The sequence below is a fragment of the Phacochoerus africanus genome, chromosome X, assembly GCF_016906955.1.
Source record: "Phacochoerus africanus isolate WHEZ1 chromosome X, ROS_Pafr_v1, whole genome shotgun sequence".
NCBI classification, from domain to species: domain Eukaryota; kingdom Metazoa; phylum Chordata; class Mammalia; order Artiodactyla; family Suidae; genus Phacochoerus; species Phacochoerus africanus.
The window spans coordinates 101,737,986-101,809,608 of record NC_062560.1 but is presented as its reverse complement, the minus strand read 5'-3'; the positions used below and the strand labels follow the sequence as shown (position 1 = coordinate 101,809,608).

General features: G+C 45.6%; 2 protein-coding genes across 2 annotated transcripts; one reads left to right on the top strand and one right to left on the bottom strand.

Moving 5' to 3' along the window:
- Positions 1-18,059: 18,059 nt before the first annotated feature.
- On the top strand, positions 18,060-57,319 carry KIAA1210 (KIAA1210 ortholog). The gene is made up of 11 exons (XM_047764246.1): positions 18,060-18,108; positions 18,203-18,371; positions 24,969-25,095; positions 25,391-25,516; positions 29,806-29,961; positions 39,652-39,855; positions 42,837-42,945; positions 47,119-50,835; positions 51,830-51,993; positions 53,721-53,826; positions 55,296-57,319. The coding sequence occupies exons 1-11, from the start codon at positions 18,060-18,062 to the stop codon at positions 55,466-55,468; spliced, it is 5,100 nt and encodes a 1,699-aa protein (XP_047620202.1). The 3' UTR covers positions 55,469-57,319.
- An 848-nt stretch (positions 57,320-58,167) lies between these two features.
- CT47C1 (cancer/testis antigen family 47 member C1) lies at positions 58,168-64,239 on the bottom strand. Its single transcript, XM_047764245.1, is given in 3 exon segments — positions 58,168-58,240; positions 62,499-62,724; positions 63,189-64,239. Coding segments are annotated over 3 exon segments (1,350 nt in total).
- Positions 64,240-71,623: the final 7,384 nt, after the last annotated feature.

The window sequence follows — 71,623 nt, the reverse complement described above, 5'->3', positions numbered from 1 at the left end:
CCGCGGAGGCGGCCCTAAAAAGCAAAAAAAAAAAAAAAAAAAAAAAAAAAAAGAGAAAAAGAAAAAAAGGTTTGTATGAGTTACATCTCCAAACTATCTGTGAGAGCAGCCCCCCCCTTTTAGAGAGGCCTCTCTTTTTTGAGCACTCTTCTTTTTTTGATGGGGGCTGCCCTGCAGCCTATGGAGTTCCTGGGCCAAGGATCAGATCCAAGTCGCAGTTGCCACCTATGCTGCAGCTGTGGCAACACCAGATCCTTGAACCCACTGTGCCAGGCTGGAGATGGAACATGCATCCTGGCGTTGCAGAGACGATCGATGGCACCACAGCGGAAACTCCTTGAGCACTGTTCTGATCTCTTCTTAGCACATAGTAGGTGCTCAACAAATAGTTACTAAGTTAACGAGTCCTCAGTTAACCTAGGCTGAAGGTACTCTTGGCCCCACTAAACAGATAGGGAAATTTCATTTTTGAACAGTTCAGTGACTTGCCTAAGATCACAGGCTCGTCATTGACAAGACAGGACTCGTACCTAGAATTGTCCAGCTCCACGGCCTATCCCCTTAGCAGCTACATCATGCTTCCTCCTCAGAAGGCCGTGATGCCAGATGTCACCTTCTGCTCAGAAACTGCTGGATCAGAGAGTCAAGAGTACTGCACAAAGACATGATATTGTGACAGCCATCCCTCTTTGATCCCTTCTGCTTCCTCCATCCCCCCAATTCTGTCCCCAGACAGGTTCGTTTTATGGATAAGTAAACCGGAGCATGAAGACATTATATGACTTGTCCAAGGTCACACAGCTTGTGGGGCTCTTTATTCAAGTGTGATGTTCAAGCCTTCAAAAAACTCAGAGCCTGATAGGGAGGGGAACGAGTTTCATCTATTGGGGCCAAGGCTAAATGAGGAAAAATTAACAAAGGGCCCCATATTGTTAAAGCAGCCTACTTGATTTTTTTAAAAGTAGAAACAAACCATTATAGTCATCTCCTTTGGACATTTGGAACTGTGTTCTTTGTTGCAAACACAACAAATGATAACAATATAATTCAGTTATCTACTCTAGCATATACACTAGATGTTCAAAATGAGGAACGGAAACAAGAGAAGAGTAAAAGAAGAGATACAGACATGAGAAAGTCTAGATATAGATAGGAAAAAAAGCAACAAATGGCAGGCACTGTATTTCAGAAATGATTTCTACTAAAGATGGATAAAGTCACGTTACATTTTTACATCAACAAGGTCATTATCCCGATCCCCGGAGCCTCATGTATCAGGGACCAGCGCACCCTATAAACTGTGGGTCATGTTACTTCCGCTTCCTTAGTGCATCCAGATCTCCCCTTTCCATAAGCCCAACTGTCCCAAAAAACAAATAGAGGAAAGTAAGTCAGAGGGAGAGTCTTCTGAGCCCCATGGGAGTTGGGGAAGAGATAAGGTCCTAGGAACCCAGTCATATCTGCCTGGTCATATTTTGAGCAGAGCCCAGGGGATGAGGCAGGAAAAGTCTACTCTCCTGAATTTGCAGAAAGCCTATGAACAGTGGTTTCTGCATCAGTTTACTATTCATTTTGTGATACTTGGAAGGGGGTCACCAGATGTCCTTTAAGGGAATGAGATGGGGAAAAAACCATCCCCACTAAACCTCCATCTCCTAGTGTTGAAGGACACGATTTTACTTTTACTTGTGAGGAAGGTTTGTTTCTTTAGTGCCTGTGGCTCCCGAAGCCAAATGTCAATGATCTGAAGACCTTATTTCTTATAGAAATGGCCTGTTTGCTTATTCAGAGATGCAAAAAACTCTCTGAGATGAGATAGTTAATTCTCTGATAGAGATGAACTTCTGATTTGAAAAAAAATTTTTTTTTAAATTTCTGTTGAAGGGGAAGAAAGAATGAATGGGGCATTTGAAGTTAAATCTCCTGCAAACACTGTGCATTTTTTAAATGAGAAAAAAAATAGCTTAGTTTTCTAAACAAGCGAAAAGTAGGAGAGGTTTCTGAAAATATCCACAGGCTTCTAAAGGTTGGACCCCTGTTGGCTAACTCAAACAAGGCTTACAGGGGGCCGCTGCAAAGTCTGACCTCTCTAGGGATGAACTAGGAACTTGGAAAGAGTGTCTCGGTGAATCATAGGATCCTGGAATGCCTGGGATAAAAGGACCCCTAGATCCAAGTCTAGCCCAATCCCTTACTTCTCAGGTGAGGAAACTGCAGCCCAGAGAGAGGACTCCGTGTGCCCAAGGCCGCAAAGCTGATTCATAGCAGGGCTGGGGTGTCAAGTCTCCGAAAGTTGCTCTTGGACTCACTGGAGGTTCCAGTCTTAGAGACATTCATTAGAAAAACAAAATACTTTCCTTTGAGGTCACAGTTCTCTCTAGACCTCGTTCAAGTTGATTCTTCTTTTTAGGGCCCCACCTGCGGCATATGGAAGTTCTCAGGCTAGGGGTCCAATCGGAGCTGCAGCTGCCCGTGTACACCACAGCCACAGCAACAAGGGATCCAAGCCATGACTGTGATGTACACTGCAACTCATGGCAACGCTGAATCTTAACCCACCAATCGAGGCCAGGGATCAAACCTGCATCCTCATGGATACTAGCTGGGCTCGGAACCCGCTGAGCCACAGCCGGAACTCCCAAGTTGATTTTTCTTCACCAGCACATCCAATTGCTATGGCATGTCAGCTTTTCTGTTCCAGCCATGCCCAGTAGTCAACGTGACATAGAGCGGGGTTTCCTTAAAGCCAGGTGTTTGAACCCTGTACCTCGGCATTACCTGGGGGCTTATGGAACATGCACATCTCTGGGCCCCGCCCCAGTGGAAGAATCAGAATCCCTGGGGGTGAGGGCCCAGGAACAGTGATTGTTATGCAGGCTGGTGACTTCCGGCCTTCCTCCTCCAACCCATTTCTTACACCATTGTCCATATTGGTACTAGTAGTTTTTAAAACCCTCCTATTTCTTTCTTTTTTAAAATTGAAGTGTAGTTGATTTCAAAGTTGTCAGTTTCAGGGGTGTTCCCGTTGTGGTGCAGCGGAAACGAATCCGACTAGGAGCCATGAGGTTGCGGGTTCCATCCCTGGCCTTGCTCAGTGGATTAGGGATCTGGTGTTGCCGTGGGCTGTGGTGTAGGTGGCAGACACGGCTCGGATCCCAGGTTGCTGTGGCTGTGGTGTAGGCCAGAGGCTACAGCTCCGATTCAGCCCCTAGCCTGGGAACCTCCATGTGCCGTGGGTTGGGCCCTGAAAAGACAAAAGACAAAACAACAAAAACAAAGTTATCAGTTTCAGGTGTACAGCAAAGGGACTCAGTTATACATCTATATTTATATATATCTGTTCTTTTTTTTTTTTGTCTTTTTTCTTTTTAGGGCCGCCCCCCTCGGCATATGGAGGTTCCCAAGCTAGGGGTTGAGCCAGAGCTATAGCTGCCGGCCTACACCACAGCCACAGCAATGCGGGATCTGAGCCACGTCTGCAACCTACACTACAGCTCACGGCAAGGCTGGATCCTTAACCCACTGAACAAGGCCAGGGATCGAACCCACAACCTCATGTCCTAGTCAGATTTGTTTCAGCTGTGCCATGATGGAAACTCCAGTATATAGCTGTTCTTTTTCAGATTATTTTCCATTATAGGTTATGAACAGATATTGACTATAGTTCCTGCACTATACTGTAGGGCCTTGTTGTTTATATGTTTTATATACAGTAGTGTATATACGTTAATCCCAAAGTGCCAATTTATCCCCCATACTATTTCTTGAGCACGCACTTTGTACCAGGCACTGTGCTATTTTTTCATGCATTATTTCATGTAGTCTTTAGATGCCGGCAGCGTGCTTCCTTCTCACTCTGAAGTGGACACTGGAGCAGTGTCCAGCCAGGAGAGGGGCCAGCCGCCTTGCACTGCCGTTTCAGCGCCCCTCCCGGGCACAGCTCCCAGGGTGGCTTGTTCCCCTCCCCGACCCAAGGCCATTCTGACTAGGGATTCTTGCACCTCAAAGCTGAAGGAAGCCGCTAGATTTCTGCTCTCCTGGGCCTCGCTGCCACTTTTCTTATCCTCTAGAGGGAAGAGCTTTGCACACCTCATTTACCTCTTTGAAGTGGCAATCCTTTCCCTTCCCTGCCTAGGAGCGACGGGGCCTGAAGGAGGCAATGAGCTTGAGAATGCCTTGAGCACTGTGCACTGGGATCCTCTCTGCCTCTGTGAACCCAGGAGCATCTCCTTTCTGCCCTTGGCCATCTGGGCCTTTCTCTCCTCTCCCATCTGAAGGTGGGCTTCCGCTCCCAGGCCTTTCATGATGACTCCAGCCTACACTGAGCGGTCGCTTCTAGTCCCTTTCGCTGCTTTAAATGGAGCCACCCACAGAAACACCGTCCAGGACCTCCTTTGGCTGCACTGCCTCCCACCCCCCAATCCTTCAGCCCACGGTTCCCCCTCACTGTCACCTTCCCGGTTCCTTGACCTCGTTTACAGCTAGAGCTCAGCTTTCTAACCTGCTTGGCTACCCTCTGCCCAACTCAACTTTGTAACGTGTTTTGGACACACTCCTCTGGCTTAACCTTGGCCTTCTGCCTCATTTCTGCTCCCTGGTCCCCCGTACCACCCATGTGTGCACCACACGCTCTGGCTTCCACTGCTGTGACTCTTGAGCCCTGAAGACACCTCCTCTATGGAGCCAGTACTCAAGAGGTTAGCCTGTGAGTTCTCATCTTTTTTTTTTTTTTTGGCTGCATCTGTGGCATGTGTAAATTCCCATGCCACAGCAGGAACCAGAGCCACATCAGGGGTAACACCGGATCCTTAACCCACTGAGCTGCCAGCGAACTCCGAGTCCTCATCTTAAAATGAATACTTACCTGGAGTTCCTGCCGTGGTGCAATGGGATTGCCGGTGCCTTGGAAGAGCTGGGATGCAGGTTCGATCCCTGGCCCTGCACAGCAAATAGGTGAAGGATCTGGTGTTGCTGCAGCTGCAGATGAGGTCACGACTGTAGCTCAGATCTGATCCCTGGCCCTAGAATGCCACATGCCATGGGGCGGCCAAAAAAGAAAAAAAGAAAAAAAGAGTACTTGTAAAATACCATAAGAGAACCCATGTCAAGTTTGTCTCACCCCCTCATTTTACAAATGCAGAAGGAGGTATGACTGGGTCAAGGCCAGAGGGACAAGCTGTAGGAAGGGCAGAAACAGAATCAGGACCCAGGCCTTCTGATTCCCAGTCAAGCGTGGCTCTCAATTTTTCACGTGTATTTTTGTCTTTGTCTTCAGGGCGTGGGTCGTTTTAGCGTAGCGCTCAATGGGCTCTGGAATACACCATCCCAGTTCAAATCCCGCCCTCACCATGGACTTGTGTGTAACCCTGGGCAATTACTTAGCCTTTCATTTTCCTCATCTACGAATTGGAAGAGGAGTGAGACTAAATAGGATTGGGCTAAGGATTAAATGAGATGGTGTATGCAAAACATTTCAAACAGTTTCTGCACATAGGAAATGTTAACTGTTTTGTTTTGTCATTGCTCCATAGCCCCTAAAACAGGACTGAGTACATAGTAGGTCTGCACGAAGACTCTGGGGTGCAAAGAGAGAGGCCTTGGGAAATAACATTCTGACTGTTGTCTGCTTGCAGTGGTGGGTTCTGATTCTGATGGTGGGTGTTTTAGACCATGGACAGAGGGAAAGGTCTGGGGATTGGACCTTTGGAAAACTCGTCCTGCGGCTCCAAGTAGGCAGCTGCCTCTTTGCACTGCTGCAGGGTTGTCTGTGGGGTTGAGGGCTAAGGAAATTGGAGGTTTTTAAAGAACCCCCAAGGAGTTCCCATTGTGGTTCAGTGGGTTAGGAACCCAACTAGTATCCATGTGGATGTGGGTTCGATCCCTGGCCTCGCTCAGTGGGTTAAGGATCCAGCATTGCTGTGAGCCTTGGTGTAGGTGGCAGATTTGTCTCAGATCCCGAGTTGCTGTGGCTGTGGCACAGGCCGGCAGCTGCAGCTCCAGTTTGACCCCTCGCCTGGGAATTTCCATATGCCGTGGGTGCGGCCTTAAAAAAATAAAAAATAAAAAAATAAAGACCCCCCAAATATAACCTTGACTGAGAATGGCCAGGTCTCTCAGGTTCTTGGAGGCTCTTTTGTTTCAGCGGGCCAGGGCACCTTAGAGATGTCAGGCATCACTCCTCCTTCTGCCCATGAGCTCCCTGTTGAGATGCAGTTCACTGTGAGACTCCCCGCTACTTCACCCCGGAACTGGGAGACCAAAGGCTATGTATCATGACCGTGAGCTGATTGCCTCCCCAGCCCGCACACCATGGGCTTGAAAGACCTTGAGACGAAACCCAGGGAGTTCCCGTCATGGCTCAGTGGTTAACGAATCCAACTAGGAGCTATGAGGTTGCAGGTTCGATCCCTGGCCTTGTTCAGTGGGTTAAGGATCCAGCCTTGCCGTGAGCTGTAGCGTAGGTTGCAGACGTGGCTCAGATCCTGCATTGCTGTGGCTGTGGTGTAGGCCAGTGGCTATAGCTCTGGCTCAACCCCTAGCCTGGGAACCTCCATATGCCACGGAAGCGGCCCTAGAAAAGGCAAAAAGACAAAAAAAAAAAAAAGATGAAACCCAGAAGTTACCAGTTGGCTTCACGGAAGTCACCGATGGTTCTGCTTGGGCTGAGGGCACATGTTTGTGGCTGAGTTCACTTCCTCCTTTATCTCCCCAGCCTCCCCTGCCAGGGAGCCACTGCCAACGGGGAATCCGACCAGCCACGTAGAAGCCCCAGCCTGCCCCGTACCAACCCCCTCTTTTCTTCTTTTTTTACCTTTTCTCCCTCCCTGGCTATTTCTCGTCCCTCCTCCCACCCCCAACTGATGGATTATTGACTGCGAGGGGCAGTAAAAATAGCAACTGCAACAAATACAGGATAAATCAAAAGCCTCGGACACTCTCTGCTGGGGTGGACTTGAGAGCGGGTGGACTTGAGAGCAGATGGAGTGCCTGGGTCTAGAACTCTCGGCACCCAACACACACTTGAAGCTGTGAACTCCATCTTCAGGGCCCCCGGACTCATTCCTGGCCCTTCCTGGAGTCTCCCAGGGTCCTCATGCTTCCTGCTCCCCTTGCTGGTACCCCACTTTGGCCTGGCCACGCATGCTACTGACCTACCCCCTTTCATGTTGTGTGATCTCTTGTCACAAAACATGTGCAGTGAGCCATTTGGGGCAGGACTCTTCATTGTTAAAATGAACCAGCACAACTTTGCAAAGATCTTAGGGACTGATAATGAATGACCCGGCAGGTTATCCTGTTTTCAAGTCTTATAACGGGCCGATCCATGAGATTCTTTGAGGTAGGAGCAAGTGGTGGCTCAATACCAGAGGTTGCCAAGTAAGGAGAGAGCAGAGTGTTAGTGGTCAAGCCATGGGCTCTGAAATCCGCCAAAACTGGATTTGAATCCCAGCTCTGTTAGCATCCCACTCGTATGGCCTCGCCCATATTACCTAAATTCAGCGAGACTCCGTTTCCTCATCTGGAAAATGGGACTAAAAAGAGTACAACCAACATACGGCCTACCTCACAGGGCTCTTGGGAGAGTCAATGAGACAATGCCTCTAAAGTCATTTACACAGTGCCAGCCCGGCACAGAGTAAGGACTCAGCAATTTCATTCAGCGTATTCGTTGTGATATGACTTGGCCCTGACTGTGCAAGAACAGAGCTTTTCATCGTTGTCTGGGTGGATCGTCAAGACAAAATAGGACTGCCCATCAGCTAGGCTGTGAGACCGCTAGAGAGAGGGCAGGGAGAACCTTCGAGGACAAGTTCTTTGCATTTTTAGAAGATCTAAGGGGTTCGTGGTGGCATGATGGGTCTCTCTGCGCTTCTTCTGGTTTAATCTCAGGGTTGAGGGGCAATGAGGAGGGAGGCAAGGCGGAACGGGGCGCAAACCAGAGACCTTTTAAATGGAGGTGCTGGAGGAGGAAAAGGCCCAGAGAAGGAAACAGAAGAAAGAAGAGGCGGAAGCGGGGGGGGGGGGGGGGGGGGGGGGGGAGGGGGGGAGAGGGGGAGACGAGGAGGAGGGGAAGAAGCAGCCGTCAGTGTGGCTGTGGCTGCTGCTTCTCTAAGATAAGGAGCGGATCTTTCCTATTCTTTTGAGGCTTCCAGGATAAAGGCCTGCTCCCTGGATTGGCGATCAGGGTGGTGGGAGGTATTCCTGTTGAGGGTGTTGAGAGGGCTTCCCTGTGGTAGGGCAGCAGAGGGTGGTGGGCTGTCATTTCCCTCTGGCCTCCTGGAGTGGAAGGAGGGCCCCGAGAACAGTTCTTCTAGAGCAGGTGTCCGAGTCAGGTGTCCCCTTACAGCGTGTCTGGGCATCTGCTCTATGGTTCTGGTGACCAGATGCCTGTGGGGGAGGGTGTGGAGGAGAGAGGAGCGCCCTTCTATCCCTCCCAGGTCTTCCTCCTGACACCCCCGGGGCATTTTCGGGCTGCCTTTGCAGAGGCTGCTGGAGATGTCTTTTCAAATAACATGCCACCAAAGCCTTGGAGTAGTTTCTGCTTCGGGCGGGTACCCACCCAGGGCTCTAAGCCAGGAGAGGATACCTGCAGTCCAGGATACTGTGACGGCATACACCTCTGCACCCAGGAGTGTGAGCAAGCAGACCTTCCAGACTGAACCAGATGGCCTCGAGGCAGCTAAGAGCTGCTGCCGCTCCTGACCCCTGCTGTGAAAATCCCAGTCATGCCCAGGACCTTGGAAAGCCCTGATTTGTACATGGAAGCAGTCAGAGCCTGGGTGGAACTGGCATCACCGCGCCAAGTGAACGAGGCCCGTCAGTGGGGTGACTGCCCATGTCGCAGGCATTCTCATTACTGGTGGGCTTGAGGGGTGGGACTTCTGAAGCTCGTGGTGTGATCTGAGGGGCCTCCCAAAGGCTGCATTTCAAGAACTGGCCAGTGAGTCCCCTGGCAGCTCAGTGCGTTAAGCATCCGGCATTGTCACGGCTGTGGCTCTGGTTACTGCCGTGGCGCAGGTGTGATCCCTGGCCTGGGAACTTTTTCATGCCGTGGGCACAGCCGGAAAAAAACAATCAGCCAACAAAACAACTGGCCCACCTCAGGCAAGGCAAAGCGATGAGCTTATTTTACAGCTAATAAGGGGAAGTGGGGTCCTTTCTTATACTTTCATTTCAGGGGGAGCCCACCCTGGTTCCTCCGGGAGTTGGCATCCGACACTTTCTCTAGAAGTAGCTGCGCCCTCCCCCACCCTCCACCCCGGCATCCTGCCTCGGAAAGATCAACTCCAAGACTTTTCATCCACTGGTTGGCGGAGGCATAACACACACAGCTGGCTGAGGGCACTGCCCAGCCGTATTTAAAAGGAGTTGGAAGGAGTGGGAGGGATCGGGAGCTTGGGGTTATCGGATACAACTTGGAATGGATTTACAAGGAGATCCTGCTGAGTAGCATTGAGAACTATGTCTAGATACTTATATTGCAACAGAACAAAGGGTGGGGGAAAAATGTATACATGTAAGTGTAACTTGACCCCCATGCTGTACAGTGGAAAAATAAATAAATAAATTAAAAAAAAAATAAAAGGAGTTGGAGACATCCTCTGGAGGGTCAGGAAAGTCCGCTGACAACCCGCTTGAGAGACCAGCAACTTGTGTTCTTCCTAAAGCAGTGTTCGTAGTGGAAGGGGGCTGGGCGATCCAGTGATGCTCAACACCGGCCAGGCACCTGTCCTAATGGAATTTACATTCTGGCAGAGGAGACAGATGAGAAACGAATTCAGTTGATAGAGAATATCATTTCAGATCGTGATGCGGCTGTGCAGAGCTCGGTGAAGGATAATGGGATGCTTTAACTAGGATGATTGTGGAGGTTCTCTCCGGACGGTAACCTCTGAGCTGACTTGAACGCTCTAAAGGAGGCAGCCATGCCACTAGCTGGGGGAAGAGTCCTCCAGGCAGAGGGAGCTGCCAATGCAAAGCTCCTGAGATTGAAAGGGGAATGAGTGCATTGGGGGTTGGCAAGAGGGCCAGTGAGGCTAGAGCAGAGGGAGAAAGGAGGAGGGTAGCAGAATCGGTGGTCGGGGGTGGGGGGGTGGGGCATGGGCGTGGCGCCAGATGACATAAACCCAGGAGTGAGTGTGAGGGGACCCAAGCATTTGATGAGCACTTTTGGGGGGAGATGTTGATGAGACAATTGGTTATAGGATTATGGAGTTCAGGGATGAGGTCCAGTCTAGAGAGAGAAATTTTGGAGTCCAGTGTATATACAGTTTTTATAAGGTCTGAATGCAAGCACCTAGAATGTGGTAGTCACTAGCCCCATGGGTCTACTGAGTGCTTGAAGTGTGGCTCCCCCGGAACTGAGATGCGCTACACATGTAAAAGGCAAAACCAGATTTCTAAGACTTAGTATAAAAAAAAAGAACCTGAAATATCTAGCTGATATTTTGTTAATAACAATTACATATTAAAAGGATCATATTTTGGTTCTACTGAGTTCAATAAAACACGTTCTCAAAAGTAACCTCACCCATGTCTTTTTGCTTTTTTAAAGTGTAGCTACTAAAAAATTTAAAATTACAGAGGTGGCTTGCCATTGTGGCTCCTGTTAACATTTCTGGTGATGGCCCTGGTCTGGGAAATGATTGCAGATGAAGAAAAGGGCCAAGGGTAGAGCCCTTAAATGCTACAACATTTCAAATATGCGGAAAGAAGACAGATACAGCAGAGGAAGTTGAGAAGGCACAGCCAATGGGGTAGGAGGAAAATTAAGGGAGTGCGATGTTCAGAAGGCAAGTGATTAAATTATTCAAAAAAGAGGGAGTGTCAGATGCTGCTGGGAGATCAAGTAATTGCCAGTGGGATTGAACAAGAGCAGTTTTGGTGGAGTGGTTTGGAAGCAGTTGGATTTGGCAGGCCGGCTGGAGAGAACTCCAAAGAGTAAGAAGTGAAGACATAAGGACGGTAAATATAGATAGATAACTCTTTAGACTTTGGTTTTAGAGAGATGTAGAGACATGAACGGTAACGGGAAGAGGAGTTTGACTCAAGGGGAAAAGTGCATGTTTTGTTGTGGTTTTTGCTTGGTTGGTTTGGACGGGGAGAAGCTCAGCTGGTGGTGGTACTGGCCTCGAGGCCCTCAGTTGGGGAAATAAGGCAAGTATTCCAGAAAGAATTTGAGACAGTCTAAACTCAAGTTAGTTAAATCAGGGAGTAACCCGTCATGGTGCAGTGGAAACGAATCCGACTAGGAAGCATGAGGTTGTGGGTTCAATCCCTGACCTCCCTCAGCGGGTTAAGGATCCGGCATTGCCATGAGCTGTGGTGTAGGTCGCAGACGTGGCTTGGATCTGGCGTTGCTGTGGCTGTGGTGTAGGCCGGTGGTTACAGCTCTGATTCAAGCCATAGCCTGGGAACCTCCATGTGCTGCAGGGGCAGCCCTAAAAAGCAAAAAAAAAAAAAAAAAAAAAAGTTAGTTAAATCGGAGTTTCCACTATGGCACAGTGGGTTAAGAATTCCACTGCAACAGCTGCAGTTGCTGTGGAGGTGTGCGTTCGACCCCCAGCCCAGCACCATGGGTTAAAGGATCCAGTGTTGCTGCAGTTGCAGCTCAGATTCAGTCTCTGGCCTGGGAACTTCCATATGCTGACGGTATGGCCATAACATAAAAAAGAAGTTAGTTGAATTGAATGATTCCATTAGCCTCCACAATGCCCCCTTTCTTTGTTCACCTTTGACTTTCATAGTTTTCTCTTTAGCTGTCATTCCCCTTTGTCCTTCTACCCCTGGCAGTGGTGTGTCAAGGACAAGGTTAGCCTGCGATGGCCTGGTATTTTGGAAAACGGGCTCCTTTCCCATGGGCTTCTCTAAAGCTCAGAGGTGGTTTATTTCCCCTGTGGATAAGAAGCCTTGCTTAGTGGCAGGGGCAGGGGTGCTGCTGTGTCTGTACCGATGGCCTGGGGACTCACTGGTGATGTCAGTTGTTCCTGTTCTCCTGCTGAATTTCTGAGGGGCTTCTGAATTTCCCTGCCCCTTTGCTCCTTCCAGATCTCCAGATGGAATTTGTGTGTGCGCGCGCGCGTGTGTGTGTGTGCACGCACACAGTAATTAGCGAGCATCGTGTGGGCCTGGGGTTGTCATCCTCAGGCAGAATCGTGGTATCAGCTCATAGAGTTTGAAGGACTTGAATCGAGGGTCAATACCTTTCAGCCTAAGCCCACCTGAAACACACCTGCTGTTGAACGGGCTGGGTTCATTACTCATTGCAGCGAGCAAGAACACACACTGCGCGGGAACTGCAGGGCTTCTCAGTGAGAGGGGCTGAAGCTATCTTGACACCAAGGACCCTGTCAGCTCTTCCTGTGGTTTGGAAGCTTATGCTCTACCAAGGCCTCAGTCATTCTCACCGGGTGATCTCTCAAGTCTGCCTTAACCTCAGAGCCTGTGGTCACCCCTCTCTAGCTCCAGAGAAGTGTCAGGGGCTGACACGGCTAGATGGTCTGCAGCCCATCCATGAAACAGCAACGGTACCTTGACTATTTCTGGGATCAGAACATATCTGGGGAAGGGAGGTTGGCTCCAGAACCTACTGAATCCCACATAAGGATACTTAAGTCAATCACAGCAAGATCCCAAGTGGAGATACAGTCAACGCAGTCTCTGCTCGCCTCTCCACAATGCTCTTGTGTATGAATATAACATCCTTACTTTGAGTTATGGCGCCAATCAGACCTCCCTCCCCTCCACACAAAACTCCCATCAAAAATGTCAGCATTGATTTATAAAAGTTCGATTATCAACTGACATGCTTCCCTCGACCCATCATCCCTGGCTTTCGATAGAAGGCTAGATTGATTGGAGAATGTACAGTTGACTCTCAATTGATTATCCACACTACTGGAAAGGAACACAGGAACGGATCATTCTCCTGTGACCCAGAATCAGAGTCATGGGAGAATTAGCTTTTCGATGGTCACTTCAGTTGTTTCCCATTTAGGGCATTTAAAACGATGCTGCGATAAACATTCTTGCGTGCATATTTTTGTGTTCAAGTGTGAGGGTATCTACAGGGTAAAGTTCTAGCAGTGATGCTACTGGATCAAAAGGTATGTGTATTTTTTCAATTTGGATATGGCGAAATTGCTCTTCAGAGAGCATTTACACTCCAAAATGTAGGAGAGGATCTGTTTTTTCCCATCCTTGTCAGCATGGAACATCATCAACTTTAGAACTTTTTGACAATCTGATAGATGAAAATGTTAACTTAATATTTTGGTTTATATTTGTTTTTACTTATGAGTGACACCGAGCCTTTATGTTTCTTTTTCTGTAAACTGCCTGTTGTGTCCTTTGTTTGGCTTTTATTGATTTATATGTGGTCTTGACAAATTAAGGAAATTTGCCCGTGTATCTATATTCATTGTAAGTATTACTTCCTGGTTTGTTAATTTTTTTGACTTTACGTTTTTTTTTTTTTGGCCAAAATCTTAACATTTTTTTATGTAATCAAATATCTCCATTTTTTTTTTCCTCGTGGCTTATCCATTACAATTTTGTCTCCCTGGGCACACGCATGAATAGTAACAGACCTCCAAATCTAATGGACCCCCAACACAAAGCAATAGATCATATTTTGTACACTTGTCTTTTCTGGGGGGGGGGGGTAACAGCTTTATTGAGCTATAAGTTGCATATTATACAATTCATCTACTTAAGGTATACTATTCAATCCTTTTTAGTTTATTCAAAGATTTGTGCAACCATCACCACAATTCATTTTAGAGCATTGTCATCACCTCAAAAATAAACCCTATACCCTTAATACTCAAAGAAAGGAATTCAGCCTTCCGGTCCTAAGTAAGACACTTTCTGTGTTGATGTGTTTGCCTAATCTAGACATTTCATATACATGGAGTCATTGTATTTTTTAAGGAAGGGTAATTCTCTCTAATGGCAATTCTCTTTGTCTGTCTTTTCTTGCATAGTTGAAGAATCTAACTGAAGCATAAAGTGTAGGGTAAAATGCCTATATGATGTCCTGGATATCAAATGATCGTTTGGTTTTTGCTCTCTATTTTATTTTAGTGATTTTACTATGGCTGAATCACTAAGTGAAGTTTCTAGCAGTATGGAAGTTCTGGAGCCCAGTGATGAGGGTGAGTAATCCAATAAAACCTTGATAACTAGAACTAGATTTGTTTACTATGTTTAACCCCTAGGAAAAAGAATCAAGTCACAAGAAAAAAAAGTTCATATCAAATTTCTAATGACCCTAGGCTCAGTCCATATTTACTTTTCCATCTTCTAATCCCTCCTCTTTCATCTCAAACTCCGATAGTCAAAAGCGTTTGGTCTAGACCCTGCAGTCTTCTTTGGGGGTGGTTGCCGTGGTCTACTTACTAAGGCAGATGAAATGTTTCTGCTTAATCAGAAAAAATTTCAGAGAAGGTCATAATCTGAGGGGTTCAAGGCGGGGGTTGTGCTGTAGATGGTAATCCAGATTTAACCAATAAATAAATTTGTAATTTGAAGAGTAAAGGGGGGGATAGTGACAAAAGACGCCACCATAGGCTTCTGTTAAATGGGAATCAACTGACAAAAATGTTCTTTTTGCAAAACCTACTCAGATGTGTATCCATTGCCTAAATGATGGTGCCACCTATGAGTGATAGGAGACCATGAGTGGGATAATAGAGAGGCAAAGGTCACTGAACAATGATGAACTTTACCGGCACTGAAAAAAAGTGTGGACGTTGGGCAGACGGAACCGTAAGACATAAGATGAGACAGTGAACTTAAACATGGACCTGAATTTAACTGTTCACTGTGTTCTTCAGTTTTTACTGAGTTTTCTTAGCAGCGTATGGTGCAGAAGACTTGGAAAGCTATTCTTCTTTCAGGAGGCCAGAAAGAGATCCACCTGTCAAGAGTCAATAAATCTCACTGCTGTTTGGAAAATGGCGATGGAGACCCTGCCCAGGGGGGTCCTCACTGGGCAGGAGTGATTTAGAGTGTGTTTGAGGGAATTCCTATTGTGGCTCAGCAGAAAGGAATCTGACTAGCATCCATGAGGACGCAGGTTCAATCCCTGGCCTCGCTCAGTGGCTTAAGGATCCGGCATTGCCATGAGCTGTGGTGTAGGTCGCAGACTCAGCTCAGATCCCACGTTCTGGTGGCTGTGGTGTAGGCCATCAGCTGTAGTTCCGATTGGACCCCTAGTTTGGGAACCTCCTCATACTAGCTCGGGAGTCTGTGCACATCTCTTTCCAAATGTCACATTGGTAGCTTGAAATTGACTGTGATGGGAGTATTTATATCACAGAAATAGGCAAACGCTACAAATAAGGGCATTTTCCCCAGAGATCTAGTTGGTAAATATTTTCCAGCAAAAAACTGATTATAGTAATTAGCATAGTACAGGAATCAGGATTTTACATAAAAATGTCTCACTATTTCATAGATTTTAGAAATCATTTGCCCAGCACGGGGGTGGGGATTAAGAAGAAGCCCAAAGAACAAAATATGATTATTTTAGCCAGCCTAGTCTGTCCTGTATATTTTTCAGCACTTTCTCAGTGAATCTGCACAATAGTTCTATGAGGGCAAACATCATTTGAAATAATTTATCATCATAGAAATTAGTTTAATTTTTTTCCTTAAAAAATTAAAGAAGGAGGAGTTCTCTTGTGGCACAGTGGGTTAAGGATCTGGCATTGTCCCTGCAGTGGCTTGGGTCGCTGCTGTGGTGCAGGTTCGATCCCTGGCCTAGGAACTTCCAAATGCTTCAGGCATGGCCAAAAAAAAAAAAAAAAAAAAAAAAAAATTAAATTAAATTCAAGAAGGAAACATGAGAAAATAGATATTTCCTGTTATATCTTCATGCTTTAATCTATCTCAAGGTAGACTTGCCAAGTTTATCCCAACCATGACCCTTTATAGGCACATCCTAGTAGATGAGCAATTCCTCAAATCATTCGAAACTGAAGTTACATGAATAACCACTATCAGACATACATCCTGCAGTCTTCTCTCATTTTCCTACCCCATGGTGGCTTCTGCTTCTAAGCATGTGTATTTTAGAGTTCACTATTGAGTTGTAGGTATGGGATGGGTCCCCTTATTGATAGATAGACTAGGATGGGTAGAATTCATGAATCAATTCTACAGATAGAATTGAATCTGGTCTTAATAGACCATTATCAATTCCCTAATTCTAGCTCCCATTCATTAGCATTTACTATATGCCAGATCCTATGCCCAGCTCTTTGCTACATTATTTACAATTTATATCAACCCCAATAAGGGCCTGTGTTTAAATTACAGGATGCTTAAGAATGGCTCTGCTCACTGACCTTAATTTAAGGGAAGTGACAAGCCGTGTTGGTATTCTGCACCCCTCGATGAATTCAGTTGTTACTGAATGCTTTGCACCATGCTGGTTACTGAAGAGGATGCTAAAAAAGGCTTGCCTGTAGCCTTGATGTGGGGGACAGTAGCTAAGAGGTAGAACTGAGTCTTATTCCTTTCAAATTGAAACCCAAACATAAGTAAGTGCTTGACCTTAATAAGCCTTCATTGAATAGGTAAACAAATGAATGAATATGCAGATCAGAGAACACTCAGATGCAAAACTCGTGGTGCAAACGGTCAAGTTTTAGGTGTACAGAGAGGAGCGGGAATTGTAGGGATGGGAGGAAACTGGACTTAAGGCAGGCCTTGCAGTTAGAAACCCTTCTAATAGGCAGGTCCAGAAGTCATCAGTACACAAACAGGCCATAGCATTTTTTTTTTTTGCCATTTCTAGGGCCGCTTCCGCGGCATATGGAGGTTCCCAGGCTTAGGGGTCCAATCGGAGCCATAGCCGCCGGCCTACGCCAGAGCCACAGCAACGCAGGATCCGAGCCGCGTCTGCAACCTACACCACAACTCACGACAACGCCGGATCGTTACCCCACTGAGCAAGGGCAGGGATCGAACCCGCAACCTCATGGTTCCTAGTCGGATTCGTTAACCACTGCGCCACGACGGGAACTCCCCATAGCATTTCTGAGCTAGAAGGAGCCCTACTTCTGTATTTCCCAGAGTGTGCTTCTGCATAGGTGCACTGGGGAGACAGCATAGATAGGGCATGGGAGTTCCTGTCATGGCTCAGCGGTTAATGAACTGGACTAGCATCCATGAGGATGCAGGTTCGATCCCTGGCCTCACTCAGTGGGTTAAGGATCCAGCGTTGCCATGAGCTGTGGTGTAGGTTGCAGACGTGGCTTGGATTCTGTGTTGCTGTGGCTCTGGCATAGGTTGGTGGCTGCAGTTCTGATTGGACCCCTAGCCTGGGAACCTCCATATGCCGCAGGTGTGGCCCTAAAAAGACAAAAAGACAAAAAAAATTTTTTTTAATTATAAATAGAACAAACTTTCCATTATCTGCATGTGCAGAGGGCAGCAGCCCTGCAGATAATCTGAACCAATCAGCAATAATGGAAAAACATGCACAATGCATACCACACACACACACACACACACACACACACACACACCTTCCATGCAAAAGCCTTTGGTATCTGATTTCATCAAGCCTTTTGCAGAAGCAGCTTCTTTTCCCAGTAGCCCTTTCTTTCCAATTCCAAGCTCTCTCCCTTGCTCATAAATGCCTTCCTTGAGGAAGGACTTCCCTGACTGCACCAACACGACTGCACTCACTCCTTGGGTCTGCATCCTTTCAGCACACGGGTTGGTCAGTACCAACTCCCACATGGATTTCCAAGGATCCTGAAATGTTTGTCACATGTGGAGCTTGGCTCCAGTCCCTGGGATGGAGTTGGAGGCCGGGGGTACCACGTGCGTACGGTGGCTCAATAATCGCTGCATATGAACAAACTTCTTAGGGCCAAGTAAGAGGTGTGTGTTAATAGTTGAAATTGAGAGGCAAGTGAATGCCTGCTGATCTGGGCCTGAATAGAGGATGCCCAAAGGCCACCAGCTGGGGCCTGAGCTTCTGCTTTCACCAGAAGCTCAGACATTTGGTTACTGAGTTATCAAGCAGAGAACAAACCAGCGGAATGGTGCTGTGGGCACTGGAGGCGGGAGCCAAGACCTGCCGGGCCTCTGGTATCAGAGTCCTCATTCCCATCACGAAGGCCTTTCCTCTCCTGTCTTCCCTTCCACTCTCACACTCTGCCTCACTTTCACTTCTAACTTCCAGGAAAGAAGAAATTCAAATTTAAAGCCTTCAAGAGCTTTTTTGGCAAGAAGAAGAAAAAAGAGCCTGAAGATGCCCAGGGAGAGAGGGAGCTCAAACTGAGCTTGTCCAGCGGTAATATTAACATCTCTTCTCTGAAGCCAGTTCTGGAAAGTCAACACATCAAGCCTAGGTAAGCTCGGGTGGGGGGGGGGTGCAGGGGGCAGAGCAAGAGGCAGGTAACTGGGTCCAGGTCCCCCTTGGGCCGCCAAAATCACCAGTGGGCCTTTGGTCCCAGGGACTCTTGGCCTCCCTCCCTGTGGCAGCTGGGTCTGCGGCCATCGCCAACGCAGCCATGTCCTGGGCCCTTTGCCTGTGCTCCTCTGTGTCTGCTTGCTGTCCGGGCTGCACGGCTCAGTGGGTTGGAGCGTGACACATGCACACCCCACTCCCCAAGAGCCCTGGGTGAGACGCTCACAGCTACAATGACCTGAGGTGTGGGGCCTTCACCAGTGAGGAGCTGGAGGCATCTTTTCCAAAGGTAAGGATGGCCCCCATCATTCAGGAGGCTCCATCTGGTTTGCTTGCCCAGCCCTCATGCTCTAGACCTTGGCATGTGTGATTAAAGTCTTAGGTAGTGAAGCCATCTAGCTGGGTTGGGGCATAAAGAGGAAATCTCTGTGTTACCATCCAAACAAATAAGCGAGCAAGCCAAAGAAGCCAACTTCAGTTCTCCCCCCACCCCAGGAGCTGGAGGTGTGGGGGGGATGCAATAACTGGTCACAGAAGGTATGGGGAAGACTGTTTCTCAGCCACCACCACTGCTCCTATTCAGATTTTCATCTTTGAAGCCCCAACTTCCACACCTTATTGTGGAAAATCTGAATGCCCGGTACCCCCAGCTGTTCCCGAGTCAATCAGAGCCCCCCTCTATGGAGTTCCACTTGGGTCTGTTCCCTTGGCCTTAAACGCCAAACTTTTCTGGACTCCGCAAAGAGCTCATGTGTCCTGCTAGCCATTCCCTCAAGGCTTTGCGTGGAGGCAATGGGACCATTAGCGAACATGTTATACTGCCCATTAATGCACAATCGAGCCCTTAGAAAGGACCTTCATGAATGAAGTGAATTCATTGAAAGTGTGGAATTTCAGGAGTTCCCATCGTGGCTCAGCAGAAACGAATCTGACTAGCTCCCATGAGGTTGCAGGTTCGATCCCTGGCCTCGCTCAGTGGGTTAAGGATCCGGCGTTGCCGTGAGCTGTGGTGTAGGTCGCAGACTTGGTTTGGATCCCGAGTTGCAGTGACTGTGGTGTAGGCTGGCGGCTACGGCTCCAATTGGACCCCTAGCCTGGGAACCTCCATATACCGCGGGTGAGGCCCTACAAAGACAGAAAAATAGTAAGTGAGGAATTTCAGATGACTTTGCTTGTGAGAGAGATGGTTTTGCACAGAGGCGTTCGTCTCTTATCTCTCAAATCTCACCCTTACAGACCATTGCCTCACAGGTCTAAGGGAGACTGAGACCAGCCCTACAAAAAAACCAGAGGATGGGATGAGAGAGGGGAGTTGGGGTTTGCTCTGCTTTGTCTCTACAAATTGGCAAGGGCTGTCTCTGCCAAAGTTCTCCATTTCCCCTCTTTACTTGTCCCTCTTGCTCCGAAATGGTGCGTGTAATTGACGCAGACTAGGAGGATGTGTAGACGTGACCTCGAGGGGGTGGGGGGAAAGGGAGGGAGACAGAGAGAGAGGGTAAGAGGGCCCGAGTTCATGAACTCGTTCGTATATGAGGAAGGGTGTTTTTCTAAGGACCTGAGATGGGTTTTTTTGTTTTGGGGGGTTCTTTTTGCAAGGAGCACAGATTCGCTGAGTATAACTTAGGGTGCACAGCAGGTGCATGTGTGGATACAGCGTGTCTGGAAACATTGCTGTCCCAATGCTGCGTCAGTGCTATACGCCCATGAACTGTGTCTCTAGAGTCACATTCGTTTTCTGTTTCAATCGAGCCGAGCATCTTGCCTTCACCGCCAGGGCCACCTGGAGAGCAGAGTTTTAGGGAAAAGGTGGGTAGGAGTTTAATACAAAGTGGCAGACATCTGCCTCGTCTCCTCTCTGGCTGGCCCACATGCCACCTCAGCAGGGGTGCCCCATAACACCAGATTGTCCTCAGAGTGTGTCATGATCAAATATCCCATGTGCATGTCTCGAGGTCAGACAGGCTCACAGGGACAGTGTGGGTGCCAGCCTGCAGTGCCTGGACTGCTACTCTAGTGACCATTGAAAGATGGTTTTTTTCAAGTGCCAACCTGCATGTATTGTTTGGTAATAAGGATAATAAATGCAAAAAATATATGAAATGTTAAAATTAATTTTAAAACATTTTCATCTCTCCCTAAAGGCACCCCTGCGCCCATTCCTCCTTAACCCCACTCTAATCCTAGGTGACCATGTATCTACTTTTTGCCTCTATAAATTCGCTGACTCTGGCTATGTGGTCTTTTGTAACTGGCTTGATTCCCTTAGCATGTTTTCAGGAGTCATCCATGTCGTAGCCTGTATCAGTACTTTATTCCTTTATATACTGAATTGTATTCCATTGCATGGGAATATTTCACTCATCAGTTGACAGATATTTGGGTTATTTCCACCTTTTGGCTACTATGAAGAACGCTGCTGTGAAGATTTGTGTACAAGTTTGGCGATGGATATAGTTTTAGATGTATTTTAATTTCTCTTGGGTATATACCTAGAAGTTGAGTTGTTGGGTCACATGGTGATTTGATGTCTAATTTTTCAAAGGACCACCAGACTGTTTGCCAAACTATCTACATGATTTTCCACCCCTACCAGCAGTGTATGGGGGTACCAACTTCTCCGCAACCTTGCCAGTGCTTGTCATCTGAGTTTTTGCTTCTAGCCGTTTTAGTGGGTATGAAGTGGGGTTTCATTATAATTTGAATTTTTATTTCCCTGGCTCTTCTGCCCATTTTAAATCAGGTTATCTATATTTTTATTTATTCATTCTTATTGATTAAAAGACTTTGTATAGTGCCTTACAACTTTCAAAAGTTTCACACACATGATTTCATATAATCCCATAATAACCCTTTTTCTCACCTCCTCCTATACTGCCCCTCCCCCTCCCCTCTCCCCACTGGTAACCAGTTTGTTCTATCTGTGTCTGCTTCTTTTTTGTTTTATTCACATTCGTTGTGTTTTTTAGGCTTCACATATAAGTGCTATCATAAAGTATTTGTCTTCCTCTGTCTGAGCTATCTCACTTAGCATAGTGCCCTGCAAGTCCATCCATGGTGCTGCAAATGACAAAATTGCATTCTTTTCTATTTTTATTATGGAATTCTAAGATTTCCTTATGTATTCTAGATACAAGTCCCTTATCAGATATACAATATTTCTTTCTTTTATGTGGGTTGTCTTTTCATTTTCTTGCTAGTATTCTTTGAGGTATGAAAGCTTTTAATTTTGATGAAATCCATTTATCTATTTTTCCTTCGTTGTGTAAGCTTTTGGCATCATATCTAAGAAACCATTGCCACTAAGAAGTCAAGAAGTCTGAAGTCAAGAAGCCTGATTCCTCCAGCTCCGTTTTTCTTTCTCAGGAGTGCTTTGCCTATTTGGGTCTTTTGTGTTTCCATACCAATTTTGAAATTTTTTGCTCTAGTTCTATAAAAAATGCCATTGGTAATTTTGTAGGGATTGCATTGAATCTGTAGATTGCCTGTGTAGTATAGCCATTTTGAGAATGTTGATTCTTCCAATCCAAGAGCATGGTATGTTTGTGTTACCTTGGATTTCTTTCATCATTGTCATAGTTTTCAGAGTATGGTTTGTTTTTTTTGTTTTTTTTCTTTTTGCCTTTTCGAGGGCCACTTCCCGTGGCATATTGGAGGTTCCCAGGCTAGGGGTCGAATCGGAGCTGCAGCCACTGGCCCACGCCAGAGCCACAGCAACGCGGGATCCAAGCCGCGTCTGCGACCTGCACCACAGCTCACGGCAACGCCGGATCCTTAACCCACTGAGCAAGGCCAGGGATCGAACCGGCAACCTCATGCTTCCTAGTCGGATTCGTTAACCACTGCGCCACGATGGGAACTCCCCAGAGTATGGGTCTTTTGTCTCCCTTGGTAGGTTTATTCCTAGGTGTTTTATTCTTTTTGATGTGATGGTAAATGGGATTGTTTCCTTGGTTTCTCTTTCTGATCTTTCATTGTGTATTATTAAATTTTTTAATTTTTTATAACAAAATAAAAAAATTTAATTGAAGTATAGTTGATATACAATATCATGTTACTTTCAGGTATACGACATAGTGATTTGACAAATACATTATGATCGCCATGATAAGTCTAGTAACCACCCGTCACCACACAAAATTATTGCACTATTATTGACTATATTTCTTATGCAGTATATTACATCCTCATGACATTTATTTTAAACCTGAGAGTTTTTATCTCTTAATCCTCTTCACCTATTTCACCCAACCTCCATGCCTCCCATCTGACAACCACCAGTTTGCCGTCTGTATCTATAATTCTGTTTCTGTTTTGTTCGTTTTGTTTTTTAGATTCCACATGTAAGTGAGATCATATGGTGTTTGTCTTTTTCGGTCTGACTTATTGCACTTAGCATAATACCCTCTGGGTCAGCTCGTATTTTATTATTTTTTAATGGTATTGTAAATGGAAGTGTTTTCTTAATTTCACTTTCAGGTTGTTCATTGCAAATATAGAGAAATACAATCAATTTTTTATATTGGTCTTGTATCCTACAATCTTGCTGAACCTGTTTATTAGTTCTAGTAGTTTTTAATAGGTTCCTTAGGAGTTTTATAAATACCATCTGTGATTAGAGATAATTTCACTTCTTGCTGTCCAGTATGGATGGCTTTTATTTCATTTTCTTAGCTGATTTCCCTGCTGACACCTCCAGCACAATGTTGAATAGAAGAGGTGAGAGCAGACGTGCTTGGCTTGTTCCTGATCTGAGGGAGGAAGCCTTCAGTCGTTCATCATGATGATATCAGCTGTGGGTTTCCACAGATGTTCTCCATCAGGGTTGAGTCCATTTTTCATGGAAAGGTGTTGAATTTTTCCAAATGCTTTTTCTGCATCTATTTAAGTGATGATGTGGTTTTTGTTTCTATTCTATTGATATGATATATTACATTAATTGATTTTCATCTCTTAATCTTGCATTCCTTACGAGTCTCCCTTGGTCGCAGTGTATAATTCGTTTTATTTGTTGCTGGATTCAGATTGCTAGTATTTTATTGAAGATTTTTGCATCTATATTCCTAAGATATATTGGTTAGTAGTGTTCTTTTTGTGTGCTGTCTTTGGTTAACATTTTTTTTTTTTTGGTCTTTTTGCTATTTCTTTGGGCCGCTCCGGCGGCATATGGAGGTTCCCAGGCTAGGGGTCGAATCGGAGCTGTAGCCACCGGCCTACGCCAGAGCCACAGCAACGCAGGATCCGAGCTTCGTCTGCAACCTACACCACAGCTCACGGCAACGTCGGATCGTTAACCCACTGAGCAAGGGCAGGCATCAAACCCGCAACCTTATGGTTCCTAGTCGGATTCGTTAACCACTGCGCCACGACGGGAACTCCTGGTTAACATTTTTAAAAAGGGAAATATAGCCCCACATCCCCGAAGGTGTCTTTTGTGCCTTTTAGCCTTTCGTTTGCATCTAACTTTCCCGTAATTTGTCTTAATGTAAGTGTCATCGGCCTGGCTCCATTCCACATCAGAAGGTATTTCCATATGGGTTTTGCAAGCTGGAGGTGGGAGTGGGATAGGGTTGGTGCATAAGATGACTTTGAAAGGACAGATATAGCACAGAACCCTTGCGTGAAAGAAGAAAAGACCTGGTGAATAAAAGTATCCAGCATGTGGGCTGATATTCGATATTTTAAATCGAAACAAAAACACTAAAGAGAAATTAGGTATGAAAGATCTTTTATAACTCTCACCTTAATAACTGTAAGACTCAGGGTCTCCCCTTCTATTCCACAGTGTTGCCATTACTGAATTTTGTACTTCCTTCAGCAGTGATGAATTTTATGGTATGTAAACGGTAGCTCAGTAAAGCCACTATATAAAAAAGATATGTGTTGATCATTTAAAAAAATCAAATGTATGCAGAAGTACACAAAGTAGAAAATAATAGTACCTCTCCTGTTCCTAGTGCCATCCTTCGGAGAGAACCATCTCTAACAATTTGGTGGATATTCTTCCAGACTTTTCTCTATGAACATAAACTATATGTGTATGTAATATATGCATATGTATTACATGGGATCATAATACTGTTCTTTCTTTTGTCACTCGATAGCTCACAGACAACTTCCTGTGTCAGCAGACATGCTGCTGAGGTGTCTACAGGAGGCCATGTTGCAGACACACGTGTTTTTGGTTCCTACGGCCCCTGGCTACTTTCTTTCTTTCTTTTTTTTTTTTGTCTTTTGTCTTTCTCTCGTTGTTGTTGTTGCTATTTCTTGGGCCGCTTCCACGGCATATGGAGGTTCCCAGGCTAGGGGTCCAATCGGAGCTGTAGCCACAGGCCTACGCCAGAGCCACAGCAACGCAGGATCCGAGCTGCGTCTGCAACCTACACCACAGCTCACGGCAACGTCGGATCGTTAACCCACTGAGCAAGGGCAGGCATCAAACCCGCAACCTTATGGTTCCTAGTCGGATTCGTTAACCACTGCGCCACGACGGGAACTCCGTCCCTGGCTACTTTCATAGGACCTTTTCCTTCTTGTTCAGGGCCAAGAGCAGCATGGGGAACAAATCCCTGTCCCATGACAGCATCTTCATGGTGGAGCCTGAGCTGCAAAGATCAGCAAGCAAAATATGCCCCTTTCTAGAGATCCAGAGAGGCAGATCTCTGCAGGTAACAGTGAACGTGATCAGCAGTGCCTAATTGGATTACTCCTCTTCCATTCTCTACCCCTGTATGGCCAAAAAAATGAGAAGGGAGGAATTTGGACCTGCCTCTTAGCTGATTCTACCCCACTGTTGTAAACACTGAATGACAGAATGTATAAATATATGATGTGCTTCCCTAGCGCCTGGCACACAGTGTTGGCTGGTATCTCCATATTCACTTCTCTTGACATACCCCAGCAATGCTTTCCACTGTTAATGTGCAGGCACTCCAATCCCCATGTTTTTTCTTTCTTCCACAGAGATCTCATGTTTTTAGGACTCTGCCAAGAGCTGGAACTGGCAGTATGCATGGAGCTGTGTTTGGAGCTGGGCCCCAATATGCATCCAGAAGTGGCGTCTGGGTTGCAGGCTCCAAGATCACTGAGGTAATAGAGCAGACGTGTTCAAAGCCAGACGGATGCACCTAGGCTTGAATTCTTGCTCTGTACGTATTAGCTCTGTGACTTTAGAGGGATTGCTTAACCTCTCTGAGCCTTCCTTTCCTCGTCTGCAATGGGTATAATATTACTGTCGACCTCAAAGGGTTGCTTGTGAGCATTGACTGAAGACTCAGAGAGATTCAAGAGATTGCTCAAGCTCACCCAGACAGTTAGGGGTAGACCTGGAAATCTGACCCAGATGCGTTGACCTCGAAACCCATTGTCTTTCCATCACCCCAATCTCTAAGATGTTCAACCTTTCTGTCTCGGCCGCACCAGGAAGGAGGGCACATCTTTAGTCTCTGTAAAATGCAACATGCACATAGGGCAGTCTTTTACCTCCAGCCGATCCTAGCCATTGTTCAGTCAGACTCTTCCGGAGCTCTGATCTAGAAATGCTCCAGGGGGAGTCAGAGGTATTGCCAGGAAGATGACCCTGGCAGCTACATTCCTCCTTTTGGCTTGCGGGTTGGATTATCCCCAAAGATCCCTGTGTAACCCGGGGGGCCACACAGAGGAGGAGACCCTTCTCCACTAGGGGGTTGATTATTTTGCATTTGGTGAAAGATAACTGGGGCTTATTTCTGGCATGCCTGCTTAAGACCCATGTCTCGCTCTGATTTTCATACTGTGTGTGGAAGTTCTTCTGGGTACATTAGCCATGAAGGATGGAGACGCAGACAGTGGCGCTGATCTTAGTTTGTAAAGCAGCCCCTAGGTCAGCAGATGGTTGCCCTCTTGCACTCCAGCAGGAACAGTCACTTCCCTGAACTTTCCAGTCTTCAGTTTAAAACATCAACACCAGGAATTCCCATCGTGGCTCAGCAGTAAAGAACCCAACTAGGATCCACAAGGACACAGGTTTGATCCCCGGCCTCCCTCAGTGGGTGAAGGATCCGGCGTTGCTGTGAGCTGTGGTGTAGGTCGCAGATGCAGCTTGGGTCCTGCATGGCTGTGGCTGTGGTGTAACCCGGCAGCTGCAGCTCCAATTCGACCCCTAGCTTGGGAACTTCCATATGCTGTGGATGTGCCCCCCTCCAAAGGCCAACCCCCACCTAAAAAAAAAAAATCAACACCACCTTTTGCTTGTCTGTACTCCTTTGGCACCCAGTGGAAAAAAATCTAGGTACAGATGACCAAATGCCGTGGGGTTATTTCTCATATTCAGGAAGGGGAGACCTGTTTCCTGGACTCCTCTTTCTCTCTTTCCTCTCAGTCCCAGCAAAGGAGAGACTTGTACAGCAGAGATAGTCCATTTTACAAAGATAAGGAAAAGATGCCAGGGGAATTTCCTGTCACAATGAAGGGGAGGAGGAAAGCCCCAGTAGCCCAAAGACAAGCGTTCTTAACTTTCTGATTTGGGCCTCATGCTTTTGGCTGGCTCCCTTAGTCCCTCCCCTGGGAAACAGGGCTGGAGATAGAATAGGGTGTTAGCAGAAGCATAGTCATCAACAACCAGATTGACTTTTGCGTGAGAAACTTCCCTTAAGTGCCAAGGTGACATTCCTAAATGACAGGGTAGTTGATGGCATGAAATCGAGTGTGCTGACACTCAGTGTGGCATAGAAGCTGGAGTACTATGGAATTGGCCAATGGCTGGGTCCCTGAAGGGGCAGGATTCTTAATGGATTAAGTGATATTCAGAGCACCTGGGAGATTGTGGGCGAGGAAATCCAGGTATACACTTCTGTCAGAAATACCAAGACTGAACCACTTTTTTTTTGTCTTTTTGTCTTTTCTAGGGCCTCACCTTCAGCATATGGAGGTTCCCAGGCTAGGGGTTGAATTGGAGCTGTAGCCACCGGCCTATGCCAGAGCCACAGCAACGTGGGATCCAAGCCACATCTGCGACCTACACCACAGCTCATGGCAACGCCAGATCCGTAACCCACTGAGCGAGGCCAGGGATCGATCCCACAACCTCATGGTTCCTAGTTGCATTCCTTAACTGCTGAGCCATGACGGGAACTCCTGAACCATGATGGGAACTCCACGAACCACTTGTTTGTTTTGATTGGATAAATGCCTGTATCCCTCATTCCCCCGAGAGGGGGGTGTCAGCGCCCATTGGCAGGTATTAACTCTAGAAGTACCACAGTTCTCAAAGTAGGAGAGGAGCTGGCAACCAAAGAAACCATAACTGATTTAATGAGCCATTGGCAGTTTCACTGCACTGGCCGTGCGTACTTAGACATGCATGGCTTCACCTTTGAGGAGCCTACGCTACTGCCAGACTTTCACCTGATGTCCTGTCTGAAGTGTTGGGAATATGAGGGCCTAGATGACTCTTCAAGATGCTTCATGTTCTTTCTACTTGAGGACAAATCGACAGGAAGAGGTAATAACAGATGATTAGCATCTTGTTGACTCAAGCTGATTTCAGCAATTGAAGAAACTGTAACTACAAAGCAGTTTTTCCTTTTGTGCCGGGACCCGACTCTCCCTATGTAGCCCTTCTCAAGGAAGCAGCCACACCATCTCTCTGGCTGTTGCCTTTAAACTTCCTAAACTTGAGCATGGGACAGCCCCTTCCTGGCCCTTGTAGTTAGGAGACGGGAGTGCAGACTGGTTAAGAACATGGGCCTTAAAGACAAGCAGACCTTTGCAAATGCTTGCTCCGCTACTGTGAGCCGCAGAGCCAGTCATGTGATTTCTCGGACCTGGTTTTCCCTGTAGGTAAAATGGCGACCACAAGAGCAAATGCTTCGAAGAATTGTAAGGTTTAAGTGAAATACTTCTATGGAGAGCACTCCCTGCTTGGCAGGGAGAAGGATCTCAAATCAATAACCTAATTCTCCAGCTTAAGACACTAGAAAGAGCTGGGAATTCCTGTCGTGGCTCAGCAGTAACGAACCTGACTAGTATCCGTGAGGATGTGGGTTCGATCCCTGATGTCGCTCAGTGGGTCAGGGATCTGGCATTGCTACAGGCTGTGGCGTAGGTTGCAGATGCAGCTCGGATCCTTCGTTGCTGTGGCTGTGGTGTAGGCCGGCAGCTGCAGCTCCGATCGGACCCCTAGCCTGGGAACTTCCATATGCCATGGGTGCAGCCCTAAAAAGCAAAATAACAACAACAACAATAATAATGATTAAAAGAAACTAGAAAGAGCAAAGCAAACTCAACCCAAAGCTAGCAAAAGGAAGAAAGTAATAAAGATTAACACAGAGTAAAGCCTTCAGTCAAAGTTAGCTGCCATTAGTATAGTGATTATTACAACTGGATTTGGGGATGTTTAATCCCCAAGATCTCTTCTCAAGATCCCCCCAATGGGGTCTGGTAGTAATAAGAGGGCACCTTAGACATTGGCCAGGAGACGCCCACAAGCAGAACTTCATGGGGCCCTTTTTCTTTGGCTTTGAAAGTTTGACGGTCATCTGTCCTGAGCAAGAGCAGAGCCTGTGACAGAATCAAGCATGTCAGCTCCATGACAACAAGGATTTTGTTTTGTTCATCGCTGTAGGCCTGGTGCCTAAAATGGGTGAGGAACATTGTGCCTGCTTAGCCAGTATTTGTTAAAAATAAAATCAGGGATTCTGATCTACATCAAGAGGACCACGGCAGGGACCAGTGCCTCGAATTCAAATGTACCATAAACTTCACACTGGAAGCAACCAAATAAGTCTGCTGAAGCCCAAGAAGAACCCACATGATCAATTTTAGCCCCTTAGTAAAACTAGTAAAGCAGTTCTAACCAGGACTCGTTCTGTAGATTTTCTAAAAATCCTAGAAAATCAATCCTGACAGGCTTAAGATAAGCAACCAACACAGCCGAGATTCAGTTTAGACAATTCCTGAAATGATGGAATGATAAGACTAAGGATTATAGTTTGGATGTCAAGCCCAGATCATAACCCAAAGACTCACCTCCACAAGATCTGGACTCCCAAAGAGAAGCCCAAGATCAAAACAATGATCAGACTCAAAAAAGATTTATAGATAGAATCAGCAGGAAATAACACTGGGATTGTGGTTTTGATCAAACAAGTGATTTGAAGTTTCTGTCTTTGGGGATTGGCCAAAGTGTGCAGCAACCCAGAAAGTGAACCAAGGCTATTTGTCTCTGATTTGAGTAGGTACCAGAAGTGAAGTCAGGGAGGTAGGAGGTTCTTTCCTTGCCCCCTTTTTTTCACTTTGGATTTTCAGCCCTCTAACCATTAAACAACAGGAAAACACTAGTAATTTGGAGGAAGGCACACAAATTTTAACTTTTTTCCTTCTATACTCTTCCTGGACAGATCCCGCCCCTGCGCCCACGCCAGCCCAGCATCAGCCCACCTCTTATCCGATCTGACACAATCTCTAAGGACTTGGAAGAAATCTCTGTTGATGATGAGTCACCTAAAAGCCCACAAAAGAAGGTTTCATCACACAAGATCTTGACATTGAAGAAGGTGAGCGTTAGCTCCATCCCAAGCTGCATCCTAAGTTGCAGGTTGCAGGAAGTGCACAGGTCAGAGGCATAATCTTCTTGCACTTTCTTTTTTTCCTGCAGTAGCTCAATACTAGGGAGATGTTTGGGGAAGGAGCTGCCATTCTTAGCTTTTGATTTGCATGGCATCTTACAGAAAAATTTTCTGTCCAATTCTACAAACCAAATAATCATCACTTTAATTTATAAGCAATGAGTATTTCTGGGGGGAAAAAAAAAAACCTTTGTGGATGTTTTCAGCTATTTTATGAGGAGAACACTAGAGCCTTTTATGGAAGTAAAGCCCCTACAATTTCAAATGCCCAAATCTCAAAGGTTAGGGCATGTAGCATTGTTTTATAGACACATATCCATATGAAAGAATCATTGGACATGAGAGGGAATGTATGTGTATTTCATGCGTCTAGCTTTGCCAACCAAAGAATGCCCATCAACAACCAGAAAATCAGTAGATTGTGTTCATGTCAACATCTTCTCAAACTAATGTGTGGTTAATTTGATTGGTTGTTATTGAACTTGAGAGGGCTTTTAGAGTGAGATAGAGTTCTAGTCCTTGGGGACTAGAAAGTAAACAGAAAGGAAATTTATAATGAAGATAATTGGCCAGTCAGCACAAAACTCTGTTTTGATGTTAAAAAATTCTGTGGAAGGAAGCAGCCTTCAGTTAGGAATGTCAGCAAGATACATTTAGGTTAGGATCAAAGTTAAAGCGCATGGTGATAGGTACGAATCAGGATGCTCACTGATTTATGAATTTAGGCTGTGACCATAAGCACTTTATGCACAATACCACTAAGTCAGACGAACTGGAACAGTCTGAATTAGATAACATTTTTTATCATGGTAAAATACACATAACATAAAATGTATCATGTTTAAGTGTACAATTCAGTGACATTAAGCACATTCACACTGTTGTGCAGCCATCACCACTGTCCAGTTCCAGAACAGCTGGATAGAGTTTGCAACCTTGTGAAAGCAGGAGAAGATGCCATGTAAATTTGTATAGAGATGTCAATAAAAATGACATACTATAAAGAAAAGAAATGAAAACATTAAATACATTCCCAGTTGCTCATGATGTATACTTGCCCTTAATATGCTGTAGACCTATATCCTTCTGTAACATGCTGTTGGATTTGGTTTGCTAGTATTTTGCACATGTATTCATGAAGGATATAGGTCTGCAGCATTCTTTTCCTGTGATACTTTTATCTGGCTTTGGAATCATGGCAACATGAGCTTCATAGAATCAGGGAGTAAGTACTCCCTCTTCTATTTTTTTTTTTGAAAAATTTGTGAAAGATTGCTATTATTCTTTTAAAGTTTGGTAGAATTCACCAGTGATGCCATCTGGTCCTGGGTTTTTTTGTTGTTTTGGGGAGGTTTTGATTACTGATTCAATGTCTCTACTTGTTATAGATATATTCAGATTTTCTATTTATTTTTGATTCAGTTTCGGTAATTTGGATGTGCCTAGGAATGTATCCACTTCATCTAGGCTATCTATACAATTATTCATAGTACCATATTATAATCCTTTTTATTTCTGTGAGGTCAGTAGTAGTTGTTCCCTCTCAATTCTAATTTTAGTAATTTGTGTCTTCTCTCTTTTTTTTCTTAATCAGTCTAGCTAAAGATTTGTCAATTTTGTTTTACTTTTCAAAGAACTGACTTTTGGCTTCATTGACTTTCTGTATTGTTTTTCTATTCCCTATTTCATTGTCTCTGATTTAGTCTTTATTATTTCCTTCCTTTTGCTAGCTTTAGGTATGTTTTTATCTCTCTAGTTCCTTAAGGTGGAGAGTTAGGTTACTGATTTGAGATCTTTCTTCTTATTTATTTATTTATTTATTTATTTATTTTTGTCTTTTTGTCTTTTCTAGGGCCGCACTGGTGGCATATGGAGGTTCCCAGGCTTGGGGCCTAATCGGAACTGTAGCCTCCAGCCTACGTCAGAGCCACAGCAACGTGGGATCCGAGCCACATCTGCGACCTACGCCACAGCTCAAGGCAACACCGGATTCTTAACCCACTGAACAAGGCCAGGGATTGAACCCACAGCCTCGTGGTTCCTAGTCGGGTTTGTTAACCACTGAACCACGACGGGAACTCCACCACTGAGCCACGATGGGAACTCCTCTTCTTTTTTTAATATAGGCATATATAGCCATAAATTTCTGAGGACTGCTTTTGCTGTATCACATAAATTTTGTTATGTTTTGTTTTAGTCTTCATTCACGTCAAAGTATTTTCTAACTTTCCTTTTGATTTCTTCTTTGACCCATTCATTGCTTAAGGTTGTGTTGTTTAATTTCCACCTACTTACGAATTTTCCAGTCTTTCTTCCTTTATTAATTTCTAGTTTCATTCTGTTGTGGTCAGAGATGATACGTTGCATGATTTTAATCTTTTTCGATTTGTTAAGACTTATTTTGTGGCCTAGCACAACATCTATCCAGAATGTTCCATGTGTATTTCAGAAGGATGTGTATTATGCTCTTGTTGAATGGCATGTTCTGTATATATCTGTTAGGTTTACTTGGTTTATAGCATTGTTTCAAACCCTCCATTTCTCTATTGATCTTCTGTCTAGCTCCTTATTCATTATTGCAAGTTGGATACTGAAGTCTCTAATAGACAGTAGATCTGTCTATTTCTCCCTTCAATTCTGTCAATTTTTGCTCCATGTACTTAAGAGTGGTTCTGCTATTTAGTATGTATATGTTTATGATTGCTCTGTCTTCCCGATGGATTGACCCTTTTATCAATGTATAATGTCCATCTTTGTCTCCTATAATAATTTTGATTTAAAGTCTGTTCTGTTTGATATTAGTATAGTCACCCTGGCTCTCTTTTGGTTACCATTTGCTTGGAATCCCTTTAATCATCCTTTCACATTAAACTTATTTGTGTCTTCAGATCTAAAGTGAATCTCTTGTAGACAGCATATAAACTGATCATGTTTTTAAAATCCATCTTGCCAATCTCTGCCTTTTCATTAGAGTTTAATTAATTTACATTCATAGCAATTACTAATAAGGAAGAACTTCTGCCATCTTGCTCTTTTCCCTCCTATACATCCTTATACATCTGTTTTGTACCTCAGTTCTTCTATTACTACCATACTTTGGATTTCGTTAATTTTTTTTGTGTGTATTGTTCATTCCCTTCTCTATATATTTTAAAATTATTTTCTTAGTGGTTACCTTGGGGATTACAATTAAGAAAATTAGATAGCATTTTAAGACATAAAGTTTTCTCTTTTTATTCATTTGAGTAGGCTAACTATTTTACAGGTTAGTAAGCAGAGTTAAATTGTTTATAGTCAGCATTTCCTAAAATCAGTCTAAACATTTGTCCTGCTTAATGTTAACAAACTCTCTACTAGTAAATTCAAGAATTGAGTCATACTGCTATAGGTTAAATGTTGGGCTTGCAGGCAGAAAGTCTAATCTTTGGTGGTGCAGTTAAACCCTTGCCGCCTCCAGGCATGAGAGTTTCTTAGCTATTTTATATAAATTATGACCCCCAACTCTTACATCCTCCAAGGCTTCCCCACAAACCCAACTCCTACTGCCTTCTCACTAAACATCGACTAGGGAGCTAGGCAGAAATCAAATAGAGAAGTCAAACTAAAAGATGACTAAATCTCTACCCTCTTAGAGGAGTCTTTACAACTTTGCTGTTTTATTCTTTCTTCTCTGAGCTGCTGCCCCCTACTGGTGGAAGGGGAAAATACATGTTCTCTCTCAAGGATCCTGTAGACCTTTAACCCTAGGCTTACTTTCTTCTCCAAATCCCCTGTAAGGTTACCTCCTTATCAAGTTTCTTGATTTGCGCATGATAGCTTACTTCATAATTCACCATTATTATTTACAAATAGGTCTCTGAAGTCCAAAGCAATATTTTTTAAAAATCCTCCTATACATCAAGGAGAGCATAATGTCCCCCTCCCCATTGTCCCATTGTTGCATTATAGGTGCATTTGATTCTCTCAAGAATTCTGTAAGGTAGATAGGGAAGATACTATGATCTCCATTTTTTTTGTCTTTTGTCTTTTTAGGGCCACACCTGTGGCATATGGAGGTTCCCAGGCTAGGGGTCCAATCAGAGCTACAGTTGCCAGCCTACGCACAGCCACAGCGACGCAGGATCCAAGCCATGTCTGCGAGCTACACCACAGCTCACGGCAACACTGGATCCTTAACCCACTGAGCGAGGCCAGGGATCAAACCTGCATCCTCGTGGATGCTAGTCAGATTCATTTCCACTGAGCCACGATGGGAACTCCTCTCCCCATGTTTGATGGAAAAAAAACTGAGGTTCAGAGAGGGGAAATGATTTGGCCAAGACCACAGAGCCAATCAGGGGCAGAGCTGGGATTCCAGCCCAGGATTCCTTCCCAAATCCATACCACTTTTCACCAAACCATCTGGACTCTAGCAGCTCTCTAAATTTGGACCAGTGCCCACCAATAGCAACGGCAAACACTTATTGAGACTTTCTTATGTGAACTGCACCTCCCATGTTTCATTTCACTTACTTTTTTTATCTTTTTTTTTCATTTTTTTATTACTCAAATGAATTTATCACATCTGTAGTTGTATAATGATCATAACAATCTGATTTCACAGGCTTTCCATCCCACAACCCAGGCACATCCCCCCACCCCCCAAACTGTCTCCTCCGGAGACCATAAGTTTTTCAATGTCTGTGAGTCAGCATCTGTTCTGCAAAGAAGTTCCGTCTGTCCTTTTTTCAGATTCCACATGTCAGTGAAAGCATTTGATGTTGGTGTCTCATTGTATGGCTGACTTCACTTAGCATGATAGTTTCTAGGTCCATCCATGTTGCTAAAAATGCTGGTATTTTGTTCTTTTTAATGGCTGAGTAATAGTCCATTGTGCATATGTACCACATCTTCTGGATCCACTCCTCTGTTGATGGACATTTAGGTTGTTTCCATGTCTTGCCTATTCATTTCACTTACTTTTTACTTATTTATTTATTTTTGGCTGTCCCCATGGCCTGTGGAAGTTCCTGCATCAGGGATCAAATTTGCACCACAGCAGTGGCCCCTGCTGCTACAGTGACAACAACTAATCCTTAACCTGCTGCACCACAAGAGAACTCCTCATTTACTTTTTAAAACAGCACACTAAGTGTGTATTATTATTATTATTATTATTATTATTATTATCCTTCTGTTAAAGACATAGAAACTGAGGCTCTCAGAGGTTAGGTAACTCGTCCCCAGTCAAACAGCTGGAAAATGGAATGGCTAGGACCTCAGATCGAGGTCTCTTTGATTCCAAAGTTCAGGTTCTTATTCTCTATACCCCTTACGAAATTAAGGAGATCGTGATGGGGCAGGGGCTGCAGGGAATATGTGAAATTCCACCTTCTACAACTTTCAGGATGGCAAAATGGCACAACGGATTTTATGAAACAAAGATTCTGAGTGAAGCAGCAGCTGCACAGGAATTCTCGGGAATGGGCACATAGGCCCCTTTGGGAGAGAAACCTCAGTGGAGAACACTTTTCCCACCAAGAGCTGCAGCTTCTTCTGGAAATGTTCCAAAGACTACTTGCCTCGGGAGCTTTGGGCTGAATGGCTCACACAGAACCTAGCTTCCCAGCATCCCAGTGTCAAAACCTCCCAGTTCCTGAGTGAGCTTTTTCCCAGGATGACAGCTTTTCAGGCCAAAGGCTTGATTACATCTGGCCTAAATAGCCACCGGCTAATGCCATTTTAAAAGACATAACAATTGGGGTTCTTTTTTGTTCCAAGAAGCAGCCAAACTGTTCCCTACCCCCACTCAAGTATTTCTTATCAACAGTCAAAAGAAAAGGGGAAAACCCTGGCACCATAGAACAGACAAAGAACGATCAGAAGAATGACCAAGAGGGTACCTTGTTGACTGAACTCTTTTGTACTGGGTCTAGAAACTTGACAGAAGGAAGAAAGGGAGCTAAAATGGGTTTTAATTATCCAAAGAACAGCTTGACCCCCGTTAACAGTGAAGGACTGTCCAACACCCCTCCCACCCAGGGCTGAAGGATTCCTTCCCCAGGCCCAAGGCCTGATCCAGGTTCCGTCCCCCCGAAGATTCTGGGTTAGTAGGCGCCAGGCCTGACACATCTTCCAGATGTTGAGGGGAAAGGAGCTCATTTCACTCCAGCTGTTAATCAGAAGCTATCTATGCTATTCCCCCACCTCCCCCTCACCGCGCGCCCCAAACACGAGAGAAGGATGGAAACATCTTGGCCTTCCTGCATAATACGCGCCTTGAGTGCCAAGAAGGGTGTGTTGACTTTCAGAGTGAAGGGAGGGAGGAGGGGGTTGAAGGAGGGGTAGGAAAAATAGAGAAAGGAGTCTTTCCTGCACTTGCTTTCCTTTTAGAAACCTGGTGAGAATGGATTCGGTTTGCCTTTCTTGGGTAGCTCATAAGATCCTGTGGTTGGCGCCTATGGTGACTTTTCCAGGTTTCTCCTGACCAATGTGGCTGGAGGAAAAAGTAGGGCTGAAGAAAGAACCCCACTTCTCAGAGGGAGCCCAGATATTGCTGGCTCCTGTTCTGAGGCAACTGATGTGGTTATTTAGGAACGTTGATGTGCTTCTGTTTGAAAATAGAAGCCTTTCTCTTCATGCCAGAGGACTAGGCAGTAGTTCGCAACACCCACCCCCAGAAGACTCCCTTGGAGGGCCTGTTAAACCCACTCTAAGGCCCCTCTTCTGAGAGTCTCATTCATTAATGTGGCCTTAAAAGTGCTTTTTCAACACTCGCCCCAGGTGATTCTGATGCCGGAGGGATTCTCAGACCATATTTTGAGAAACAGTGCCCAGCATTCCAGAGAGTTTATTGAATTCACTGTGCATCCGAGGGAAGGTGTAAAATATATACATATTCTATACCCAGACAACATACTCTCAACTCACTACAGAGATCCTCTTAGGGCTGTTTTGAATCACATGCCTGAACTTGAGTGTCATAGTCAGATGGGGATAATGCTTGATGGCTTTGAACTCTCATTTTTATTTTATTTATTTATTTATTTATTGCTTTTTTGGGGCTGCACCCGTGGTATATGGAGGTTCCCAGGCTAGGAGTCCAATTGGAACTACAGCTGCTGCCTGCACCACAGCCACAGCAATGTGGGATCTGAGCAGCATCTGTAATCTGCACCACAGCCCATGGCAATGCTGGATCCTTAACCCACTGAGCGAGGCCAGGGATCGAATGTACGTTCTCATGGATGCTAGTCAGATTCATTAACCGCTGAGCCACGATCAGAACTCCTGCCTTACCTTACGTTATCAGATAACTCCACAGCTCACGGCAATGCTGGATCCTTAACCCACTGAGCGAGGCCAGGGATCGAACCCACAACCTCATGGTTCCTAGTTGGATTCACTTCTACTGCACCATGGTGGGAACTCCTGCACTCTCATTTTTAGTCCAGGTTTGAGAATAGCTGTGGCCCTGTGTTTACATCTAATGCCCAGAGATTCCTTAATGAAAGTTAATCAAACTTAGGGAGACTAATGGCCATGGTTAAGTTTGATGGGCTTTTGGTTTAGGCTCTGATTAGGAACAGATTAGCTCTCTCCTGCACACAATCTGGAAATTGCCAGAATTTTGCTGAGCCTGATTTGTTTGTTATGCTATAGAATGAGTTTCACTAAACAGTGCTTTTGTCTATAGTGTTCATGCCACAAGGTTTGGAATGACAACTGCCAAGGAGAAAATATAACACAGGGAATGGGATTATGAAATGTCAGGGTGGAAGGCTAAAATTTCAAATAGGTTGGCTGGGGATGGTGTCACTGAAAAGGCACCTTTTACATCAAGACCAGAAGGAAGTGAAGGAGCTGGCCACATGGCCATGGGGGAAAAGCATGCCCAACCAATGGAAAACTGCAAATGCCTTGCTGGAAGAACACGCATGGAATGTTTGAGAAACAGCAAACCAGCAGTGAGTCTGGAACGGAGAGTGGTAAGAGACATGGTCAGAGAGGCAGTGGGGAGACAGATCATGTGAAGTTAGTGGGAGCATAGATGTTGTCATCTGGTCCCCAAAGACCAGAACTGTAAGACTACTCTGAAGCATGAAAAACTCTTAGAACCATAAAACAGGAGACGTTACTCTGACGCTGAGTATCAATCCATCCTGACACTTCATAATCACATTCCCTGTGTTATATTACTCTGTGTACTGAGTATTAAATTCATAATTCCAAGAGATAACACAAGCTAAATATATAGTATCAGAAACAGGTGTTATATAAATTTATGGATGACAGTTGCATAAAGAAGTTATGAAAGGCTTGGGACTCCTCCAAATTTTGTGCAATTGACCCCCCAAAAGCTAACTGTAGCATTTCGCTCCCTTTCTTAGAATCAACAACAGAACGGTGAGCTAGATGTATCATCATCCTGACCCTCTAGCTGTGTTAAATCCCTAGGCATTGGAATCACAGGCCATAAAAGACCCATGTTTGGAACCAAGATAGTAGCTAAGGTTATCACTGGGTCAACATACAATGATGGTGGGAAATGTGAAGAGATGCGAAAGCTGCAAATACCAAAGGGGTCCCTGGAGATGTGTGAAGCTAGTTTGGAAAGAAGTAGTGAGTACACACACAGGGAAATTCTATCTACCTGCTAAACTGCATCATTTGCCAGTGAAGTCCAGGAGGGAGTTGGCTCATCACCTGGCCTTCAAAGGGGCTTTGGCTAACACAGATCTCTGGAACTTCTTAGGAATGAGAGGTGATCTGTGGTGTCTCTTTGAGGTGTGGAAAACGCTGTGTTAAGAAGCCCAGAGGAGACTGTTTTGAAGTTCCTTCAGAGCAAGCCAACAGGAGCCCCAGGACCAGATAGTAAAGGTAGAGGCCAGTCATAATGAGGACAAGGTGACAGGCTCCATCCTCACCCAGTGGTGGTGGGAACATTCCATTCCTCTAAGTGCATCCATCAACCTTGCACCTACGGAGAGTAAACATAAGTAAAGGCAGTTTGCTGCCTGCTGTCTATGCAAATACAGCTTTCATACAGGCCCTCTTCCAACCACCAAGCACGCCTATGGAGAAATCCCAGAGCCCTGCTGGGATTTACTGATATAGATTGTGCCTCTCACCCCAATCAGCCCCCCCCCCCGCCGTGTTAATAAAAGGGAATACAGGGCAAGAATACCTACAGACCCTCTGACCTTGTAAACTCGAAATGGTAGGGCCCTTATCCTGATGGCAAAGGGGGAGCTCCTGAATGCTTTCTAAACAGGGGAGCAACCAGAACGTTTGGTTTCTTTTTGTGGCTGTGCCCGTGGCATCCGGAAGTTCTTGGGCCCCAGATCGGAACCGCGCCACAGCAGTGACCTGAGCCACAGCAGCAATGACACTGGATCCTTAACTGCTAGGCCGTCCATCTTGTTTCTTGTCTTCGTCTGCAAGGGAACCAGCAGAAAGTGTGCACCTTCCTTCCAATGAGCCTCTTGACCGGAAGCATGAACATAGCCGTGGGAAAAAGGGACGCTAGTTCATGAAGGCGTGCTCTAGGAATTCTTCTTCAGCCAGAGGAGTTTCTGCCTTTTGAGACCAATGCCAGCATACAGAGTTGACTCATTTCTTTCCTCCTACTTTCTCCAGAGCTCCTTTGAGCCCTCATCTGGACCCGTTCGCTCCCAGTCCTTGACCACATTTGCCGTGCTCCCCTCTCCCAGCAGCACCCAGGTGCCTACTGTTTTCAGCGCCCCCGCCACCACCCAGGGCTGTTTGGATTCTTCAGCTGCTCGACACAAGATGGCTTTAAACCCCCGGAAACAAAAGCAAAAGAAGAACTTTCAGGCGACTGTAAGTTTTTCAAGAGGCCTGGAAATCAACTCCTCTATAAGAAAAGATGAGGTCCAACCTTTGCAAACTGCTCCCATGGAAGTGGTATGGTTTTGGGGATCCATACCCTAAGTAGGGGTGGTGAAGTCAGGGGCGCTGTCCCAGACTTGGCACCAACGGAGAGGTAAGCAAACTTGCACCTAGGGAGTAGGATATCCTATCCAGATGGAACTTAGCTAAAAGGCATTGAAGGAAGCAGAAACAGTGACCTGACCCCTGAGAAACTGCTTATTGGCTTAGCATCTGGAAATTCACTCAGCCATCTTTGTAGAAGCTATTCAACCATAGCCCAAATCAAGATTCTTTTTTTTGTTGTTGTTGTTGTACAATGATCATCACCACCAGATTTTATAGCATTTCCATCCCAAACCCTTTAATTATGAAGCAGATAAGACCCATGAGTTACAAATTGCAGCACGGTTCCACTTATTTGGAAGTCAGGCTTCCAGAAACTCACAGCATTCAGAATTTGGCTATAAACCTCTTCCTAGATCTCTCTGTGTCACATAGATGTCACAAAGCTCTGTCACATGACTTTCTAGCACACATAGCCAAACCAATTATGTTTAAAACATGGCCACAGATAAGACTCAGATCTGATAGCAAAGAAAAGTGACAGTTGATAGCAGAGAGAAATGACAGAAACAATCTAGGGCCACTTAGTATAGGGATCAAGAACCTTGCCCACCTCAGTAAGTCCCTCCGGGCCACATGGTATCATTATCCATGTTCGTGTTCATAGGTCATATTCATTATTCATCCAAATTATCAAGAAAAGTTGGATTACATTCCCTGGTCTCTGTTTAGGAAGATAGAGCAGTCATGCTTTTGGAAAAGATTTTTACTAAAAGCTGAGAATTAAAAGATGTTAGTATTTGAAAGGATGTATTCATTGGCTGGAAGATTCACTTTGGTCAAACCAATTCCTCAGTGACTCTGGGCTGTGAATAAAGGGCTGTAAATCGGAGCTGGAAGAGATGAAAAGATCTCATACTCACAAGCATTTTACAGGGAAGGACATGTAAGTACAAACAGATGCCCCAAGGACAAACACGCTGGTAGTGGCAGAGCTAGGACCCGAACCCAGTTCTCTAATGTCAAGCCCAGTACCCTTTTCACCCCACCGTGTTGCCCCTAGCTTAGACATTGCATATTAGCTTTAGAAGGAAAACAAAGCACAAGCTAAAAGAAGAGTTGACAGGGTGCCGGGCATAGGAGGGCCTGAGAAAATCTTCTTGGTTCAGCGACTGTGATCAATTACTAAAACCCAAACCCTGTATGTGCTTTTTTTTTTCTTCTTTTTTGGCCACCCTGTGGCATATGGAGTTCCCAGGCTGGGGATCATGTCTGAGCCACAGCCACAACCTATGTCACTGCTGTGACAATGCAGGATTCTGAACCCACTGTACTGGGCAGGGGATTGAACCTTCGTCCTGGGATTCCGGAGATGCTGCCAGTCCCTTTGCACCGCAGTGGGAACTCTGTGGTGTGGGAACTCAGTGGGAACCCTGTATATGCCTTATCACCTGGATACCTCACCATAAACCTGGGAGACAGGGAATGTTGGCCAAGAAAAACTCACTGTAACCCTTCTGACTTTCTTCCTTTTGCATAGCCTATTTGAGGAAAGGCCTGGGTAGCACTCTCTAACAAGGTTGGGACAGCTACTTCTTCCTTGTGACTCTCCCTGACTCGCAAGCGAATATGAGTCCAGGATCATTTATGACACAGAGGCCACTTGCTCCCTGCTGTGGAATTTCTTAGGTCTGCAAGTCCCACAGGGGTTTCCCCTTATCCCTCATTTAGAGATGTGGACACAGAGATTTAGAAAATAACTTGCCCAAGATAATAAAGACAGTAACTGATGGACCAGAGATCTGAACCCAGGTCTATCTGACCTCATTCACTCAAAAATAAATAATTTTGAACTGAGTCTGTTTACATAGGCACTTCGAATGGGAACGTAAAGAGTTGTATGTTTGTCTTTAGATGTATATCATAAAGGCTTGCTTTCTTTTTGTTTGTTTGTTTGTTTCTTTCTTTTTTGTCTTTTGTCTTTTTAGGGCCACACCCTCGGTGGATGGAGGTTCCCAGGCTAGGGGTTGAATCAGAGCTGTAACCACTGGCCTACACCACAGCCACAGCTACGCCAGAGCCAAGCCGTGTCTTTGACCTACACTGCAGCTCACGGCAACACCGGATCCTTAACCCACTGAGCAAGATCAAGGATTGAACCTGCGTCTTCATGGATCCTAGTCAGATTCATTTCCACTGAGCCACGACGGGAACTCCTCATAAAGGCTTACATGAAGTAAATTCTAGGCACTGTGCAGGGCAGTGCCACTCTGATGTTTCCAAAGCTATACTGTCTTTATCTGAAAACCTTGATTATACTAAACCAATTTCAACCCCTTCATTGTAAGGGCTGAACCCTTCATTTTTTTTCTCTCTTCCTTCCCAACCAAACCCCAACTCTTTTTCTTCTTTTGAGCTAGAAAGACATAGTTCATGCTTTCACTAAATTCCCTGAAAAAGAAGCCAATCAGGATCTGAATGTGACTCCCAAGCCTGGTGAAGCAGATTTGAGAATTCCAGTGTTGCCAAGAGTATGATTGTCATGTCCAACCACCTTATTTTCAAATTTACGCCTTGCAGTATGGACCAGTGGTTTCTGGGGTGTTTTAGAGAGTTCCCTGCAGCATATCACTCAGAGATCAGAAACTTCAAATCTAAGCGAACCACTTCCAATAGGTAAAATGATCACCAGGTTATGGATGCCATTGGAAATAGTTGTCATCATTAATGGTATTATCATTCTTCCAACAGAGCCATTTAGATAGCAAGGACTTTTTTTGCCTGATTTCTTTTTTCCTTTGGCCGCCATGCAGAGCTGAGTGGAGACCACTTCAGTCTGATTCAAGCTCTTTCTTTCCCTCTTTTAGGCAAAACCAGAGCAGGAGGAGCCAAGCCTTCTACTGGTTTCTGAAAAAGAGAAGAGCCCAACCAAATCGAAAGAAGCTGATCAAAAGAAACCAAAAAAGGACAATGCAGGTTGGCACATCTCCACCCTCACCCGGAAACACATACTACAAGCTTAATAGCACAGTGCGAATGACAGGAGCTATATAATAAGAATGGCCCAGGCCTGCCGTCCGGGGCCTCAGAGAGCTCTCCATTTGAGATGCATACTAATGTGGTCCAAGTTTCTTCATCTACACTACCCAATTAATACAATTGCCACTTGTGTGACATTTACGTAAAGGGTCATAGCTGGATTCCTCTTTTATCTAAATGAATTTCCAGCCAAAGTGGTATTTTATGTTTACTTGTTTGTAGGTTTGTTTAATCCTTTCTAACAGACTTGCTGAGTTTCTCAGTGAGGCCTGATATCTCACTGGGCAGCCAGTGATTTCCCCTTCAGTATTGCCCTTCAGCAACAGAACCAGACAATAATAACAGAATTGGGGGAAAAAAAGGCTTTTTATTTTTTTATTTTTATTTATTTGTTTGTTTATTTTTGTCTTTCGTCTTTTTAGGGCCCCACCTGCAGCATATGGAGATTCCCAGGCTAGGGGTCTAATTGGAGCCGTAGCTGCCGGCCTACACCACAGCCACAACAACCCCAGATCCGAGCCGCGTCTGCGACCTACACCACAGCTCATGGCAACGCCGGATCCTTAACCCACTGAGCAAGGGATCAAACCCACAACCTCATGGTTCCTAGTCAGATTTGTTTCTGCTGCGCAACGACAGGAACTTCCTGGCTTTTTATTTTTTTATTTTTAGTTTTTGCTTTTTAGGGCCTCACTCATGGCGTATGGAAGTTCCCAGGCTAGGGGTCGAATAGGAGCTGTAGCCACCAGCCTACATCACAGCCATAGATAGCAGCGCCAACTCTGAGCCACATCTGCGACCTACACCGCAGATCATGGCGACGCTGGATCCTTAACCCACTGAGCAAGGCCAGGGATCGAACCTGCATCCTCATAGAAGTTAGTCAGATTCGTTTCCACTGAGCCGCGACAGGAATTCCACACCCTGCCTTTTTAAAGTTGCTTTTCTCTTCCAGTAGAGAGAAAAGGTCTTGTATTAACAGTGAGAAAAATGTCCACATCCACAGGCGAAGAGGGCTTGGACAGCCTGCAGACAGATGTCCTTGGCAGCCAACACTCATCAAATCCCCAAGCAACAAGTGCCATTGGCATGAAAATCTCTCTGTGTGTTCATGTATGGATGTTGGCTCCAACTGATGGCAACTTAATTTCAAGTAGTACTTGATAAACCAAAATTCCTGTTGTATAATTTAAGTCAGTTATTTTTTATTTTTGCCACAAGGGATTTCATGTGTGGGTTCAAAGGCAGGATATCCCTAAATACATTTTCCCATGAAAAGTAACAAACCCACAGAACTCTTCTATGCAACAACAACAAGAAATTACGTGAATCATTTCTTTGATTTTCCTTTTATCTTCTTTTCATATTTTTTCTTTTGAAAAAATTTTTATTGAAGTATAGTTGATTTACAATGTTGTGTTAGTTTCAGGTATACAGCAGAATGATTCAGTTACATATATAATATATATAAAACCTTTTTTATATTATATATAATAATATATATTCTTTTTAACATTCTCTTTCATTATAGGTTATTGCAAGATATTGAGTATAGTTCCCTGTACTATAGAGTAGGTCCTTGTTGGTTATAAATTTTATTTACAGTAGTATGTATATTTTAATACCAAACTCCTAATTTATCCCTCCCTCCATTTCCTCTTTGGTAACCATAAGTTTGTTTTCTATGTCTGCGAGTCTATTTATGATTTGTAAATAAGTCCACTTGTATCATATTTTAGATTCCACATATAAGTGATATCATATAGTATTTGTCTTTCTTTTTCTGACTTACCTCACTTAGTATGACAATCTCTAGTTGCATCCATATTGCTGGGAATTGCATTATTTCATTCTTTTTATGGCTGAGTATTTTCCATTGTGTATATATTACCACATCTTCTTTATCCATTTATCTGTCAACAGGCATTTAAGTTGCTTTCATGTCTTGGCTATTGTAAATAGTGCTGCAGTAAACATTGTGGTGCATCTGTCTTTTCAAATTACAATTTTCATATTTTCTGGATATATGCCCAGGAGTGAGATTGTTGGGTCATACGGTAACTCTATTTTTAGTTTTTTTTTTAAGGAACATCCATACTGTTCTCCATAGTGGGGGTACGAATTTACATTCACACCAACAGTGGAGGAGGGTTCCCTTTTCTCCACACCCTCTCCAGCATTTATTATTTGTAGACTTTTTGATGATGGCCATTCTGACTGGTGTGAGGTGGTACCTCATTGTAGTTTTGATTTGCATTTCTCTAATAATTAGTAATGTTGAGCATATTTTCACATGCCTTTTGGCTATCTGTATGTATTCTCTAGAGAAATGATTTAGATCTTCTGCCCATTTTTTTTGATTGGGTTGTTCGTTTTTTTTTTGATATTGAGCTGTATGAGCTATTTGTATATTTTGGAGATTAATCCCTTGTCAGTCGCTTCATTTATTTCAATGCAATCTCTATCAAAATACCAATGTCATTTTTCAAGGAACTAAAACAAAAAAATTATAAATTTGTATGGAAACATACATTTATTTGTTTCAATGCAATCTCTATCAAAATACCAATGGCTCTGTTGGGTGGGGCCAGGTCTTGGTACTAATGACCCAAACAAGAGGTCAGCCTTCAGATGAGTACACCTGGATATGTTCACCACCAGCTTTTAGGTCCCCAAAGAGAGCCAGAGCACCCCCCCCACACACACACCTCCCTAGGAGGCCTTCCAAGACCAGCAGGTAGGTCTGGCCTGGGCTCCTATGAAGTCACTGCTCTTGCCCTGAGTCCTGGTGCACATGAGACCTTGTGTTGCCCTCCAAGAATGGAGTCTCTGTTTCCCCCAGTCCTATGGAGCTCCTATAATCAAGTCCTACTGGCCCTCAAAGCCAAATGCTCTGGGGGCTCCTCCTCTTGGTGCCAGACCCTCAGGCTATGGAGCCTGATGTGGGGCTTAGAACTCTCATTCCCTTGGAAGAACTTCTGCGATATAATTATTTTCCAGCTTGTGGGTTGCCCACCTGGGGAGTATGGAGTTTGATTATATCATGAGGGCACCCCCTCCTACTGTCTCGTTGTGGTTTCCTCTTTGTATTTGTATGTAGAATATCTTTTTTGGTAGGTTATAGTCTTTTTTGTCAATGGTTGTTCAGCCATCAGTTGTGATTTTGGTGTCCTTGTGGGAGGCGGTAAGCTCAAGGTCCTTGCACTTTGCCATCTTGTCTTCTCTCTATCCTCATATTTATTTTTAATAGCTGTCCCTTTCACACACAGAGGGTAAAACTCATTCAGTGACCATGAGGACAGCTACATTGGTTTTTCATATAATGGGACTGTTTTGGAGTACAGCCCCCTATGCTCAGTGCTGTATGCTGTACATGAACCCACTCGATGGAGCTAGGGATTAGTGGATGGTGAGGAAGGGGAGGCAGTGAGTAGCCTCCCACCTGGGGATCAAACTGAGTTCCTTAGTAAAAGTTGTAGAGAGGGGAGGAGCAATCTGTAGAACTGCTGCCTTGTGCTTGACCTGAAACCCGTGGACCAATGCCACTGTTAAGACTTTCTAAGAATTGCTTTGCATATAATTATACCAGATTATTTTAATACAAGAGAATTGAAAGCAGAAGAAATGGGAAACCATAATCCTACTTTCCAGATAACCCTTGCTGACACCTTTCTAAAACAAATAAAGCAATACCCGCATATTATATAAAAATTAGGTGGAACTTATTAGAAAATATAAATACTAAGTAGAAAGTAAAATTTCCCTTTGCCCTGCCCCAGTCAGTTTCCTAAAAGGTAGTCATTGTTACGAATTCAAAAATTGCCTTTTGATGTGTCTCAGCTAATGGTAGAATGGACTCGATGTAATGGTGATGTGCCAACCTTGAAATCAGTTCATAAAACTAGATTTCCCTTTAAAAATTTTAAACTTAAAAATTTTCAACTGCAGAAGGCTCTTAGTGACCAAGTTGTCCTCTGTCTTCTGGATGGCTACTTCTTCATACTGGGGAATTCAATGGCCAATAGGTACCCAGTGGGCCAGGACAGAGTATTCTTCTTTTAGGAAATCAAAAGTGCACATTTTTACTTTCCTTCTTTCTGTTTGCTACAGGTCCTTCAAGCCAGGAACAGAGCAACAAAACTGAGGTTTATGAACAGAAGACAACAGATCAGACTGCACACACAGATGCTGCTGGGAGTCAGGGCTCCCCATTGCCAGCAGCACACAGGAGACGGCATGGAGGAAAAGGATCAAGTACCTCGGCAACGAGTGAGTGTGGATCCAAAGGAAGAAGCTTTAAACAATCCAGCCGCGCACTTGGCCTAGGTGATGGAACTGGGTCCCCACCTGCTGATAAGACTTCCCAGGATTGCCCTTTCTGGAACCTGCCCTTGGAGAAGCAAGACATGGAGCAGCCCACACCTCCACAAACAGAAAGCACTACTCCGCAGGAGCCGCTTGCAGGTAAAGATGACTTGGGAAGGAGAAATGCTGGTACAGATTTCGAAGCCAGAAAAGCATCAGCATCAGAGCCCACACATGAAGACATGGAAGAATTCCCAGCTAGTGGCCCCTCCCCATGCCATGAAGACAGGGCTTCTGGAGCCAAGAAGGCAGAAGCCATAGCTGCTCTTTTGCCAGTGGTAGAAAGCCCTTCGACAACCCAAGATGTCATTTACTCAGTGGCAGTGGAGGATCAGATGTTTATGGATTCTTCTCATAGCCAGTCAGAAGAAGAAGAAGACGCTTCCAGCTTTGATTTGAAAAGTGTCCAATTTAAAATGAAGTCAGCTCAAGATACCTACAAAGAAAAGCCTCCCAGAAATGTTCTCCAGGCCTTTCCAGCAAGCACTGCGGCTACAGCAGGTGCTTTGGCAGAGGGAGGCGTTTCTGCAGAGAGGCTGCCTCCCAGAAGCCTTTCCCAGTCCTTGGGGAAACCGAAAGCTGAAGCAGTCCCCTCAGATTCGGAGAGTACTTCAGAGGCAGGGAGTGGTTCTGAGCAGCACCTGACTCCTGGCTACTCTTTCCAGCCCCCGAAGAAGGTCAAAAATGAACAAGATGTCTTCCCAGAGTCAAAAAGTTCAGCTGGGGAACTGAGCGGTCCTAAGCAGCAGCGGGTGCCTAGGTATGCTTCCCGGTCCTTGGGGAAGCCCAGAGCCAAAGCCGTCTGGTCAGATTCAGAGAGTGCTCTGGAGGTAGGCGGTGGCGCCGAGCAGCAGCAGCCTCCCACGCACCCTTTCCAGCCCTTGCGGAAGTCCAAAGGTGGCCAAGGAGTCGTGGCAGGATCTAGTCTGGTTGTGCAAAGGAGCAGTTCTGATGAGCAGCTGTCTCCCAGATGCGCTTCCCAGGCTTTGAGGGAGCCCGAAGATGAAGCCTCCACAGGATCAAATAGTTATGTTGAAAGATACAGTAGTGCTAGGGATTGGAACAGCTCTGAGGAAGATCTGCCTCCCACACACCCTTCCCAGGCCTTGGGGAGACCCAAAGACCAAAAAGACGTCTCCTCTGTTTCAAAGACGGGACCTGACGTATGGGGTGTTTCTGTGGAGCAGATGCCTCCCAGGAACCCTTTCCAGACCTGGGTGAGACCTCAGTTTGAGCAACAAGCCCGTGCAGGACCTGAGAGCACTGCTGAGGAGTGGGGCATTTCCATAGCGCCACTGCCTCCCAGAGTGACCTCTAAGCGCCTGACGAAGCCGAAAGTTGAGTCACCAATCTCCTCCGGTCCAGAAATTACTACTTCTATGGAGCTGCCACCTCCAAGACATCCTTCTCAGCCCCGAAAGAAACCACTAGGTGAGCAAGAGATCTCGGCAGGGCCAGAGGGCACAGCTGCTGAGGGGGGCATTTCTGCAGAGCCGCTGCTGCCCAGATATCATTCTCAGCCCCTGATGAGACCTCTAGCCCAGCAACAAGTCTCTTCAGGGCCAGAGAGCGCTGTGGCCGAGGGGAGCCTTTCCAGGGAGCCCCTGCCTTCGCAAGTTCTTGTCCAGCCCTTGACTTGCCCTATAGCCGAACAAAATGTATGTTCACGTTTGGAGGGTGTTGCTGCTGAGAAGGCCATTCTCCTGGAGACATTGCTCCCTAAATATTCTCCCCAGTCCTTGACAGATCCTCAAGTCCAGGAGCTCTTCCCAGAGGACACTGCTATGGAGGAGAGCATGTTTGCCCAGCTGCTGCCTCCCAGATGCCCATCCCAGCTCTCGGTGAGACCTAAATTCTGGCCACAGACCGTCCCTCTGGACTCGGTGAGCACCGCTGCAGAGTGGAGCAGTCCTGGGGAGCCGATGTCTCCCAGATATACCTTCCAGCAGCCCTGGGTGAGCCCCACATTCGAGCAACAAGCCTCTGCACGTCCAGAGAGTGCTGCCAATGAGTGGGGCAATTCCATGGAGCCAGTGTCTCCCTGGGTGACTTCTCAACCCCTGGCGAGACCAATAGTCAAACAACCAATCTCTGCAGGTCCAGAGGGTGTCGCCATTGAAGGGGGTGCTTCTCCTGAACTATTGCCACCCAAACCTTCCCGATCCACTGTGAAACATCGAGTCCACCAAATGTCAAGTTTTGAGAGTGCTGCTGTTGAGGTGGGCATTTCTGGGAAGCCACCGCCTCCCAAATATCCTGCCCAGGTCGTTAAAAAGGCTAATGTCCAGGAAATGTCCTCACATCTAGAGAGCACTGCTGCTGAAGAAGGCATAGCTCAGAAATTGGTGCTGCCCGGGCAGTCGTTCGTGAAGTTTATGGCCCAGCAGGTCTTTTCAGAGAGTCCTGCTACTGAGGAGGGGATTTGTGTAGATCTGCTATCTACAAATCAACCTTCCAAATCTGTGCTGAGGCCTAAAGCCGAGCACCAAGTTTTCTCAGGCTGGGAGAGTAGCAGTATTGAGGGGGACCTTTCTCTGAAGCAGGTGCCTACACCCAGCCCTGTAGAGAGCTTGGAGAGGCCCGAAGGCCTGCAAGAAGTATTCTCACATTCCGGGAGTGCTCCTGTGACATGGAGCAGTTCTAAAGAGCCGCTGCCTCCCAGACACCTTGCCCAGGCATTGGGGAAGCCTCAGTACCAGCAAGACATCGCCTCCGTTTCTGAAGAATGGAAGAGTTCCAAAGAGCAGCTGCCTGGCAGATGCCCTGTGCCAGCCAAGGATGAGTCTCAGCCACAGACTTTCTCGGCAGGCCCCAGGAGTGCCCCCATGGAGCTGGGCGGTTCGGAGGAGCACCTGCCTCCCAGACACCCCTTTCAGGCTCTTGCAGACCTGGAGCATAAGCAACAGGTTTATTCAAGTTCCACAAGTGCTGCCACTGAGGGAACTGTTTTTGAGAGGAGCTATAGCTGCTGGTCCCTACCAAGAGCCCCAGCTTCTCCAAACAAAAGCAAGAAACACAGCCAGAGCTCCGAAGACCTCATTAAGACTGTCCCGACTCCTGCTACCAAACCCGTGAAGTTTGCCGTGGCTCCTGCTTGGCAAACACCCACTACTGGAGCCACTTACTCTAACGAGGAAGTTCTTGAGAGTGGTGAGCAGAGTACCAGCCACTCAAATTCATCCACCAATGGGGCTGAGGTTGAAAACCTTTTTGGAGTCCGGCTAAGAAAAACCTGTTCTTCCCAGGAGAGTGAGAAACAGGATTTTGCCAAGCTTCCTTCCCCTTCCTCGGGCCCAGTCTCCTCTTCCACAGGGAGAGAACAGCACATCAAAAAAAGGGCTTCCCAGGGGCTCCTGGGCACTGCACAGAACCTCCCTGCAGTATCTAGCTCTGCAGAGAGGCCACAGAGGAGGCCCAAATCTGAAAGCATGGCCAAGAAGCAACCTGCGTACAGGACCCCAGGTGAGACTTTATCTTTCCAGATAGCAAGCAGGCCCAAGTGGAGGGGAGACCTGGAACACCAAGTCTTGAATGGGGGGAGGTCTGTTCTAGCCTTGCCTGCTGAGTTGTTGCTTTGATAGGGCTGGCTTGTGGATTTAGGGGCTGAGTAGTGCCCCATTCTAGATGAATGGATTTGGAATGGCCAACTTTGAGTCTCCTGTTTCCCAAGGTGGTCCCCTCTGGACATATGTCCACATTCCATAATGGACACACGACCATCCTCTGTATACTTTACATGTAGATGGGATGTTATGCTTTTCTCAGAATACCTTTGCATGTATTATGCTCCCGTCAACACCATGTAGATTTTAAAACCCAACTTATTAATAGGGTACTATGTTCAGATGCTCAGCTTAAAATCTTAATGTATTGTAAATGTTTGTACTTCCACAGCTTCTTAACTCACCTGAAATATCTAAGAAACATCCAGAGCTAGTTGATCTTTTGAGCATTTATCTCTCTCAAAGCCTTTGCACCTTCGGATTCACCATCACATAGTCTTGTCTATGCCTACAACCATATCCATGCAATCACACACTTGCCCTAGGGAACACGAAGTAACAAATGCAATGAGCTTTTCCCTTGGAGTCAGAGAAATGACATCAGCGACCAGAGCTTCTGGCCTCCTAGGAACTTAACCAGCCCTCCTGGCAACCCCATTGTCCTGCCCTGACTTGGGGATAGGAAGAGGGCTAGACAAGTGAGGTAAGGGGACCAGTAAAAGGACAGTTTGCAAACTTTGAAGTATAGCTTCTTATCTACTCGAGGAACTCCTGCCTTGTCAAGTGGTGAGGAGAGCACAAAAGAAGGGGGCCTTTCTCTATATGTTCTCTGTTTATTTTCATTGGCAGTTAACAAGGATCCCATTTGGGCCATTAATTGTGGGTAAGCCCCAGTCAGTCTCAAGACCCTGCCTGTGTCGCTTTAGTTCTAACTTGTTTCATTCCATTTGCAGGAAAAGCTCCTGGTCGACAGTCAGATTTTGCCACCTCAGAGCCATCTTGGATGACCACAGTAAAGCAGAGGCAGGGGAGTTCCCAGGCCAACCTTCCTGCCAAAGAGCCAAAAACCAAGAGTAGAGATGGAGCCAAGGCTGAGACTAAGGAGCCTAGACATGGGGTAGGACCTGGGGCAGCCCACACACCATGCCAAAAGGTTGCTGGAGCCAACCGATTAAGCTTGCATTGGTAACTTGGCCACAAATGCAGCTCCCCACCTCTTTGGGTGCATTAATCAAAGCACCCAGAGTCTTCAGGGGGAAAAGACTTGCTCTGTACTCAGAAATGTGCCCCCACTTTATGTTCTTAAAGGATTTATGGAAAGTAATGAATATGAGAAGATTCTGTAAATCAAATCCTGTCCTAAATATTCTAGAGAGGGATTCCATGAAATTGGTTGAGAAATAAATAGTCATTAAAAAAAAAAACCCAAAGGTCACCACTGGGATGAGAGTTGAGTGACTATCCTTACAGATATTTTATGCCTGTAAATATGTATATGTATTTAAGAAAATATAAATGGAATTAAACCATACATACTATTTCTCCCTTAACATTTCATTTCTGGGCACCTTTCCATGTCAGTATGTAATGATTTACCTTTATGTAAATAAAGGTAATGTTTGGTGTTTGAATTTCCACATATTGATTTGGCTTGGTATGGCACCTCCCTCTAGGTTAAAAGAGAAGTTATGTAATGAACCAGGGTAATGGTACCACATGAGGATTGGACATGATTAGATGATGTCTTGCTTGCAATGTCCCTTTTGTAATGTCTTTGGAAGTATTAGAATGAAAACCCCTGTTGTCGAAACTACAGAAAACTGACTCAAAAAAATATATCAAATTTACATATAAGGAGATGTTTAAGTTCCTATACTTTTAAGTGCTTACTGAATTTGTGGAATCACGTGAAAAATACGTTTAACCCTTTGCTTTAAAGATCTTTTTGTTTTCATTATTAGTATGCTTTTTTTTTTTTTTGTCTTTTTACCTTTTCTAGGGCTGCACCCGTGGCCTATGGAGGTTCCCAGGCTAGGGGTCTAATTGGAGCTGTAGCTGCCAAGCCTACGCCAGAGCCACAGCAACATGGGATCCAAGCCGAGTCTGCAACCTACACCACAGCTCACCGCAATGCCAGATCCTTAACACACTGAGCAAGGCCAGGGATCGAACCCGCAACCTCATGGTTCTTAGTCGGATTCGTTAACCACTGAGCCACGACGGGAACTCCCATTATTAGTATTTTTATAGGAGCTGGATTATACAGGGTCAAAGTTCACTTTGATTAAAGCTTTCAACAGAGGGAAATAGACGAGGGTATATAAACTCATTAATTTAGACCAGTTGTGGAGAGGTTGATTTGAAAAGCTTAAACTGTACAATTTTGAAAAGACCTATAGTTATCCCTTTCTAACGCAAGGAGTGCAAGTCAGATGTAGACAAGTTTTGTAGCATAGACATATATGGAACTCAAGTCAATTAACTGATAAAATTTGTTTGTAGCCACCGCTTTCTGTTAGCTTGCTGTTAATTGCTGGTACAGTGATAGAGAAAAGGTGGTTGTCAAGTTAAATAATTCTCATGTTATCCTGTTTACACTATTTTAAACAACCTTTTCTCTCAGCTCAGAAAGGTGATAAACTTGAACCAACTTAGACTTCATGAATCCAAATTCTGAATCGAGGTGCTTTCTCTGCTATTTCTTTCCTTATCTCTCTCTTTCCACTTGATTAATGTCGAACTTATAATACCCAGGACAAGACTTGCACCTTGTGATCTGAATAAGTAATCTGTTGTTTTCATGTTGGGACATAACAAGCTTTGTGCTTCATTTCTGTATGATAGAGAGCTGGCCTTGCAAATGAAAACAAACCAAGAAGGACTTTGACTTCAGATGTCAATAGACAGGAGAAGATGGCACGGATGAAGCCACTGAAGACTATCAAAACAGGTAAAAAAAAAAAAAAAATCCACACCCGTAACACCCCAACCCCTTACTTCCAAAATAGCCCTAGCAGAATATTGTAAAACTTTTATGTTTTTAAGTTCAGACAATACATTTCTCTTCCCCCAAATCAGCTTCATGATTCTCTCATGGCTCTTCCATTAGATACAAATATTAGCTTGTCTTAGGGAAATCCAATTATTATGACTATTCTAAGTCCAATGTGTAACTTTCAGAGGATCTTCCTGTCTTTACCCTATTTGAGTAAGCTGTATAGGAACAAGATTATGATCACTCACTAGAATGTTCCTGTGGCTGGTATTCGAGAACAAAGAACCAAAGTACTTTACAGTTCACAGCAAAGCAGTATTTTATCACTTCCACATTCCCAATGAGACTGTGGAAAATAACTCACTATAATGGCCCAATGGTGTTGAATTGTTTTTTAACTATTTAAAGGGCTCATTTCAGCCCCTCAATATTCCGAGCAGGAGTATGAGAGGTGGGGAAATGTTGAAAGCTGAAAAAGCAGTGTGCTTTGACAGAATAGAGGGGCAGCTCATCAGTAGAATTTTTTTTTTCATCAGGAGAAGAGGGAGGAGAGGATAGATTTGTACTGAGTCATCTTTGTCCTCTTCCTCAGTCCATCTTATGAAGAAATTAGACTAGGGATTTAGGAACTCACAGTCTGGCTATGACGTAGCAGTACTTGACCTGCTTATAGCTGTGAACAGTCTCATGGGCATCGTACTCCTGTCAAGTGGTTCTCAACTCTCATTGTGCATTAGAATCACCTGCTGCACTGCACTTTAAAAAAAATTATAGATGGCCCTGGATCCGTCGCTAGAGATTCTAATTCAGTTAGTTTGGGAAATAGTGCGTGCATTCATATTTTTAAAAAGAGCCCTAGGTGATTTTAATGTGTGACCAAGGTTGAGACCCACTAGTTGTGTCTAAGCCACTGCGTCAGTCAACCATAAAGCAGGATGAGGGAAGGAGTAGAATTGGGGAATAGTGAGGTAGTCTGCTCATTAGGAGTAGTTGATATAATGTTATTCAGCGTCGACTTTTACTGGGTGGATCTACTGAGTCATCAGTCATTTCATACAACATTGTGGACTGGCAAAACCAAAATAGTATTACCTTATTTGAAATTTTAAAAACTGAACAGATACCATACAACATATTTCGTCTCTGGTCTCAATTCAAAGGTGTAAAATAATTCAGTAAAAACACCCCAAGATTGGCAGTTACAGCTGTAGATATTTTCTCTCAGGCCTTCCCATGTCCAGGCCCCTGTGGCTCTAGCAATGTTAATGTCACCTCTTTCACATACCACCCTATGCCCATGCACTGACTTTTAGAAGCTGGAAGGAACCCAAAAGGAGGAAAAGTTGTATTGCATCCCATAAACATACCTCCGTTATCTCTGGGGCTTCTCACTGCTTGTGTGTTATTTGCTGTGGTTCCAATAGGATTTGAAGATGAGAAGATAGTTCACGTACCTTCTGTGGAAGAGGAAACCAGAAAGTGTTCAACTCTCCCAGCCGTTCTGCAACAGCCAGTGGAGCCAGCAGAGCCAGTCTGGTTCTCCCTGGCCAAGAAGAAAGCCAAAGCATGGAGCCATATTGCAGAAAGCATGCAATAAATAGCTCCTAGGTGGAGTATCAGCATTTCAAATGATAATTGCCAATAGCTGTATTAATGTCATGTAGGGATTTATTTACTATAACCATTTTATTAAGCATAAGAACTTTTAACTGGAAATTATTATTTTAATGAAACCAATGCCACGAGTGCCTTTCAGTACAGTCACTGCCAGCATCTGAAAACCCAGCATTTCCTCTATTAAAACTATGTAAAATGTTTGCACTGCAGCGGAATTGAGAAACCTCTAACTTTGGACAACGTGCTTTAGCAGGGAGAAAGCTGAAACATTTTGTTGGAGGCACTAAGAGGTAGTCATTTCCCTTGATCAAGTAACTTCATTCTAATGGAAATGTCCAGATGGACATTAGGTCCAAGGATTGGCTTTTAGGTTTTAGGAGCCTAGTTAAATGCTTCAGTTCTTTGGTTGCTGCTCAAAACTTTGCAAAGCCCCCTAAGAAGTGAAAATTCTGGGTCCCCAAGAAAAATGTTTGCATAGCCAGTCCTCCAGTCAGCCCTTTGAAACACCTTCTTTGTATCCCTGAGGGCCCCCAGTGCCTGCAGCTTATACAGAGCTCTCTTTGCAAGTGTCCATGTCAACCTATTGCTGGTCTGGCAGCAGTGAGCACCTTCCTTCGAGGCAAAACATTGCTTGGGGATTGTCATACTCCTCTGAATGGTGTTTTATCTTTTGCCTGATGCCTCGGTGACCCTCTCTAGTTGCTCAGAAGTGTATTGCATGTCACACACATCCTATATTTTTAAGCACTTGAGACCCATTGAAATTCAAAATTCTACAGATGCCAAAGGCTGTGGTTTCAATCAGGTAGGTGGGGAGCCTTCCACAAAAGACGTCTGGGGATACTAGAGAGAGTTGTCTTACACCCTGGCTTCAGCCTTGGGGTAAAGACCTTCGAGTAGCCCAATTTCTTGTCTCTTTCCCTCAGCAGCCCCTGTTTCACAAGATTTTAGCCCAAAGCAAGACTGCTATCTCAAAGCCATAGAACAACCAGCTTTCTGCTTACTGGAAGCCTGAAGTGACTGAATCAGCCTTTTCCCTGTCCTCATTCCTAGAGGCACACACCTCAATGGTCACTAGGCTGGACAGCCCCACCTCCCCAGTGAACGTCTCCCCACCAAGTCCTTCCTCTCTATTCCATCCCCCAAACACACTAAACACTGAGAGCCCCCTTTGGATACCTGGTCAGTGCCTAGCTCATTTTCTTAGGAAACCCAGAAGTGTCTTAGTGTACCTTTCACTGTGTCTGCCTCTGTCACCTTAGGGCTACTTTGCTTAAACAGAAATGTAGGCTTAGGTATAACTGTGCCTTGAAATTCTGAGTAGGGTGCTGCCTCATACCAAAAAAAAAAAAAAAAAAAAAAAAAATTCGGAGAGGCTGTAAGGTGCCAGAGCTAATTTAAACCCTTGATGCTTGGTTTTCCTGATGATGGTATAACGTGATACTGTATGCTGGATTTTAAGTTTTCTCTATAAAATATCTATTTTTTTCCTGATACTGTATCTCTGCCTTTTTGATAATACTAGGTTTTTGATTGGTTGGGCTTGATTTCCTTTGCATTCTTCTAGTGAAGAGTTCATTTAGGTCGAAGCCTTTTACCCAGGTAATCCTGGTCAATTAACTGTTACACCTTCCTTTCTCCTTTTCTTAGAGTGGACCACTGTTAGGTTATTCTCACTCTAAGTAAGAACTCTCCATTAACAATTTCTTTTTCACAGTTAACAAAAATATGTCTTAAGAGGTTGAGGTTTTTTAATGCCTAGAGGCACGTTCTGACAAGTTTTCAGCTTCTTTTAGCACTCTTCGTTTCTGCTATACACAAATAAATTCAATAAAGCCTGTTCTGTAGTCCGTCTGTGTCTGTCCCATTGGGAAGGAAATTGAATAGATTATTGACAGCTTACACCTGAGGGATGTCAAAAAAGCACAATGATCTTAGGAGGTTGTGTGGCGCATAAAGAACCCTTGTGCATGTATGCCTGATCAAGCTGATGGCCTCTGGGTAAGTATTTGTATGATGATAAGATTTTCATGTGTATAAATACTTGGGGAGCAAAGAGATGGGTGGGAGAGAAAATGCAGATGGGGGTGAGTAGAGGGGACAAAATGGTGGTTGTACTCCAGCCTGGCCCAGGGACTAGGTCTGAGTCCTGTAGTAAGACGGACTGGACTACTCATCATCAAAAGTGAGGGGCCCTGCTGTGCTCTGGCAACAGTGTAACACACAGTGAGCAGGGGAAGGGGTCATAAATCAGATACTTAACCGGGCCTTCCTATAACATTTGTAATATTTGCAGGGTTCAGAAAAAGAGTTCAGTTGGGGATCCACATACCATATGTCTAGAAATACTTGAAGTGTTTCAGTCACCTTATACAGCATGTTTTATTTAATAGTTTAACTCCTTCCATGACAAAGGTACCTTCATAATGACCCGAAAGGCCAGGTTGGTTGGGATTTAGAATTCTCCAACTCCTCTAGGTTCTGTTCCAATGGTGCAGAAAGAGCTGCCCGTCTCCCCTCCCCCTGCCCATGCCCTGGCTCCGAGACCAGGCCCCAGTCTCTGTTCTGGGCACACAAGCCCCCATGGGCCTGGGAGCACATACGCTGGCAGTGCAGTCAGCCCTCCCCAGGCCAGCTCTAAGAGGAGCATGCAGGCCCTGGCAGCAGGCTTGGGACGGTTCAGGGGTGCCGGGCCCCTGGGGCATGGGCTAGCAAGGGCACACTCTTGTTCCCGTGGGCTGGGCTCCTGGCTCTGTAGGGACGGGTATGGTTGGAAGAGGACCAAAGTGGGACCTCTAAAGCATGGAGCTCAAGAGAGAGGTCCCACTTGCCTGGGTCTAGAAGCAAAGCTGTATTAACAACGAGCACAGCATAAATACTAACAAATCAGAAGAAATTTGAAACCCCTCAAATCAGCCTATACCAAAACCTGTCTATTGGCTCGCCCTTTCTTTTTAAGTAATGACGACAAGGGGCCTGTGCTGCTTGTCTCACCATGTGATTCTTGCCATAAGGAACACATGATAATACATTTTAAAATATCAACAATGGTGACCAAAAAAACTGTGGAAGTGTTTAGTTCACTTTAACAGAAATTAGTGGAACACCTACTAATGGTGCCTAGCACTTTGGGAAAGAAAGAAAAGCTTTTAAGGTCCCCTCCATTCAGAAGTACACAGTCCAGGGGTGGTAGGGTGAAGGCAGTAGACAGACACACACACACACACACACACACACACACACACACGCATACTGCACAAATATTTGGACATGAAGGTTCAGAGCAGCACTATTCACAATAGGCAAAAGATGGAAACAATGCAAATGTCCATCATCAGGGGAATGGATAAATAAACTGTGGTGTATTCATAAAACAGAAATATTATCCAGCCATAAAAATGAAGTACTGGTACAGCTACTATGTGGATGAGCCTTGAAAACATTATGCTAAGTGAAAGAAGTCAGATACAAAAGTCCCCATATTGTATGATTTCGTTTATAGGAAATGTCCAGAATGGGTAAATTCATAGAGTTGGAAAGCAGATTGGTGGCTGCCAGGGAGTTGGGGGGTGGAGAAATGGTGACGGCTTAATGGGTACAGGGTTTGGGGGTGATGAAATGTTTGGAACTAAAGAGGTGGTGGTTGCACAAAATTGTGAATGTCACTGAATTGTTCACTTTTAAACGGTTGATTTTAAGTGAATTCACCTCGATTTTAAAAATAACGCTGATAAAATTTAGAATATGGTATGAGCTACCACAGACTATAAGAGAAGGTATCAATACTACCAAGAGAGCACTTGGGAAGCCTTAACTAAATGCAGAAATGAGGCTGTCTAGTCTCAAACCACCAGGCCTTTCCCCTTTTCTGGTGCTCAGATCAAACATGACTTCACCTCTTTCCCTCTTAAATAGAGTCTAAATATCAAGCTTATTTTCTCCCTTTCCTCTCTTAATTCTTCTCACTTTTTATTAGGAGATACTTCAGACCTATATGAAGGTACAAGGAATACTACTATAAACATCTATTTACCCACAACGCAGCTCAGGAGATGCAGCATTACCAATACAGTTGAAGCCCACTGTGCAGCCCTCCCCAGTAGGATCCCTCTCCTTTTCCTTCCCCAAGGAGTAACCGCCGTCCTAAGCATGGTGTTTATCTTTCCATGGCAGCCTCTCTGGATGCTACACTTGCAGACATCTTTCACATGCATCCTTTTTACCTCAACACATGGTGAATTGAATGTTTTCTTAGACCTCATAAACACGGTATCGTGTTTGTATCCTTCTGGAACCAGCCTTTCTCTTACGCATTTTCTGCTGCCACCACCCATTCTTACTCCTCTGGGTCTCAGCCCCTGTGAGTTCTCATCTCCTCCCCAGCCCAGCCCTTGCCATCTTGTTCAGTTTACCCACAACTGTCCCAAGCCAGTGAGCGAAGGCTGGTCCTACCATAGGTGGGTCTCAGCTTCTTCCCCTGTGGCTCTAAAGCAATGCTCCCCAAACCTTAGCTGCATCAGAATCGCCCAGAGGGCTTGTTAAAATACAGATTGCCGGGCCCCATTCCCTGAGTTTCTGATTCACAGGTCTTGGGTGGAGCCTAAGAATTCTTGGGTGATGCTAATGATGCTATTTTGGGGACCAAATTTTGAGAACCACTGCTCCAAATCAGTGTCTGTGCTCAGGCTCAGCAGCGCCATCTGGCCTCCAGGCAAGCCAGGCCATCCGTGAAGTTTCCTTCAAAAGCACACAGCAGTACTGGGAAAAATACATAGAAAATGAGTCGTGTAATTGTAAATGTTCTAGTAGCCTCATTAAAAAAGTAGAAGCTGGAGTTCCCGTCGTGGCGCAGTGGTTGACGAATCCGACGGGGAACCATGAGGTTGCGGGTTCGGTCCCTGCCCTTGCTCAGTGGGTTAACGATCCGGCGTCGCCGTGAGCTATGGTGTAGGTTGCAGACGCGGCTTGGATCCCGCGTTGCTGTGGCTCTGGCGTAGGCCAGCAGCTACAGCTCCGATTAGACCCCTAGCCTGGGGACCTCCATATGCCGTGGGTGCAGCCCCAGAAAAGACAAAAAGACAAAAAAAAAAAGTAGAAGCTGGAGAAAGCAATTTTAATATTACATTTTGTTAACACTGTATTATTATTTCACCATGTGATTAGTTATTCATGAGACTTTATTGCTTACACTTACAGCACCTCTCGGACTAGCCACAGTTTGAATCTCAGCAGCCACACGTGGCTAGGGACTAATGTAGTACACAGCACAGCTCTAAAGGCTTGACCTACATCTCTCTTTACAAAAATTGTCTTAAACTTGACATTTTAATATAGTTTGGGCTGCAATAAAAGAATTTAAAACAGGCACCAAATGGTGGAAAGTGATACCGTTCAATGAGGGAAAAGTAGGTCAAAACAAAAGTAAAAGAGATTTGAGTTGGGATTATTTATCTAAGTAAAATCTGCCTGCATTTCAGTTTATTAATTTAAAACCTATTTTTAACTAGAACAAATGCTATCAACTATATCTTTAAAGGAGAAAAGTCATGTTATTGGATGTCACTTTTTGGAGTGATGAACTTTGGAATGGAATTGTGTTAATAAAATTCCCATGGGCTTCTGAAAAATGATAAATGCAAAAGTCGGGAACAACAGATCTTTTCTTCTTGCTCCATCTTCTTCCTATTTCTCTCAACTGCAGGATGAAATGAGAAAAAATTCACAATTATACAGCATTAACCCGCACCAGGGACTTTCTAAATCTAAGAAAACAGCCTCATGTACACGTGCTGCACTGGAGCGCTACAGCTCAACGACTAGAGAAGAACAACACGTTTTCCTCTTGCACCTTGGATTCTGGGTGCTCATACAACCAATGGATTCAGTCATGTGATCATAACAACCTTGTCTCCCTCTTGCCTAACACCATAAATATTTTTTTTCCCCTTGAGAGGCCATTCTTGGATTCAAATCAATCTCTCCACCTTAAAAGCCTGTGCTCATGGCACAAATGATACTCCCATACCCTCCCAGACCCTCGGTTTCCATATCTACCATATGAGAAAGCGGCTGTTATTAGGAGATACACAGCTGTGAAAATGCAGGAAAAGAAAAAGAAAAATGTCACTTAATTATTTAAATACGTTCAAAGACAAGATAGGCCTTAAGACTTCATTACCAATTCAGTGATAAACGATAGGCATACGATGACCAAGTTTCTTTTCTTTTGATTGTCACATAACACACAAAAATCTACAACCGGGAGTTCTCGTCGTGGCTCAATGGAAACAAACCCGACTAGCATCCATGAGGACACAGGTACGCAGGTTTGATTCCTGGCCCCGCTCAGTGGGTTAAGTATCCGGGATTGCCGTGAGCTGTGGTGTAGGTCGCAGACACAGCCTGGATCTGGCATTGCTGTGGCTGTGGTGTAGGCCAGCAGCTACAGCTCTGATTGGACCCCTAGCCTGGGAACCTCTATATGCCATGGGTTCGTCCCTAAAAAGACAAAAAATAATAATAATAATCTACAACTGAACAAATGTTCAGGTATCACTAAATGTGATCCTACTTGAAATTCTTAGCTTTCTACTATTTATAAGTGTCACATTCTAAAAGGTGTTCTCTCTTAGTACAGGAGACTGCACTTCTGTAGCCAGGTAATGAAGGCCCCACCAGTACTTTTACTGCTGCTTTTAGAAACTGTTTTCTAAACAAATGCTGGTCTGAGGTACTGATACATTTACAACTTGTTAGTAGTCTTACAGGAAGAAGACGAAAGACCTCACAAGAACAAATGAGTAGCCGTGAAGTGTATTTCAGTACATAATGCATTCTATATTATTAGGTGCATGAGTATTTTATTAACATTCTGAGCAGACAAAATTGAATTGTTAAACGAGTTTTAAACAAACTTTTTCTTAGTTTACTGGGAGAATTAAAAAGCCTAAAACCCAAAACTGGTAGGTGCCAGGAACAGCTGGGTGATTTTCAAAGCTATACACAGATACCTGGGTCTTCAGGGCCTGCCCTCGGCTGGGCCCAGATTCTTTTCGGGTTCTTCTTGGTTTTTGTTAAACTTCCCTTTTTCTGTTTCAGATTCAGCACCTTGGGCCTCTTCATTGGATTTCCCATTCTGATATTTTGTTGTTTCTTGGGTGAAGAAGAAGAATACAGATTTTGAGATCAGACACAGGAAGAAAAATCCCAGTTCATCAAGTAGTGATACCCAGTAGTCTACCCTCAGGAGAAGCAGGAGGATGGGAGCAGCCCAGGAAAGAGTAGCTGGGCACCCTCCTTCCCACTAATACAACACTTCCCTGGCCCTCACTTTTCTGTTGCTTGATGGTTTTCAGTGACATTATTTCTCTTTTTGCAGTAAATCTGCCACCCTGTGCAGCTGATGACTTCTGGCCCTTCAGAGAAGCAGGGATCAGAATTGTCTGGGTCTGATGCATTCTGTATATTTTGGTCAGAACTTTCTTGCAAAAATGTTTTGCCTTGAAGAAAAATTCTATGGTGCAGCTCATTAGTTCCTCAACCCCCTGAATATTTCACGTTTACCAGGGGCTCCCGCAGAGTTCCTCATGTTTTGGGGTCAACTCTGACTCCCGATATTTTTTTTAAGCCATGAACCCAGCATGGGTTCCTTTTTCTTCGCTTCCTCTCAAGCTCCCTCCCGAACACCCACCTCCACTGACATTGACCTGTGGGCTCATGAGTGGCACGGATAATCTCAGAACCCTGTCGGGGCTGGCAGAGGGCAGCAGGTTCCCCCGAACCCGTGAAGGCCCTTAGGGGGCTGGGCTCCCCCTGGGCCCCTGTGGCCTTCAGTTCCCACAGGCTCCGGCGGCCGCTCACCGTCGGCGGCAGGGGACGCCACCTGTGGTGGGGACTCCTCTTTTGCCCCTTCACCCGCCGCTCACCGTCAGGGGCAGGGGCCTCCATGGCCAGCTGCCACACGCTGGCCGTGTCCTGGGCCTCTTCGGCCAGCTCTTCCTGGGCGGCCTCCCAGGCTGAGGCCTCCTCCTCCGCCTCCTCCCGCCGCTCACCGTCAGGGGCAGGGGCCTCCATGGCCAGCTGCCACACGCTGGCCGTGTCCTGGGCCTCTTCAGCCAGCTCTTCCTGGGCGGCCTCCCAGGCTGAGGCCTCCTCCTCCGCCTCCTCCCGCCGCTCACTGTCAGGGGCAGGGGCCTCCATGGCCAGCTGCCACACGCTGGCCGTGTCCTGGGCCTCTTCGGCCAGCTCTTCCTGGGCGGCCTCCCAGGCTGAGGCCTCCTCCTCCGCCTCCTCCGTGGCCTCGGCCTCCGCGGGCCCCTCTTCCGGCCTCTCAGGCCCCTGGAGCTCCAGGGCCATGCTGCCGGGCGAGCGAGGCCGCGGGTGCACCATCACGCGGCCGCCGTGAGGCCGGATGAGGATGTGGTCGTTGTAGTAGATGCGGTGCAGCAGGGAGTGCACCAGATCCAGGAACATGAGGCGGAAGCCCGCCATGGGGAACTGGTGCGCGTCCACGGCCATGTCCAGACCCTCCTCTCCCTCCCCCTCCTCCTCGGCCGGCCCGATGTCCTCCTCAGCGCTCCCGCCCTCCAGGGCCACCGCCCCTGGGCCTCCCGCCGCCCCTGCGACTCCCGCTGCCCCAGGGCCCGGGGCCGTGTCGCCCCCACTGGGCCCGGAGTCGCGCTCCACCTCATCGCTGGCTCTGGCCTCCCCCGCCGCGCTCAACGCCGGGTCTCCATCTCTCGGGGCCGACATGGCACCAGGCAGTTACCTCGACGTCACCAGGGAGACTGCCGATCGCCTGTGGGGACAGGCGAAGGTGGTGGCCACCCAGGTAGCTGCCCTGAGGGGAAGCTGTGGGCAGCGGGCGGCGGGTGAAGGGCCAAAAGAGGAGTCCCCACCACTGGCCGCAGGGAGAGGCCCACCGAGGCTGGGCACCAGATGGCAGATGGCCAGGCCGCAGGGGAAGGACTGTTAGGCCACAGACAGGGGCAAGGCCAGAGGAGGAGACAAAGGGCCACGCCCCCTCGTCACGAGGTCCAGGCTGATTTGCTGAGAAGTGAGGATTGACGTGCCCTGCGTCCAGTGGATGATCAAGGCCCAACGGTTCTACGGTTGCTCACAATCACCTCCCTGTTCTTTGACGCCTTGGGGTTCTATGCTTTGTTCGAGTCTTTTAAGGTCCTAAAAGGCTTCTGTTCTTTTAATTTCACTGTTGTCCAAAAAACTATAGTGGTCCAATATATTGATAAGCTGGATTGGGGAAACTTCTTCTGTAAAGTGCAGAGAGTTAACATTTTGGGTTTGGAAGTACTCAGAGGTAAAATTGAGATCATTATGTAGGTATTTACATAACAAAAAAGAAAACAAGTGTCCGCAAATGTTTTATTGTTGAAATTTAAAAATATTAATAATTGCATACAATTGCTTATAATATAGGTCTATTAATGGGAAGAAGGGAATTCTTTTGAGGGAATAACATTTTGCTTAATTGAGAATCAAAGTTAGTGTTGTCTCATCAAAATTGCATGTTCGTCTGTTGGTCTGTAATGAAATTTTACATAGTTCACCTTTGCAAATAGCTTTTCACACAGATATTAGCAAAAAAATGATATCAATCCATGAGATAGGTACTTCTAAACACTAGCATCAATGCACAAGCATATGATTTTTTTTTTAGAGCCACACCCACAGCATATGGAAGTTCCCAGGTTAGGGGTGGAATCTGAGCTGCAGCCAAAACCTATGCCACAGCAACAGCAACACCGGATTCGAGAGGCATCTGTGACCTACACTGCATCTTGCAGCAATGCCAGATTCTTAATCTGCTGAGCCACAATGGGAACCCCTCATTTTAATTTAGCATATTTATCTCTTGGAAGGGATTTATAGAATTCTATTAGGCACTTCTCTTGATATTTGCCATTTAGCATGTCATTATAATCACTTCAAAATGAAGTTTATGTGAAAGTTCCTCAATTGCACAGTTACGTGGGTTTGAAATATGGAAATTCCCTTTGTACTTGCATAGAGGTCTGAAAAAAGCTGCTGGAACTGTAGTCTGAGCTTGGATATATATCTACGGCAGATTTGTATAGGAATAGAGATCTCGCTTCTTTTTTTAACTTTTGAAAACACATGAAGAGTATAAAGCAGCCTGACATTGCTTTGATTCAGGTAACTTTAGTTGTCATTGAAATGACCTTATCACAATATAAGTTTTGTATATAAACATTGTTTGCCTGTGATTTTAGGTTGAGTTCATTAAGAAATATCAAACCTACCACAAAAGCTAATTTCCAAAGCCATTCAGTGTTCAATAACAACTGAGGAGGATGTTCTTAATCAAAAATAATTCGGTCTCCACCTTGAGTTCAATAAAGTACATACACACAGACACACAGACACACAGACACACAGACACACAGACACACACACACAGAGTGGTAAGGAAAGTTAGGATATCCAGCTTTTATTTCTGACAAATTTCATAAAACTGTGATGGCTAAGTTAATGAGAGCGAATGAAGTTCCCCATTGACACTATTGATAACACATGAGAGATTGAAATATCATCTGCAATATAACTGCTGATAAATAATGTAATCAATAACCATGAGTGAAATACCTTGTATTTTCACAAGTTTTGTATGTTTGTTCACTAATTCTTTTTCTGTCTCAATGCATATTTTTAACATCGTCATTCATAACACATCTTAGCAGATTCTACTTCAGGTTACACTAAGTGTTTTTTCAACTTCTTCAAAAATATTTGACCCAGAGTAGTTCCATGAAGACCCTTCATAGATACCAATTCCTCAGTCATTTTAAACTCAGCAGTCCTCAATCTCTCAAGCCTAGTCTCCTCAATACTCTTACTGCCAAATTCTGGGGATGACAAGTATGGAAATTTTTGACATGTTTTGTAGATAAGTGTAAGCACTGCCAGGAAAACCTCAGGCAGATCTTGGAAGTCAAATCTCTCTCCCAAAATAAATAAAAATGCTGACTGACTGTCTGACTATATCCCTCAAATCTCTTTTAAAAAATTCCACTGCTCTGCCTCTTGGCATCCCAACGATGAGCTCATTAGGAAGCTGCCAATGCAAAACTATGGCTATGAGTTAACAAAGGTTACTGTGACTAATCATTTCAGAGCTGAGTTATTAGTGGTTAATGCACATATAAGGGACAGTAGTATCAATATAGGATATGATGCAAAAACAGTGCCTCTATCCATGCAATGAAAGGCGATCTTTCACTTGGAGTCCAAACTACCTTCAAGTCCCTTACTCCTCACCCCAATTTAACAATAAACAGCTACGTAGCTTAACACCATCACGGGAAAATCTCTGTGACACTCAATATGGAAGAGGACACAGAGCAGCTAAATCAAAGGCCCCCCAAGGAATTCAGACAAACCATTGTCAAAATACTTGGTGAAAAATGTCCACTGGTAGAAAAATCACGAGGGAGTATATGGGCCTTTAGTGGTTTCTGCAATTTCTCTTTGTGAGATTTTACTGTCAATAAATATAGCCTGCAAATATAAGTAATTTTTTCATGAATGAGTACACTGTTTCACTACTTCCAGTTCATCAGAAAGTTTCTAAGTCTTAGGATCAGAGATCAGAAGCCTGGCAGTTGTTCTACAGACTTACTGGGAAAAAATTCAGTCCAAAGCACTCTGCCCTTCATAAAACTCATATATGAAGAGCATCCCAAAAATCGACGTAAAAAGAGCAACAATTCAGCATCAACTCCTTAAATAAACAGCAACAAACAACCTAGCAATATTAATAACATCTGTTGATCCATGAAGTTGAGGACATACACTACAGATCTTAGCCATTCAATCATTCACCAGACAAGTATTTTTTTTTTTTTGCATTCTTTTTTTTTTTTTTTCCCACTGTACAGCAAGGGGGTCAGGTTATCCTTACATGTATACATTACAATTACATTATTCCCCCAGCCTTTCTTCTGTTGTAACATGAGTATCTAGACATAGTTCTCAATGCTACTCAGCAGGATCTCCTTGTAAATCTATTCTAAGTTGTGTCTGATAAGCCCAAGCTCCCGATCCCTCCCACTCCCTCCCCCTCCCATCAGGCAGCCACAAGTCTCTTCTCCAAGTCCATGATTTTCTTTTCTGAGGAGATGTTCATTTGTGCTGGATATTAGATTCCAGTTATGAGTGATATGATATGGTATTTGTCTTTGTCTTTCTGGCTCATTTCGCTCAGTATGAGATTCTCTAGTTCCATCCATGTTGCTGCAAATGGCATTATGTCATTCTTTTTTATGGCAGAGTAGTATTCCATTGTGTATATATACCACCTCTTCCGAATCCAATCATCTGTCGATGGACATTTGGGTTGTTTCCATGTCCTGGCTATTGTGAATAGGGCTGCAATGAACATGCGGGTGCACGTGTCTCTTTTAAGTAGAGTTTTGTCCGGATAGATGCCCAAGAGTGGGATTGCGGGGTCATATGGTAGTTCTATGTATAGTTTTCTAAGGTACCTCCACACTGTTTTCTATAGTGGTTGTACCAACTTCCATTCCCACCAACAGTGCAGGAGGGTTCCCTTTTCTCCACACCCCCTCCAGCACTTGTTATTTGTGGATTTATTAATGATGGCCATTCTGACTTCACCAGACAAGTATTGAGCACCCACCTATATACCCAGGGTTGTGCTAGAGAGACCCCACTCACAGATGCCTAAGACTCATGGCTCGCCCTAATTCATGGTCTAGAGGGGAAGACAGACACTTAGATAATGAAGACACAAGTGTCAAGTCCTAAAACAGGGATCAAACACACAGTGCTACGGGAATATGGGAGAGAGAATGATGAACTGGGAGGAGGGAAGGAAGGAACTGGATTGGTGCCTAGGAAGGTGCTCAAGGGGAGGGATCTCACCTGGATCCCAAAGGATCACTAGGAGTTTACCTAGCGATGGAGGATGGCAGGGAAGGGGGAAGGAAGAGGGCCTAGCCTGCGTAATAGATGTGTGCAAGTGTGTGTGCATGGGAGTGAAATGGCTCCAGCATGGGCAGTGTGGCAAATGGGCCTGCATAGCAGATTGAAGCCATAATTATTACTACTAATAATTAATTATTACTACTAAAAGAACTACTAAGAAGATCTTATGCCTCCTATATCAGCACATATTCCTCTTTGTGCTGCCAACCCCTTCCCCTCTCCCCTAGCACAGTGCCCTCCCATCCTTTTCACCTCCTGCCCAAACTGATCAACTGTATTCATTAAATCATGCATTTACACGTCTAACACGTTTATTGGGCAACTTCCAATGTACCAATGCCTTGCGCCATTGGACCTGTCATTTGTATCTGTTCTTGCTTGATACGTGAAAAACTCAAAGATGGCAGAATTGTCCATGGTCCCCATCCTACTGCCTCCCCCACCATCATTCCTGGGCCCTTCCTGGAGGGGTTGGCTAAGCTCTCTGGAAACCGGGCCCTCACGGCTGCACACCGTGTTCGTGTTCTGATGTATTTGCCAAGATTCTATTTATACTCAATCATATCCCCTTCAGTTGCCTCCTCCACTTATCAGCAGAGCCAAAACACAACATGATGACTGCTGTCAATCACGAAGCCTCCAGTAACCAAGTGTACACCTAGAGCTTCTTCTTGGTGCAGACAGGCGGGCCTGGGCACCGGGCTTGCTGTGGAGCAAGCTGTTGTCATGGAGCAAGCAGTTGCCAGTGAAAAACTCTGGCTATGAAGTGACAGGAGTGAAGAGGACCCTGGAGGAGATGGTGCGTTGGCAGCGGCAGCAAGCTCTCTCACTAGGAAGCTGGAGTTGGGTCCAAGTTCTTGGGAGGGACAATGAATTCGCACCAGTAAACAAAGAAGAAAGGACAAAGCTGAGCAAGTGTGCCTTCAGCAAATACCTAAAGCAAAACTGAGGGAGAGCCTCTTCCCAGTTTCTGACGCGGGGGAGGTGGGGCCTCTCTTCATGGTAAGGATGTGGCCCAGAAGTCCAAAGGGTCAGTGACCAGGAGCCTGCTCTAGCAGTGCAAACCCACCCAGGATGTCCTACTCCCTATCTCGGCTGTTTGGGTGCTGCCTGCCCTGCATCTGCAGCCATCCATCCACCCCTGACTTCTGATCTTCTCCAAGACAGGAAGTTGGCACAATCCAGGATTTCAGATTTCCTCAGGGAGAGGTGCTCTCTTTCCCCACCCCGCTCCCAGTCAGTCAACAGAAGTGGCCACGTCCTTGCCCTGTGCAGACCCATCATCGGGGTCAGGGTGGGACGGGGCAAGGACCCAAGGCCACAGCAGCCGGAAGAGGTTTCTACTTCCTGTCGGACGTGGCCGGGCACACTCCCTGAAGACCAGTCCGGAGCTCTCCTTGACAGCCAGGCCCCAAACTCACCACCTCCAGGAAGCCTTCTGTTCTGGGTCTGTTCCCTCTCAGCCCCTTCACAGGCTCTCCCGGTTGTGCTGAGATGTGTGGACACAGGTTGGCTGCTCTCAAAAAGCACAGGCAGGAGTTCCCATTGTGGCACAGTGGAAATGAATCTGCCTAGCATCCATGAGGATGCAGCTTCGATCCCTGGCCTTTCTCAGTGGGTCGGGGATCTGGTGTTGCCATGAGCTGTGGTGTAGGTCACAGATGAGGCGCAGACCTGGTATTGCTGTGGCTGTGGTGTAGGCCAGCAGCTGTAGCTCCAAGTCGACCCCTAGCCTGGGAACCTCCATAGGCTGCAAGGGTAGCCCTAAAATGCCCAAACAAACAAACAAATAAACAAACACAGGCGCTCTCGGGGGACGGTCCAGACCTTCTTCAAGTTCCTGATGCTCACGGTGCCTTTGCACAGGTAGGTGTTTGTTGACTGAATCACGGAGGCTGTGGACTCACTCTCACCGCCAGTGGTGCTTCTCCTCTAGCTACCCAGAGCCTGCCTGTGTGCAGAGGGCCTTCCCATCCTCTTCCTGCCCGTCTCCAAGGCCTCTGCAGGGCCTCCTGGGAGGCTTCTGCTCCTGGGACCGGGAGTGGCGCTCATGCTGCTGCCATCTGGCGGGGGCAATGAGGGACTGTGCCCCCGGCGAGGCCTCACCTTGCCACACACACGCAGGGAGAGACGTGTCCTGTCACTGGCCTCCTGGTCCACCGCATCACAGCCAGACTGAGCTGTGGATGCTCACCAGAGAGAAGCACCACCCCGGGGTGCCATCTCCCTGGAGGAGCCCAAAGCCCTGGGGTGAAGGGCACAGGGCCCTCAGGCCTGGCACCTCCTGCTGTTCCGGAAGCCACGGGAGGGGTAGGGGACCGACAGGCATGCCCCCCATTCGAGGGACTCGGCCTTGCCTCTACGTCCCAGGGGGGTCACTGCACAAGCCTGTGACCTGGAGCCCCACCCCTGGGAGTGGGCTGGAGGGTCAGGGCTCCCTCCTTCCTATTGAGCAGGAGCCGAAGCCCTGCTGGGCCCTGGTCCTGGCCGAGTTGGCACCGCCAGTGGCCCCTTCTCATTCTCAGGCTTGCCGAGCTTGTGGGGTTTATATCTTTTCCTCCAGACTCAGTTGTCCTCCTTAAGCTGAAGCTCATTCATCATTCTTGGTGATTGTAATATCTACTTAAACGACCCATCCCACACCCTAGACTTTTACTTTCATTACTTCTCTGTTATGTGTGTGCGGTGAAGGAAGGTACAGCATTTATTGCAAGGTATCAAGGGAACAGTTAAGGGTGGCTCATGCTCAAAAGACCTAAACACCCTGATGGCTTCCGAGGAAGGGGTTTTCAAACAAGGTGAGAGAGAGGGTCATGGGGAATACGATCAGCTCATACATGGTTCTCTGACTGGCGAGTGGTGTGTTAATCAGGTGAGGTCACAGGGCTTAACACTATGAATCTTCAGGCTCCAGCCCGTCTAGGGACTATGTGCTCATGGTCCCCACTCTCTGTCTGGGTGACAGCTCAGAAATGCATCACCTGCTTCTTTGTCTCTAAGGCGCATTCTTTTTTTTTTTTTTTGTCTTTCTGTCTTTTTAGGGCCACACCGGCAGCATATGGAGGTTCCCAGGCTAGGGGTCGAATCGGAGCTGTAGCCACCAGCCTACACCACAGCTCACGGCAACACCAGATCCTTAGCCCACTGAGTG

Excerpts from the sequence above, each read along its gene's own strand:
- KIAA1210 (XM_047764246.1), top strand. The coding sequence starts at position 18,060 with ATGGTGCTGTGGGCACTGGAGGCGGGAGCCAAGACCTGCCGGGCCTCT. Across the intron at positions 25,096-25,390 it reads AGAGAGGCAGATCTCTGCAG|AGATCTCATGTTTTTAGGAC; the intron begins GTAACAGTGAAC and ends TTTCTTCCACAG. Across the intron at positions 39,856-42,836 it reads AGAAGAACTTTCAGGCGACT|GCAAAACCAGAGCAGGAGGA; the intron begins GTAAGTTTTTCA and ends TCCCTCTTTTAG.